Source organism: Perna viridis, chromosome 6, assembly GCF_037379345.1.
Source record: "Perna viridis isolate PV_CMFRI_1.1 ecotype Kerala chromosome 6, ASM3737934v1, whole genome shotgun sequence".
NCBI lineage: Eukaryota > Metazoa > Mollusca > Bivalvia > Mytilida > Mytilidae > Perna > Perna viridis.
The window spans coordinates 24,726,268-24,790,748 of record NC_142450.1 but is presented as its reverse complement, the minus strand read 5'-3'; the positions used below and the strand labels follow the sequence as shown (position 1 = coordinate 24,790,748).

At 32.1% G+C, this 64,481-nt stretch overlaps 6 protein-coding genes across 9 annotated transcripts in view; all 6 read left to right on the top strand.

Annotated features, from left to right (window-relative positions):
• LOC148614213 (parkin coregulated gene protein homolog) overlaps window positions 1-2,609 on the top strand; it is a 3,702-nt gene extending 1,093 nt beyond the window's left edge. The window contains exons 2-5 of the mRNA XM_088588135.1: window positions 28-177; window positions 563-734; window positions 1,035-1,184; window positions 1,541-2,609. Of these exons, the coding sequence (XP_088444261.1) occupies window positions 28-177; window positions 563-734; window positions 1,035-1,184; window positions 1,541-1,701 (633 nt within the window). The 3' untranslated portion in view covers window positions 1,702-2,609. The remainder of the gene's footprint in view (window positions 1-27; window positions 178-562; window positions 735-1,034; window positions 1,185-1,540) is intronic.
• Window positions 2,610-9,612: 7,003 nt separating this feature from the next.
• LOC148614212 (procathepsin L-like) lies at window positions 9,613-25,666 on the top strand. 2 transcript variants are annotated; one of them, XM_088588132.1, is made up of 10 exons: window positions 9,613-9,670; window positions 15,804-16,029; window positions 18,172-18,314; window positions 20,460-20,615; window positions 20,913-20,945; window positions 21,859-22,050; window positions 22,487-22,652; window positions 22,874-22,985; window positions 23,578-23,677; window positions 24,279-25,666. In XM_088588132.1, exons 2-9 carry the CDS (start codon window positions 15,828-15,830, stop codon window positions 23,675-23,677), a joined length of 1,104 nt encoding a protein of 367 aa, XP_088444258.1. In that variant the 5' UTR covers window positions 9,613-9,670; window positions 15,804-15,827; the 3' UTR covers window positions 24,279-25,666. The 2 variants fall into 2 exon arrangements, with proteins under 2 accessions (XP_088444258.1, XP_088444259.1); XM_088588133.1 differs by lacking the exon at window positions 9,613-9,670 and adding an exon at window positions 14,634-14,686.
• A 6,801-nt stretch (window positions 25,667-32,467) lies between these two features.
• LOC148614211 (dynein light chain Tctex-type protein 2B-like) lies at window positions 32,468-33,725 on the top strand. Its single transcript, XM_088588131.1, has 2 exons — window positions 32,468-32,531; window positions 32,847-33,725. The coding sequence occupies exons 1-2, from the start codon at window positions 32,505-32,507 to the stop codon at window positions 33,573-33,575; spliced, it is 756 nt and encodes a 251-aa protein (XP_088444257.1). The 5' UTR covers window positions 32,468-32,504; the 3' UTR covers window positions 33,576-33,725.
• Window positions 33,726-39,155: 5,430 nt separating this feature from the next.
• On the top strand, window positions 39,156-42,859 carry LOC148614210 (uncharacterized). 2 transcript variants are annotated; one of them, XM_088588130.1, is made up of 8 exons: window positions 39,156-39,243; window positions 39,547-39,675; window positions 40,193-40,267; window positions 40,493-40,569; window positions 40,807-40,939; window positions 41,152-41,222; window positions 41,523-41,787; window positions 42,007-42,859. In XM_088588130.1, exons 2-8 carry the CDS (start codon window positions 39,549-39,551, stop codon window positions 42,357-42,359), a joined length of 1,101 nt encoding a protein of 366 aa, XP_088444256.1. In that variant the 5' UTR covers window positions 39,156-39,243; window positions 39,547-39,548; the 3' UTR covers window positions 42,360-42,859. The 2 variants fall into 2 exon arrangements, with proteins under 2 accessions (XP_088444256.1, XP_088444255.1); XM_088588129.1 differs by having other exon boundaries at window positions 39,158-39,243; window positions 39,544-39,675.
• A 1,784-nt stretch (window positions 42,860-44,643) lies between these two features.
• LOC148614209 (uncharacterized) lies at window positions 44,644-52,780 on the top strand. 2 transcript variants are annotated; one of them, XM_088588126.1, is made up of 12 exons: window positions 44,644-44,735; window positions 45,360-45,523; window positions 46,416-46,500; window positions 46,895-46,960; window positions 47,334-47,497; window positions 47,964-48,090; window positions 48,276-48,388; window positions 50,090-50,174; window positions 50,783-50,848; window positions 51,403-51,566; window positions 51,860-51,983; window positions 52,482-52,780. In XM_088588126.1, the coding sequence occupies exons 2-12, from the start codon at window positions 45,482-45,484 to the stop codon at window positions 52,688-52,690; spliced, it is 1,245 nt and encodes a 414-aa protein (XP_088444252.1). In that variant the 5' UTR covers window positions 44,644-44,735; window positions 45,360-45,481; the 3' UTR covers window positions 52,691-52,780. The 2 variants fall into 2 exon arrangements, with proteins under 2 accessions (XP_088444252.1, XP_088444251.1); XM_088588125.1 differs by having other exon boundaries at window positions 52,473-52,780.
• Window positions 52,781-63,340: 10,560 nt separating this feature from the next.
• LOC148614208 (baculoviral IAP repeat-containing protein 7-B-like) overlaps window positions 63,341-64,481 on the top strand; it is a 4,825-nt gene continuing 3,684 nt past the window's right edge. Inside the window, exons 1-2 of the mRNA XM_088588128.1 lie at window positions 63,341-63,359; window positions 64,455-64,481. The exon at window positions 64,455-64,481 is cut by the window's right edge and continues 458 nt beyond it. The gene's annotated coding sequence lies outside the window, so the exon portion shown is untranslated. The remainder of the gene's footprint in view (window positions 63,360-64,454) is intronic.

Below are 64,481 nucleotides of genomic sequence, written 5' to 3'. Positions count from 1 at the left end.
TATTTCACATTTTCTTTTCTTTTGTAGTCATCAGAAGAACAAGTTGGAAAACCTCAAAAAGCAGGTGCCTTTGTATCCAGACCAGCTCGTCCAACAGCATTCAGAAAGTTTTATGAAAGAGGAGATTTCCCAATAGCACTTGAACATGATACAAAAGGAAACAAAATTGCATGGAAGGTGTGTAATTGAAAGAATGTTTTTGCACTGTTCACAACAAAAAATTGTTCAAAGAATAAAAAAGCTTTTGTGATCATGAATCAACATATTTATTCAGAACATTTTTAAGAGTTCAGTTAAAAGCATATATACACTGTATTACTTGGAATGTCAGTTGTCTTATTTTGAGACTATGTGTTTGACATATTCTTTACTAATTAATAAAAAGAAACTTTTACATGTCACACTTTTTAACACAGTATCTTTCCTAAGAACAGAACAGTATACCCGGTACTCAGTTATTTCATTTTTTTTTATTTTTTTTTTTTATGTTAAATAAATATATTGCAAGTTGTTAATTGACAATTAACCCTGTTTGAGTGACAGTATTTCTTATCTGTTTTAGGTTGAGATTGAAAAATTAGATTACCACCATTACCTTCCATTATTTTTTGATGGTTTGTGTGAAACAGAACACCCATATGAATTCTTTGCCAGGCAAGGAGTTCATGACATGCTGGAGCATGGAGGTTCAAAAATACTGCCAGTTATTCCTCAGTTAATCATTCCAATTAAAAGTAAGCATTGTTTGCTTTCAATTTTCCATTTGATAATAACAATAGGGTTTTTTGTAGCTAAACCACTAGTTTCCAAAGAGGATTTTATGTTTTTTTTAAATGTTTTACTTAATCATGTTATCAAGATTTTACTAGTCTATTTATTTCTTGTGACCTGAATGTTTTAAGGTAATCAGTGCATCTCATATGATATAGATCTTACAATCTAGAACACTGATATGTTACATTTTGTTTTGTGGACACAAGTATCAGTGTATCTTTATCAATGAACGCATGTACATTTATAATTTTTTCTTTCAGATGCCCTGAACATGAGACACCCAACAGTGATGTGCACAACACTGAAGGTGTTACAACATTTAGTTATTTCAGCAGACATGGTTGGCGAAGCTTTAGTGCCTTACTACAGACAAATCCTGCCAATTCTTAACATTTTCAAAAACAAAAACTGTAAGTTTTATACCGTCTGTACCTTGATGTCATATTTGGTATTCATTAACATATAGATGATACAGTAGAAAAACCACTATACATTCTTTGCTTTGTTACAATAGCATAGAACTGTATACTACTTATTTCAACTATTAACCAAATTTAAGAAGTAGGTTATCTTGAAATTCAACATGCAACCGAACAAAGAAGCAAACATTCTTCAAATGTATTTGCCAATTAAACAAATTCTGATACTACATGGCAAGTTGAAGTTCAAAGCCTTTTCTTCACATATTCTCATAAAAAAAATCTAGAATCTGAAAAAAATTATTTAAGATTAAAAGTTTCTGACTGATAAATATTTTTTTAAATAGTGAATATTGGTGATGGAATTGACTACAACCAACAGAAAAGAGAAAACATAGGTGATTTAATAGAGGAAACATTAGAAGCTTTTGAGAGACATGGCGGTGAAGACGCATTTATCAATATCAAATATATGGTTCCCACATATGAAAGTTGTATGTTAAACTAGATGTGACAATCTTCAGGAGTTATATATTGATCTGGGGGTAGAAACAAGATTATCAGGATTTTAACTTCAGAAAACGTGTTCTAAAATACAGACTTTTGTAAAATCATTCAGTCAATAGACTGAAAACTTGGATACTTCAGAGGAGCAGTATAGTACTATTTAAATTGCCCTACATGTATTTCTATATAGATTTTCAAAGTTGGTATTACACAATGCAGTTTTCCACTTTGTGTATGTAATTCTGATACACTCTTAAAGCCAATTTTCTTTCGATTTTAGTTTTCGTATTGACATTACTGGTAAGCATTTTATTCAGATCTGATGGAAGACTGTATCACATAAATCCAGCTTCAGGATTCATCATTTGAAAAGTATCCATTTCACTTCATTGTTCATCATTCTATCATTTGTTAGTGCATTGTCCTGTAACAAAAGCTGATTGTGATATTATGTTTTTTTTAATCTTATTGTATATAAAGACTTACTGTCTTACAGATTAAAGTTATTTGTCTGTTCTTTATAGTCAACTTACTTTTCTCCTAGATTTAAAAGTATAGATCATATGCATTTTCCATTATGTATTTTATGCATAATGCTTTTGAGTTGCCTACTTTTTCATTATTTAAAGATTATCCCTTTTCATTAGTACATTACCTCCTGTAAAAAGTGTACTATTGGACTGTTCTCTTTATTTTCCTGAATAGCATATGTTTTAGTTAATTCACACAATTCTGAGTTATGATTTAAGTTTTTTACCACCTGAAAGAATGTGATACATGAATGGAAGATAATCCATTATTATCCTTAACCTCACCTTGATGGTTGATACAACATGTAAGAAACACTAGGTTTCCTCATTTTTGTTATGTATGATAAAGAATTAAATAAATACTTTTTTTATGTTTGAAGTTTGTGTCAACTGCCATTTAGGACATTAATATGATAAATCAATAATTATGTCTATACATTTTTGTCAGTTTGAGGAAAAATAAATATAATTAATTGAAATTTAAAAAAAAAACATGAAAAATAAGCAGATGTGATGGTTTAATGCAAAAATAAAAGGCAAGCTGAAAATTTCCTTCATACTCATGTAAATCATGTTATGTAAATAGTGGATTTGTTTAAATTTGGAAAAAAAATCAATATTCAATAAAACATAACACAAAAAAACAAACAATGTACATGTATTTACCGAAAACATTCAAAAGGGAATACTAATGTGTGAATTCACACTTGTCAATTAGCTCCTCTTGACCCTAGAATTGGATTCTGTGACATCAGAAAAACAATGCAATTAAGCATTGGGATGTTAAAAGGAGATTTAAGTTTAAAAGCAATCTGAAAATATATGACATCCACAAGTGTGAATATTCATTTTGATTTACGTTTGAAACACAAAGAATAAAATAAAACAGTTACAGTACATGAAAAAGTACTTACTCATGAAAGACGTTTTCCCCTATTTAATAAATAGTCATCGATTCCTTATGCAAAACAGTTTGGGACTTATACAGACCATAAACATATTGCACACACCTGTAAATGTTTACATGTGTATAACAAAATAAGCATTAGTTTTGACAAAATTAACTGGTAGATATACAAATTACAATTTGCACACTTCTGTAAATGTTAATATGTGTATAACAAAATAAGCATCAGTTTTGACAAAATGAACTGGTAGATATGCAAATTACAATTGAAATCATTGGAAATTCTGAAACCATATAAAAAGTAGAGAAACTGTATTGCACCAAATTACTTACCCTCTTCGTGCCCATCAGCACATAAGGCCTCAACCAGTCGACGCCACAAACGCCTGTCATGAGCTGTCTTCTCTCTTTCCCTCCAGGTCTTCCCTATATCTTTTATCTGTTCTACCATCCTACGCCATATCTCTTTTGGTTGTCCTCTTTTTTGCTTCCCGTCAGGTGTCCATCTTAGTGGAATCTTGGTGATATCTTCTCCTCCCTTTCGCAATTAAAACATGCCCAATCCAACGCCACCTCCTTTTTATCTCTTTCTCCATGCATAACTGCTTGGTCTTAAGCTATAAGTCTTTATTTGATATCTTTTTAGGCCAATAAATTTTACACATTTTTCGGAGGCAGGTGTTGTGGAATGAGAAGAGTTTTTTTCATATCTGTTTGTATCTTTCTCCAGCATTAAACCCCATTTGTAACACAGACTGCACATTACTGTTGTGCATTTTCAGCTAATTGGTGTTCATACTGATCGATTCACTTCTCCATATAGATTGCAGTTGGCAGAATGCATTTCCAGTCTTACTTATTCTGGCTCTGATGTCTTTCGCCGTCCCATTGGAGTTACTTAACATTCTGTCTAGATATTTGAAGCCCCAACCTCTTCTATGATGTTATTTTCTAGTTTGACTGGTTAATATGTATTACTGCTTACAGCCATTACTTTGGTCTTCTTTTCGTTGATATTCAAGCCTATACATTTTTGTACTTTGTGCTACTTCACTTAATTTTGTTGTTTTACTCTACATGTTGTTCACATTATTCGACAGAAGGCAGATGTCATTAGCAAAGACTAAGTCTTCTAAGAAGGAGTTCATGGTCAATCTGATGCCTGTGTTTTTATTTCATAGTGTTCACATACACACACAAGTCTGTTGCAGAGATGAATATGAGAGAAGATATGATGCATCCTTGTCGTACTCCAGATGTCATACTCCAGATGTCAACAGGAACCAATCTGACTGTTGATCTTTATGTAATACACAGCAGTCATAGTCGTTGTAGAAAGCTTGTATTAAGACAACTATTTTTATGATAATCAATATACTCTTAGGATGACCCACAAACAGTCTCTTCTGATACTATCTAAGGCTTTTCGGAAGTCTATAAAATTTAGAATTAGTTTCGTGTGCTACTTAAGACTTTGCTCTAGCCCCGTGCAGGTCCGGGTGTTAAAAGAATAGGCCTGCAGCAGCGCTAAGCTTGTCGTATAAGGCGACTAAATAGTGCTCAGAAACCTAGCCGGGGGCTAGGCGCTCTGCCCACAGAGCAACTGGGATGTGTGCCCCAGGTGGTGGAATGGGGTACCCCTGGCGTGTTACATGCTGGGGTTGTCGGGCTATAATACGGAAAACCTGACCGCAAACCATAGTGGTGCACCGTGTTGGGAAAGATGCCACGTTCCTCGCACGTTAAAGAACCCTGCTGTGGTATTCGATAGGAGTAGAAACCTTTGCGCTCCGCCACAGGAGGCTAAATTGCCCGACCTTACCCACTTCCCCTTGTTCCAGTGGCAATCAAAATTTGTCGACCCTATTATCCTTGTGACCCATCCTTTTTTTTCATTTCATGTTCATTTTATCATCCATTTCATGTTCATTGTCTGAATATAGCTGAAATATTGCTGCTCGGACGTTAAACCCCAACAAACAAACAAACGAACAAAGACTTTGCTCTATAATGTTACGGATGGTAAAAATATGGTCAATACATCCTCTGCCTGCTCTTTCCTCAGCAGATCATCTATTGCATCATCTATTTTATTTAATAGGACTCTTAACAGCACTTTGCTGGGTACTGAAAATAAGGTTATATACCCCGCAAATTAAATCTCCTGATTTGGGTAGCTTTATAGTGAGCATTTTCGCACAGTCATTAGGAATTGTATCATATTTCCATGGCCAGATGTGCTGAAATATGTTGTAAAATACGTCAGTGCTGGTTTCCAGATCTACTTTCAGCTTTTCTGATGTTTTAGCGTCCAAGCCAGGTGATTTCCCATTTTATAACTTGAGTATTGCCTTTCTGATCTCTTGCCTCGATACTTCTTCAATGATTATATTGAATTCTTCTCCAATTTGTTCTGTATTGAGAATATCATCCTAATGATCAATATTTTGAATTTCCTTAAGGTGTTCAGACCATCGTTAAAGGCGCTGTTTCTATGATGTTAAAACTCTACTATTCTTAAACTTGCATAGCTTGCTGGTGTTGGTTTGTTTGCACTACTTGTTTTTTGTGATCTTATATACTGTACTACGATGTCCCCTTGAGGCTGATGTTTCTGCCTCCTTGACTTGTGTTTCAAGATACATTTCTTACCTTCCTTAGCTTTTTGTTGAACTTCTTTATCTTTGGCGGAGTATTCTTTCTGTAAGTCAGTTTTAATTCTCTCAGATTCCGCGTTGTTTAGCTTTTTTCTTAATGTCTTTTACTTTCTTGAATGCCAGGTGTTGTCGCTTTTCCATTGCTTTCTCTCACGTTTCCTGTAACCACGTACGTTATTAGAGGTGTCTGTAAATAGTTTTAATATCATTCCATTCCCGTTCTATGCTTTCCATTGTATCAATCTCTGAATCATGAAAGTTGTCTAAAACTCGAAATCTATTCATTAACTCTATTTTAAATTTATTTTGTACCTCAGGTTGTTTCAGCTTGCCTATATCAAACATTTTTCTCTTACTTATTACTTTCTTTATAGCCTTTCATAATTTAAGGTTGATTTGTCCAATAATTAGATGGTGGTCACGAGCACAATCTGCTCCCCTTATTACTCTTACATCGAACATTGAGTTCTTCCGACATGCAATTATCATCAAGAAATCTATCTGGTTTTTGTCCCGACCATTGGGAGAGTTCCATGTGATCTTGTGTATAACTTTGTGCTGAAACAGAATACCTTCGATGATAATATCATTGACACGACTAAAATCTGTTACCTATTAATGTTTCTTTCCCTTGCTGTCATTACCGACTTCAGCTTTAAAAAAATCTCCAAGGACTACAAGAATGTCATGCCGTGGTGTTTTACTCACAGTGCTTTAAATTCTTTTAAAAAATGCACCAAATAAGCATCAGTTAAGGTAAAATGGTCGAACTAAGATTATTCAAGATATGACTGCTTAGACAAGGCCAACTAAAATGTTTTTGGTTCTCAGGGTCTTCCTCAGCTTTTTTAGAGTTAAATTTATAAAAGAAAGAGCTTCTCTCGTCATTTTATCTGGGTATATAAACAATGTAACGGACTTCTTTTGGGAGCAATTAAATGCCTTCTAATTTTTTCTCACTTACCAAAACATGTATGATATATGCAAAAAGTAAAGGTTGAGATATATTACCCATTTAAAAGTAATCTACATTTCTAATTTTAATTGTATTACCAGGTATACAACTCTTAACTTTTTTCTGTGTTTGAAAAATTACCATTATTAATAGGCAGAAAAAACGTGAATTGATGAAAAAGTTTAAAATATTCTTAATTGGATTGAATTTTCATGATGACTTTTTTTTTAAAGACTTTCTCACAGGTTTTAGCTAATATCTTGAAAATAAAAAAAAAAAGATATTAACAATTGATAAAATCACTCTTTTGATAGAGTTATTGCCCTTGATATTATAACAATTTCATTTTTTTAACCAGATCATATCACAAATGCATCCTTCTCAAAGTTGAATGTTGGTTTTGGATTATCTGCAACGATAAAAGATAAATAAATTTCATAAAAAAAGCACTAAATGTCATTGAAAAAAGGTATGTAACTCTTTACTTCGAGCAAAATTATGTTGCTTTGTTAGTGAATTTAGCCATCCATTATCGATTCAAAATAAACTTCAAACTTTTTGACATATGATACATACATTACATTGGAACGAAGCATTGAGTTGGATGCGGTTTACCATGCGCCAACTGTATGACTATTACATGGACTGCCTCAAAGCTTTACAACACAAGAGAAGAATTTTTTTGGGGTAGAACTTTTGGAAAATCAAGATTTCAAGGAAAAACTCCCAAATTCCAGGTTTGTCTATGAATCTGCGGCTGGGAGTCATTTTCCTAAAATATTTTAGTGAAACATATCTTGACAATAATTAAAAAAAGGGAGATACTACTACCCTTACTTTACTGAAATGGTAAGGTGATGGCAAACACACCGTAAATGCTAGTATGCAGCGAACAATTTTGATTGCCATATATGTTTGCAGTTTGTTCGCGGCTTGTGTACGAAATTCTGCAAACATTGCGGCTTTTATATGGTTTGTAAACGACGAGTTCGCTATAACTCATATTCATCATTCATGTTTGTGATAACTTTGCCAGAAACTTGGTTGATGTTCTGTTTGCCAAAGTGTAAAAAATTCTGGGAATATTCACTGAATGATAGCCAGAACATTCAAATGCTCAGTATTATTATAAATTTTAATCACAGTGGGAAACATTGCAGTTATCATTCTGTGTATTTTCATTTGTTGTTTTGTCTTATTTATTGGCTACAGAGTGTCTGCATGCATAGTACTGATAGTATAATTGAGTTGTTATGCAGATACATGCATGTATCAAACTTACATCTTAAGTTTAAAAAGTGTTTTGACAAAGAAAGGACAGAAATATAAGGCTACATTTATCAATTACCCGAGAACTGAGTATATGCATGAATACTCTGTACCTATGATGTGATTTGTCATAACTTGCTAATAATGGTAAAAACCGATGAATTTTAGACTTGTTTTGGGAACAAAATTTAAATTAAAAAAATGCTGGACCCAAGTGCCTTGCAATTAAATAACCTATACATTAGACAGTGTTCGCTGCCAAATGGCAATAAACCTAAATTGCATGGTAAGTTGATTGCATCAATTCATGGCGGATATACTTGTATGCAGCAAGTTTTCGGTAAAATTGCCGTATTTTAGCAGCAAATATTCACCGGAGAACCATTTTTTGGTAAGTGTTTTTTATTAATGTAATTGATGCAGAACTTGAAAAGTAGGAGGAATGATCATGATATTTGGGGGTGGGGGTCACTATATTTGATTTCGGTTCTGCTTTAGATCAAATAATGTATGAAAACCACGTCTGAAAACCAGATTCGTTTTATTAGTTTTTCCATATAAGTGATTCTGGCCTAAAGTTTATTTAATTTCAAAAAATTTCTACATCAATGAAACGACACAAATGACTGCAAGGAAAGTAATTAAAATAGGAATTTTATAAACACCTGAAAAGTGTGCATCAAACACATATTATATTTGGTGCATCTGTTTGTGTTTTTACTACATCTTTTACCCGATATTATTGTCATTTGATTTTAGTGACTATATTTCAATAGTTCATGGATAAAAAAAATGTGTATTTGTTTACACATTCTATGGAAAATATATAGGACCATTGATTACTCATACAATATACAAACGTATAGTAGATTTTAAAAAATGTTTAATTATAAAAAAAAATATGAATGAACTTCAGTTACCAGTAACAAAACAATATAAGCCAAGAACATGCAGTCCGTCATTAGCTGTCGTTGTTTTTTTTTATGTTCACGTAATGTTATTCGTTTTTTCTATAGATTAGGGCGATTTTCGTCCTTTAAGAATAGTTTCACTGCATTTATTTTGGAGCTTTTTCCAGCTTGCTTTGTGGTATGGGTATGGCTATTACCATCAGCTTAATTGTCTTTTGGTGGCAATATACCACACCACTGTGACATCTACTATTTCGATGAACACTTGGAACAACTTGTATAAATTGGAGATGAATTGAGTCATCCAGACACTCAACTATTTGTATAGTTTCCAGTAAGTTCGTTGTAATTGTCGAATGTGGAAGACATTTTAAATAGACATCAACCTGTGGAACAACCAGATGCATCCAGTTTGTATTAGATGCCACAAGAACAAAATATTTTATAAAATTGTTAAAATATGTAACTTAGTAAATTTTGACAAAATTTTACTATATTTTGGCAATTAAAGAAAAGTAATAACGACGATCCGCTTTTATAATCCAATCCATACCGTCGTTTAAATAATTTTTCAGACTGATTATCCACTCCAGATCATCTTTCGGTATATGCTTGGTTTTTGCACGCGGATCATCACATGACTCAATGTCATATGACAACAACTCAAGTGTGAACAGATATTCAGAACAATAAACTACTGCTTACGAAAGAGAAGTTCAAGAAGGGAAACCTATTCACTTTGTGAGTACCACACTGGAATTGATATTCTTATATCATTCATTTGTTTGATCTTTCATTTGAAGCTTTCGAACGTTACCTATTGGTTGTTTAGTAGGAATTCCATGATTCGTGAAACTGAAAGTTCTTTAAGTGGAAATTTTCATACAAAATGTAATATTTTTCACTCGAACAGGAAGCATAAAGAAGGTCTGATGCCTATCTTCTGCTTCATGAATTCATGCACCCCAAAAATGTATATAAATTACTTATTCTTGCAAAGAATGTGCATGTACTCGTACAAGTTGGAATATGACCTGTAACTGTTCCAGCACATCTGCCGGAACTGCATCTCTTAAAGGTTTTTTGAAATTTTGGCGGCCCTTAGATCTTATATGGTGTAGGCATTGCCTAAATCAGCGAGCACTGTGAGCTTTACCATACATATACTGTCTGCGCGAGACTCGTAAAAATAATAATGGACATTTCAAAGAGTGGGTCAACCCGCTTCGCAAATGCAATATTTTTATTTATATTTAACCAGCAAGCAAGATCAATATTTCTATTTGAAAATCTGTCTTGTTAATTAATGGGGGAGTTTTTTTTTCAATAAATGAATAACGTGAACAATTTTTGTCCCCAAAATTCCAACCCCATACCCCACTTTCCCCTTGCTATCAAAATGTTCAATAACTTTATAGCACTTCGCAATACTTTACATATGGCTTAAGGGCATCTCTAGCAACATCCATTTCAGTTTTGGCCTGTCAGATCAATTTGTACAGATACCTGAAATATTACAGTTTTCCACGGATGGTGGGAATATTTTATGCATATCATGTGAAGTAAACAAAATTCAGACGACAGCTGCAAATTCCAAACAAGAAAATGATTGCTCTTCCTGTCTTAGAAAAGCTATGCTTCGATTTTGATATTGTAATCGGAGTTATGTTTTTTTTCCGAGGCGGGTTAGGTTCTTGACAACAACAGCAGTTTAACAACGGAGATACACGTACGTACATCCACGAGTTTTCCGAAGTTTTTATAAACATAACATTCACTTCTTTAAATAAGTAAAACAAATTAGTAAAAGACTTGAAAACTATCAGAAAAGATGAATTTATTTTTACTGAAACGTAATCTTAACCTATATTTTTTTATTTGTTTGATTGAAGGAAATGATGAATTTTCTCTGTAAGGACAGTCACATTTTGTTACTTCAGTGACGTGACTTTTTTTTGTTAGTATATTGGGGAACCTTAAGTGAAATTTAGAAAGTACATGTAATAATGGTAGAGGTCACACTGCTTTGCGGGGCTCGCTATAATGGTGTGCAAAAAGGACATTAAATGCTAGAGTTCTGTTGCTAGTTCCTGCACAGTTAATTAATTTGTAAATGCTTTTAAGGTAATCTAAACAATACATTCTACAGTGAAAGGTATGGTAAATTAGACTGTTCAGAAAGGTACATGTGTATTGTAAAACTATGTTATATAACTAATTACGTTCTAAATTCACTTTGTTCAAACGAACTTAAAGTATTTATGTGCTCAACCAATGCCCTTTTTTGACCACTGTATGCATATTTGAGCACATTTAAATATCCATACCTGAAAACTTCTATTGTCATAAATAAAAACAACTAAAGTTTGATACTGAAAGGCGCAATGACCACTTCAAAATGTAATTAACAATATTCTACATTTTTGTACATACATATATATATATCAGATATCATGAGATATAATAAATGTCAATTATGCACAAAAATAAACAAAACTGGCCCAACACTATCTACAAAATAAAGAAAAATATGTGTAAGACACAAATATTCATGAACACAATATACATTCTTCATTATTGAAAATTAAACTTCAAATAAACACATCTCTAGTGGTCACTGCCCAATCCTTGATAAATATCTGCACAATTTCTTTTAAATACCTGGCGCGAAAACCGATTTACCGTTAAAAAAATTCCTCTACAAACTACATCCGCACATAAATTTATTTACATGTACAATGTAGAACATACCCTGCATGTACCTGGACCAGAGGTCCATGTTTAGGACCATGTAACCTCATACCCATGGTAGACACTTTTAGGCCAATTTTAGAGCAGGCTTAGTTTGTATTTGATCTGGGTACATGGTGGGTTAACCCCCTGCCTATGGTTATTCTAAAAACTGCAACGTGCATGTACATTTTAGTTAAGAAGCAATACAGTGAACTTAAAAGCAAACCAGCAGCAAAAGTCTACAGTATCTTTTATTTCAGTGCTCTAGGATTTTTCTAAATTTTAGGTTTCCATGGCAAAAATCTAAATGAAGATTAACTTTCCAACACTTGAAGTTTGCTTTATAGAATGTAGACTAAGAAATCCTCTCAACAATCCAAGTTTTTTACTTTCCCATGCCAAAAATTGCACTTGCCATGGGTGATGGGAAAGTGGAATCCTAGAACACTTTATTTAGTCATATGGTTACACAGAGACATTCAAAATTTAGATTTCCCCTTTCTATACAAAACTGTTTGAAAAAATATTTTTCAAGTATTTAATTGATTTTCATGGCTTCTTTGGCGAAAAAAAATAATGAAATTTAATATTAAGATTGATTTCCAGTATTAAAGTACATGTATATCTTCATAGGCACACAAAAAATGTAGATATCTTTGAAAGTAAAAAAAAAGAACAAATTGCCAGATAATGTACATATACAAAACAATGTATATGTAATTATTATGATTATATAAGAAATACATAATTTATCAAAAATAATAAAGATATCTATAATTTGAGTTATGCACAGCCTAGAAACGAGCATCACACTTCAACACTTTTCTTATTTTTATTAAGGCATTGAAAAAAGGCGTGATAGGATAGGTGAACAGTTGTCCATTTTTTAAAAAAATAATTCAGCGTACCGTATCTAGAAACTTTATAATTTTTTTATATTTCTTCTTGGTTTTTGAGTTGCATATTTTAATTTTTAATCAATTTAAAGGCTACTTTCACTGTGAATTCACTTCCCTGACCCATTTTTGCAGGTTTGTCTGATATCTATTCCTGTTAGGCTGAACATCTATTGTTAATCTCTTATGCAATGCTCAGTATTGACAGATTTTTATGGTACAGTTTATAATGTACATGTACTCAAAATGGGATGATATACATGTACATGTACAGTGTGGCATGTGTAGGAGAGATGTCCCAAAAAGTAGTAGTTTCAAGAATGCAGTATGATTTAGGAAGTCATGTGACACTACAATAGTCACTTCTTTATGCCTGATGCTTACAGTCATAATAATGCTACAGTAGGTGGATTACTCTTCAGTTTAAAGTGCATGATACATGAAGACATGTACACTGTACATTGTATTATGACCTAATGATGACAAGGTTTTTATATGTACAGTGTATTCTAAGTGGAAGATTCATTAATGAGTGTGGTTTTGATGAGTTTGATGAGTTAAAGAAACCAGTGTACCACTTAAATCTGTTAACAAAATACAAAAATATACATGTAGTGTACAGTAGGTTACATTTACATGTACATGTATATTTTTTTACTATGGTCATAGGGTTTAAAGTGTGAAACCAAAGTATCTGTTTGAATTTTACTCAAAATGGAAAAAAAGACCTGTCTTCTACATGTATTGTACTATGTATGTGTTCATACATGTACATGTATATATACAATGTATGAACGGTTTAAAACATGATACTAATTTAACAGATACAATACAGATGTGTGTTTGATTCTAGCTTTTCACTTTAGAAATTTCTGGATCTGCCCATTCATGATGTATATATGAACATTGCATACATGTATATTTGGCTTAAAGATTAAGAACATGAAAGGCTATTTTAAGAAAATGTTAATGTCAGTTCTTTGTATAATGTGAATAGATTTTTTACATGGCCTGCTTCTGAGTGTCAACTACAACAAACTACATTTTTGTATGTATGTGCATGCATAATATGATCAGATAAACCATCATCGACGAGAGTTACATGTACTAAGTGCAGGGGTTGAACCAGGTTCAAATTATTATTAACAAGCTTCAAGGTCCGAAACACTCAATTTCTGATGCAGGACTATTATAAGTATATTTACCTAGGTCCTAGTCCTACCATACTTAACATTTATTGAGGACCTTTCATTTAGAATGCAATCAAAATCCAGGACCTCTCACTCTTGGAAGTAAATTAAACCCTGTAGGTGACCAGAATCTTAAGGATGATTTCCAGCTAGTATTCATATATTTGTACACTACAGTGAAAAGTTTTTCAATCACAAAAAATTAAAATAGCACAATGCTATTACTTGCTTAGCACAGTTCATCTAGCTTTTCTGACTACAGTGCCTACATTTGTATGTACATGTACATATTGTGCTAACTACCATAAACCAGCCAACTGTTTTTAAAGAAATGAAGCTGAAAAGCACAATTTAATATTTGTCTGAAGAGAACACTAAATGTTATCTCAAGCATCCAACAATTTTATTTACTAAAATGTAAAAATAGGACATTTGAAAAAATTGAAGTAGGAGACTAATGTATGTTTACATGTAAGACTGTTACTAAGTAAACTAATGATAAGTTGCTTATTTCTTTGAATTTGAAATAAATACAATATACATTTGTACATGTTCATTGATTATCAGGGAAGTCAGATAGAATGTAACTAATGGTGGTTTGAATAATTTGAGTACACTTTTTCATGTACATGTAACTCAGGCTATAGGTAAAAAGAGCTTGGGATTTCTGATTATTCAATATCTTCAGTTCATTTATAGTTTATTTTGGGGAGATCATATGCCTTACATCACATACAAGGTAATTTGACAAACGTTGTTGAATTAATTTAAATCAGCTGACTGCAACACATTGTGTGATCTGATTGGTCATAAAAAGTCACAGGACCCGTTTGGCACATGACTTTACAACATATAGTTATAAAAGTACTTGGATCACATAAAATCATAGTTAGTTTGAGAAGCAATCACTGGTGGTATTATTTGTATCTCCTTCTTGAGTAAGTTGTACTTATTATATGATGTCAGTGTCCTGTTTTAAAGAGTATTTAAAATTTGATATTACATGTAACTTATATTTAGCTGGATACATTTTGTTATTGTTGATATCTGAGGTGCATTTTGTTAGATTCAATTTAAATACTGTGGCTAGGTTACCAGTATTGTATTTTATTTTGGAGGTGTACCTTTCAGTTTAAGAATTTATTCTTCTTATGAAAATGATTGGAATACAGCAGGACTTTATTAGAATATGAAAAAAAAACAAAATGTATGAATATGTACAAATGTACTTGTATCTTCATAGAAACCATAGATGTACAGAGCAATGCTTTTATGTACATTATTGTAGGATGTTTGTGCTTATGATGACCCTATCTTGAAATGTTAGGTTGAATCTAAATCTTATTGTGTCAAGTAGATCACTTACATGTACAGTAATGCCAACAATTATAAATATGAAATTGGAGTTTTTATCACCACGATTACAATTAGTAGTCCTGAAAACTTTTTAAATCTGGTATAATGACAATGTATTATAAAAAAAAATATTCATGTACATGTATATATGTAGTTGTTTGTTGTATAAAATGTGAAGCTTATAGAATTTTCCATGTACAGTAGGTTGGTAATTGGAATTGCAATACAGGATCTCATGAATTTGTAACATTTGTAAAACAAGTGGGGAAAATTAAGTAGGATTAAAAATTCATCATGGTATAGCTGTACATTGTACCTTTACTTGTATCTGATAGATTATCCAGGATGTTATCCAGTTAAAGTTATTAGTAACTTTTCCTAATGAAGTTTTATTGTCAGTTTAAAACTTTTCCTTATCATGTACATGTGTTTATTTACCTTAATGCACAGCAGTTTTAGTTATAGTTTCATTTCCATATTAAAAAGGCCTGCTACAGTCTTCACCTCATATTATTTTGTTGTTAGTTGCATATACATGTACATGTACCATACTGTAGCAGAATATTGGTAACATACATGTATGTGCCAAATGTTCAACTTTTTTTTTGGACAGCTTCCAAAGTGCTACTGTTCTTGGTTGGGTCATAAAAGCACAATAGTAAATTTTGTGTGATAATACATGCTTTTTATTCTTTCCAGATTTGTCAAGTTCAAAGATAAATCATGCTGTATTTAACTGTGATACTTGCTGCTGTTGTGGCAGTTTATACTGCACCAACCTCAGAAGAACAGAACTCTATCATCAGATACTTTGACATAAAGCCTGCTTCCATTCACTTAGAACAAATAAGAAAACCAACAAAATCAGTAGTCACATCTTTTGAACCATATGACAAGTCATGGGAGAAATTTAAGATGGAGCATGGTAAGTTTGAACTGTTCACAAATCAGACAAGCTGCCACATGTACATGTGATTGCATGTGTATTTTTTTAAGTTACTAAATACTTGCGCATTTGCTTTTACAAGTGTTACATTTGAGCAGTTGTACCTAATGTACATGTATGTCTGTTTTTCTCATTTTTTTTTGTTTCTGTTTTTTTTTCTCCACTCCTTGTAGAAAGTTCTAATTGGGTGTGGTCCACTGTCACTCCTGTGTTTAATTTGGGGTAAACTTATTGCTAGGATGAAAATATTAAGGTCAATCAATTTCTTCCTGAGCTGAAATTTTAAACAAACATCGTATTTATATAAACAGATTAAAGGCATTAAGGTAATCTTGTTTAGGTGATTGAGTGAATTTTAAGACAACTGTTTCATTATTATTATTACTCTACCATAAAGGTGTGTAAGTACATGTACATTCAATAAAATGTGTATTTTCTGTTAAATGTCTATGGGGCGGAAAATTATCATTTTGAACAACAGATATTTAAATGTCCTTTACAGGAAGAAATAAATTCTAGATTTAGTATATTCTGTGACAATGCACAAGGAAGTTTTATCTAATTTGGCTATTGTATAAGTGTGTCATTTCTCAGGTTTTCCCTATTTTCAAATTCAAAAATTCATTGATGTTTGATTTCTGGAAAGTAGAATTATACTTAAATTTTTTTTTTGTGTTCTTAAATAAATAATGTGCATGTACATGTATGCATTTTAAATACTGTTTGGGTAAGTTTTGTATGAGAATTGCAATACCTGTATAGAGCAACAGAAGATTGGGAAGAACAGGAAGAATTCAGTTTTAACATAACAACATCCTTGTTCACTTGGCATTTCAAACATAAAATCATTTTCAAAACACAGTTACTTTTCTGTCACTTCCTCAAACTTTGTTTATATATGTACTTTGGTTTTTGTAAAAGTTTTCTTGCAACCACTTTACAGCCGCATGTCAGTAGTTCTATATATATACACTATGTATGAATGCCATATCATAGATTGTGATTTCGGGCAACAACAACTTCATGTTTAACTGCTCTTATTATATCTGATCATTTAAGGCTTGTTTTTATACTCCCCACAAACAACGTATATAAATGTAGGTTTCACCCAGTCTGTCTGTTTGTCTGTCTGTCTGAACTATTACTAAGCAGCTTGCAGCATTGTTATGAAACTTTGTTGGATCCCAGATGTAATATAACCACATGGAGAGGTGCATGCTGTCAGAAATTTATGTTTAGGCAAAAATTGTAGAATGACGTCTGAAGAACTTCTTCAGCTAAACCTTGTCTCATGGGTTGTCTGCAACTCCTCAACAACTCACAGGATTGTTAGGAAACTTAATGGAGTATTGAAATACCATATTGGGATGTGAAAGTTGTCAAAAAGATGACAGTTTGGACTTTATCAGCAAAACTTGGTCTGATTTATGGTTCACAACTCCTCCTTATTGACTTGCAGAACTGTATGAAACTCAATGGTGTGTCAGATTATGGAGATGTTCATATTGTCAGGAATTAGTCATATTCTGTCATTGTGTTGTCAACAAAAAGAAATAGTACTAATTGCTGTTTGGAGTTGGCAGCAGATTGTGTGTCAAAAGTGCTTACTCTATCTCACTTAAAAATTGTGTTCTGTATGAATGGTATGTCCACATTGGTTCCCACATGTACAGGGTTCAACAGGCTGGGGGGTATTAGTCCGGTTAGGGTCAGTGTCTAGTTAATATTTTACCAAGATAGGAGCAGTTTATCATGTCTTAGTGCAGAGAAATTGTTTGTATTAAGAATGGATTTCATTTGCTTCCCCCCCAAAAAAAATGACATATTTTGGAGTATATTATTGTACTGTTACCCACCTTATAAAAGTTAGTGTAGCAAACATTTGTGCCAATGGTTGTAAAATTTGAATTGTACGTTTTGCATATAAAAGGTTTTTTTTTATTTTAAGAATATTTGTTAAGGTATTGCCTAATTTTTTTTTACATATACTGCAAAAACTTAACATAATCTGGTTTGATCCATCCCTAAAGTTGTAAGTCAGAGGTTTAAGTTCAGAGATTGGTGCTTTTAATTATTCCATTGCGATCAAGTATGTGCACTTATGATAAACTAATATTCCAGGCAAAAATTACCACTCAGTTGAAGAAGAAATTTACCGTAAAAGTGTCTTCAAGAAGAATGCCCTGAAAGTAGAAGAACATAACAAACAATACAGTTTGGGCAAGAAGTCATACTACATGGGCATTAACCAGTTTGCTGATATGGTAAGTAGGACAAATTCCATGCTAAAGTGTTTAAAAAATGACAAAGGTACACTTAAAGGTGTTTTTTACCCCCTTCTTATTATAACATGGTAAGATGTTGACATCACCATGTACATTTGTCAAGATTTTGTTGCACTATGAAAGCATTATCATATTAGAATTTATTTTTTAATGCTTACCTAGTAATGGTACATGTACATTGTACATCAAAAGAAGTTACAAACTCGAGATTTTACTTGCTGGTTTTGAAAATTTCTATAGAATGAGCCATTTTGACCTGACTATGACTCACTTGCTCAGTACAGACAGTTCACTAATGTTGGAAATGCAATACATTATCACATTTTTAACTGGCTGGTTGCAAGTATAAGTTTTTTTGAAAGAAACAATTATTTTCAGGAAATTCAGGGTGTCAATTTCACCTACAAATATACCTTTTCCTTTTCTCTAATAAGCCCTCCCTTAAGATTGACTAGAGCTTAGATTGGTTGTTATCATTTCAATGTTTCATTGTGGAAGGGGTAACAAGCAGTTACTTAATTTATGACTCTGGTTACTTGTTTTTTTTTGTTAATTGGAAGCTTTGCTGTTATATACCCAGCAAAATGAAATAACATGATATTATGAGATACCCTCAAAAAATTGCCTGTCCGTCTATCTGTCTATTCCTTGATAATTTCCAGAAGATATCAATAAATGTTTATGAAACTTTGCACAGTTCTGTAGTACTGTGAAATATAGGTTAAGATCACAGACTTTGCACATTTTGTCATCCCCAATTTTTCACCATGATTTGGCTGGGAATCACTTGATGTTCCATTTATGCCCTCATTTTGCTAAGGATGGTTAAACACTGAAAGAGCAGAAATTATAAGATTAAAAATATGAAGTAAAAAAACACACAAAGGACAAGTGGAAATAGAAGTCTTTTGAAATCAGTGACTTTCCTTAAAATTTGTTGAAATAAGTCCCAGTGCAGGATGTCTGTCAGTTATGTTTCCTTGAAAATCTTATTAGACTTTCTTATTAGATATGAAGATTAACTTTACATTGACAATTTGTTTTAATCCTTTCTCTCATGTGATTGGAGTATTGGTGTGAACAAGGATTCACCCCAAGTTAAGTGGGTGGAGATCTGTACTCAGTTAACTTGGAAACGTATGTGGGCTTCCAGTTTTGAAAGATAAAACCAAGAAATTTTTGGAAATGATAATCTGTAAGCATGTCTCTTATCTATGCTGAATTGATAGAAATAACACTTCGAGTAGGTTTGTATATATGCAGGCATTGAGTGCATGTACATGTGCTTGGTGAAGTCTGAATATTGAAATAAAAATAAAATGAAAAAAGTTAAATCAAGCAAATTGAAGAATAATTTTTTTATTCATCTCAGAAATCCCTGTCTATTATATAAAACTGATAAATCGTGATATGAATTTTAGTTCAGGTAGAAAATGTTTGTTAGTTTTAACTGTAAGAAGTAAAATGTAACACTGAACAAAGTTTTGATAAACTTATTTTAATAATAGTTGCTTTCTGGAGGACTTAATTTTTAAAATTTGTGACTCTATAATGGTACATGTACATGAACGGTGATATTGATATCATGAATTGTGATATTGATATCAAGACATACTGGTTATTTCTTCATGGAAGTTAATTACAACCATTTATTAATTTATTTAGTTAATTAGAAGCTTAAAAGTTTCATTATTTAAACTTAAATGAAGCCTGCTTAGTGTATAGTATTATTGTGTAAGGTTTTCCATAATGGCTTAGTTATTGGTCTGAGGCTAGCCATATTGGACTAAGGCATAGCCGAAGTCCAATATTTCTAGCCGAGGACCAATAACTCAGTCAATATGGAAAACCTTACGCAATTATACCATCATTGCCTAACTAATCCAATATGGATTTTAACCAGTCCAATATGACATATTAGACAGGTAAAAGCTGTATTGGATGGCTATATCTTGTATTGGCGCACTTTAGTATTTTGTATCGTATTGGCAGTTTTGATCATATTTGGGCCAATAGTTGAAAGTTAGTCAATAAATGTACATACAGCACCACTGGAATCATTAGTGTTTACCGGTAAGTGAATTTTAGTTTCCATTGAGTATTTATCTCTGATTTTTATTATAGGAACACTGGGAATTTAAACAGCACAATGGTTTCCTTTACAAGAAAATGATCAACAGAACCAGAGAGGGATCACTGTTTTTAGCTCCATCCAATGTTGTTTTACCAGATAATGTTGACTGGAGGGAAAAAGGATATGTTACACCTGTGAAGAACCAGGTAAATAACAGTTGAATGACCAATTTCCTGACTGTTAAATTTATGACTTTAAAGGTGTTATGATATAAGATATCCAATGGTAAAGCTTTTGTTTGTTGAGTACCAATTTTTTGGTTTTTCTAGTTCTGTCAAATCATGTGCTTATCTGTCCATTGTTAAAGTAGCAACAAGCAGTACACAGCTGAGTTAATACCTTTACAGAAGTGGATGCATCAAGTACATGTACAATGTATATAAGATAGTAGTGCCTCATTGGTTATTATATGATATTTCAATAGTTTATTTTTATATTTACAGGGCCAGTGTGGATCTTGTTGGTCATTCAGTACGGTAAGTTTAAGCTTTTCTGTAAAATTTCATTTAACTTAAAGATATAAGCACATGTATACAAAGTACCTCGTAAGCAGTAAGGTGCTAAGGGCAAACAATATGTTACAGTCATGACAGTTTAATTGAGTACTCAAGTTCTTATGAAGACAATGTACTTGGATTTGTGAAAATGTAGGACCTCTATTTTTACTACATCTTTGCAGACAAACACCATGTGAAAATAACCATAAACTTGTTTTTATTAGTTACTTTTACCTCGTGTATACTACACAATATATTCATTTCATTTTTGGAATGGTTTTCACTTCTGTCAAGCAAATCCTGATTTTCCTAATTATTCCTGACTTTTCCTGATTTTGAGCAATTCCTGATTTTTTCCAGAAGTTTCCAGAGAAACTCCTGATAAATCCTGATTTTGAACCTTTGCACCACAAAAAATAGTTGTTGAAATATTTATATATTTCATAGTGTTTTACATGTAAAACTGAATGTATATGTGATGAATGATATTGTGTATTCATTGGGTTGCTGTTTTACATTCAAATTGTGACTTAATATATCCTTCACTACGTATTTTAATCAGTGTTTTTTTCAAAGTGTTGCTTGTCAAATTGCTACATTTCTAGAAAGCTCTTAGAAGGGAGGGCGGCGGCCATTTTCATGGAATTTTGTGTTATTACGTTACTTTTTAAAAAATTCCTGATAACCACCTGGTTTTTAAGAAAATTATTTCCTGATTTCTTAATTTTTTTTTTTCCACAAAAAGTGTTTGACAGACTGCACTTGTATTATTATATTTGGAGCGATGATTCAAACAAACACTTACACAAATAAGTTTAAGGAAGGTAATTTAAAAACCGACTTGACATAAAAAGCAACAAGCATTTCAAAGTTACTGTTCACTACTTTACAGACTGGTGCTTTGGAGGGACAAACATTTAGAAAGACTGGTAAACTTATCTCACTCAGCGAACAACAGTTGGTTGATTGTTCTGGGGACTATGGAGATGAGGGTTGTAATGGTGGTCTCATGGATAATGCCTTCAAATACATCAAAGCTGTAGGAGGATTGGAGACAGAGGAAGATTACCCATATCTAGCCAAGGTATAGATGATAAATGTGCAAATAGTCGTTTATTCTTGTATTAGTTAGTGTCTGAAGTCTGGTACCTCCCATATTTGCATCCCACTGGCATTATTTGTTGAAACATAGATATTCATTTTGTAAGCATACTGTGTTTTTATATCTCAGGTAAGTTGGAATCTTATCAGAGGGACTTGGTGGACGTGTTCTTAAAAAGATATTTGTAATTTTATTGAAATTTGTGAAGAATAGCATCAGTGTTGCATGAAAATCATGACTTTTTATGTCTACATATTTGAATCTAAAATTTGTATACAAATGTACATCAATACCCCATAACCTTGAACGTCTTTGTAGTTGAATTTTATGTCCATAAAACATTTCCTTCTAGAATTAGAGTTATCTATCTTGCAACTAATTTGCTGGTGTTATATTCATGTTGATCTTTTCATTCTAGCAAAAAACCTGCAAGTTTGATTCCAGTAAAGTTGCAGCTACAGATACAGGATATGTAGATGTAGAAAGTGAGAGTGAAGATGCTTTACAAAAAGCCTCAGCAACTATTGGTCCAATTTCTGTGGCCATTGATGCTAGTCATCAGTCATTCCAGATGTACAGTGGAGGTGAGGCATTAATAGAGAAACCACTTTCGAAGCTCTGTTGAAGTCATAGACATAAGACATACATTTTTCACGTTAATAATCAGTTTTGTGTACAAAAAAAAATATTGAACAGCTGAATGATTAGTTTTTTAACTTTAGGTACAGTTCCAGCCTTACCAAACAGGTCATTGTGAAAAAGCATTTTTCTCATTTGACTAATTAATGAATTTGTTAATCTTTAGGTGTGTATGATGAACCAGAATGCAGCAGTGAACAGTTAGACCATGGGGTGTTGGTTGTTGGATATGGCACTGATCAAGATTCAGGAAAAGATTATTGGCTTGTAAAAAATAGGTAAATAATTATCTTATGGAAGATTTTATCATTCATGATTTCAATACAACCTGTACATTTTCCAGTTCACAGCTTTCAAATCAGTTTAAATTCAGAGTTCTTGAAAAACTAACATTATTTCCAACACTTATATTGAGTTACCAATACTAATAACAGTTGAAAAAGGTAGCAGGCCTCAAAACCTTAAGTATATTAGAGATAGGCTGATTGGCTCTAAATCAGAATAATGTACAAAAAAATGTATCATGGTGGGTGATATGCTTAAGTGTACCATCGGCCGATCAGACTGGTTACTTTTGTGAGCTAGCACATGAAATATATGACCTTGCCTGTTGAGCTACGGCAAAACAGGGTTGATTTAGTTGATCACAATGCATGAGATATCTGCATTAGGGCATTAAACCACTATCAATCAATCAATCAATTAGCCAACCAATCAGTATGAATGATGTCACAATACCAACTTAGTTTACACAATATAATTTAATTTAGATGGTTTTCAAAAAACACAGCTTAGTTTTTGAATCACTGCAGTTCTATATAAAGTATGTACTAGTATATTTTAAATTAATCAATGTTTTATGTATTTCAGTTGGGGAGAGTCCTGGGGAGATTCTGGTTATGTGAAGATGTCCAGGAACAACAATAACCAGTGTGGTATAGCAACACAAGCCAGTTATCCTCTTGTTTAGGTAAGATTGATACAGTGGTCAAACATTGGGTAATTTTCAGTCTTTGAGGAGTTTTTTAAATTATGTCAAGTTTTCTGTCAATAATTGGAAAGTGAATACCAGGTTTTAAATTGTTTAGTTATGGTTTTTCATGAAAAAGTGTATGGTCTTTAGTTTAAACATATTTATTTGCTTAAGAGTACAAGCAAGGGGGTAGGACTCAAGTTATAACAATATTATGGAGGTCCTCTCTGTATGCTCTTCATAGAGTAAGTTTAATAAAAGCACCTTCAAAGGGAATGTTATTACTAAATATTTACTTTCTTGGTCAAATCTTTAAAATTGTTGCTCTAATGACTTAAAGATGGAATTCTAGATAGCTTTAATCATTTATCGTTTTATTTTATGGGTTATTGCTGTAAGATTGTCCACAGGTCATTGTTGACATTTTGATCTGAGCTGCTATAGTAATTAATTCATTATTGAAAGGTTTTATCACCTCTTTTTTTTTTAAAGTATCTTTTTACTCTTTGAAAAAGATTACCTCCCTTACATATTAAGGATCTGTTGAATCATTAGCCTTTCATTTTCAATACTAAGATTATCTCCCTTACTTTTTCAGGTCGTGATGAATCATTGCCTAAACCATGAAGAGATCCAGTGATATCATAATTAGAAACAAGTCTTTCATTGTTGTTTCTTACAAACATTTTTGTCTGTTGAATGATTATGTTATGTCAATAAGTAATACATCATCTGAACTGATTGGAATGGAATTCAGTACATTGTTATAGATCAAATATGTAAAACTAGTTTTTTTTTATTATGTGAAGCAAAGCTTGTTATGTTGGTATGAGCGAAGCCATACCATGGAAAGATGTAGGTTTGAAATATCAGGCTTTCTTTTCATAAGGCTATTTAGATGTTTTTCAAACGATTTAAATTCGAAAAAGAAGAATTTTTCATATTTTGAGGATTAAGAAAGCTCTTTATTTAGAATGTTTTATGAAGCTAGACCAAGTTAGTTTTTCAAGTATGGAAGTTGGATTTCATCATTTAAAATCATGTTATATTTGTATGTGATTTGTAAATATACTACATGTACCCTCAAAGGAGAATTTCTTTTTAAAAGAAACATGGTTCAGGCTTGTGAAGTACAAGTTTCTAAATGAAGGTGCATATATAAATAAAAAATGGCACAACTCAAATTGGCATGGACCACTTCCAAAATTCAGGTTGAAGATTTGTAAATGTTATAATATCAGTAAAACCAATCATTATAAACTAGTTGTTGTTTCCATACTGATGTTGATGTCCAGTATCAATACATTGTACTTTATACTTGTATACATGTTTATTGTATGTTTTATACAGCATTTGAATTTATAACATTCCATGATTTACATGGTTTTATAGAAGTCTTACTCCAGCAATGCTAGAGATTGCCTGGCAAAAATACATGTATTTTGTGACATGGTACCGAAACAGAATCCCAACCTCTGACATTGTAGTAGTATAGAAGATCTGATGATTTAAAGTTCTGCTGTGTACAATCAGTATATATATATATGTGTGTGTGTTGTTTTTTGTCCATTTTTTATATTGACAACAGCAAATATTCTGTCTTTTTTTCTTTGGTGCAATGGACATGAAGTTTATATTTGCCACACATTTATTTGACTTTTTGGGTAATTATAAGCTACATATTCATGGAGAATACAAACGTATTAAGTAAATCATTCAAAATACACTAAAATTCGATGGAGTTTATTAGTTATTAAATAACTAGTTCATTTATTTAATATTTTACCAGAAAAAGTGTGAAGATCTGTTAAGAATCTCACTTAAAATCAATTATTTAATTTCCAATTTACATGTATTTTGATAAGGTTTAATTACCACAACATACTAGTACTTCCCACCCCAAATTAATGTAGATTTTGTATTATTCTGAGGCTGCCATTGAACCTTAATTTCATTTGACTTTTTCAATAAATTATGTTGTTTATAGTCTCTATTGTTTTATTTAATCCAGTATTGAAAACTGTAATATATATATCAGATATATCAGCATACCTGGTAGCCAACATTTGTAAATGTGTGTTGGGGTTTCACACATAACACTCTCAAAATACGCTCCAAACGTAACAGGGGCCTTCAGGTTCATTTATGTGTTGCTTTCTGGCTTATAAATTACAAATCTACGACTGCACTACTTATTTGAATGTTTGATTTTAATTTATGTTCGAACAAAAAATCTTGAAATGAAGGCTGTTGAACTTAGTTTTTTTTATTGCAAAACTTTGTCTCGTGCCTTGTCCACAACTCCTCTGTAACGTCTTGCAGGATTGTTCTGAAACTTAATGGGGTGTAAGATGATTTGCTTACTGTCAGGAATTTATTGAGGCCAAAATTGTAAAAATGGTGGCTGTTGGAACTAAGGCATTTTTCAGAAAAAAAAATGGTCTGATTCGTTGTCCACAACTGGCAGGATTGTTATGAAACTTAATGGGGTGTTAGATGACAATATGGAGATGTGCATATTGTCAGGAATTAATGTTTGGGCAAATATTTTGAAAATTACGATTGTTGGACACGTGCATTTCAGCAAAACTTATGCTTTCTCCGCAACTCTTCCTAAACGACCTTCAGGCTTGTTATGAAACTTAATGGGGTGTTAAATTACCATATTGTGGTTGCTTTTATCAGGAATTTACGTTTGAACAAAAATTGTAGAAATAATGATCTTTGAACATAAGGCATTTTTCACCAAAACTTGGTCTGATGCATTGTCCACAACTCCCAATTACGACTTGCATGATTGTTATGAAACTCAATGGAGTGTTAGATTACCATATGGAGATGAGTATATTTTCAGGAATCAGTCATATTTTGTTATTGTGTTCTCCAAAAAAAAATGTACTGATTTGCTGTTTTGATTTGGGTGTTCAGAAATGGCAGCAAATTGTGCGTCAAAAGTACATAGTCTATCCACAATAAAATTGTGTCCAATATGAATGGTATGTCCACATTGGTCACCAAATGTTCAGGGTTCAACAGGCTGCGGATAGTAGTCCTGTTCACATGGGCTAATGTCTAGTTTATTTTGTGAATATTTCTTATTTCCTTTGTTTAAATGCAAGTTTGAAAGTTCTTTGGCCACTTTCATTCTGGTTAGAACTTTATCATGTATTATATCACCAACCAAATTCAGCGCAGTTGATATGTACCAATATTTGTTCCAAATGTTCAGACTGTATTTTATTTGTAAAGTTTAACATCGGTTCTTGATTGTAAAATGGTTTGACACTGTCATTGTCAGTAGATACATTGTTTTGTGTGGTAACTTGAATATCGGTTGACGGAGCTGTATGAATTTGACCAAAAGATTCCGAACTAAAAGAGGAAGATTACTTTTGTTATGAATTGGTACGGGCATTTCGAACTAAATGGTGGGTTAAATCGAGGTTTTACAACGCTAAACTTATGGCGTGAATATACCGGTGGCGATTCAATAGCATTTGCATGCTTTTAATGTCATAATCGGTAACCGAAACTTTCACGTACATATACATAATCATAGCGGGAAGCCCATTTAATTTTTTTGAAAAAATACAATAGCATGTTTTCGAGTCATTAGAATGTATTCATAAAAAGGATGGTGTTTTCCAGTTATAGCACAATAACTCAAATCTTAATGAAACTTTTGGGAACTGTTGATTTGAAAACACATGCAATTTGTGCGTTATATGTCAGAATTTTCGTGATGATATTTTGATCCAAATCAGTTTTAAAATATTTCATCTTTGTGTGTTCTTATTTATGCTCGTGCATATTTTTATGGATGATTTTTAGAAAATCTAGTTAGCAACTTGACAGCTTAGTGAAAAGTTGTTTATCAAATGTGTTGCCTTCAATAGATTATTTTTTTTATAATTAATTTCGGGGCATCATCTTTTGTTTCCAGCACACGAATATTTTTCTATGGTTGTTCTACTTTGGGTATTTTGGCTTAATAATTGAGTTCATTTGGAGTGCGGGGCAACAACGATAATATAGATTATTCGACAGAGTTATTTGCCCTTTAAGTACAAAAGTCAAATGAAATTGAAATAATTAAATATTTGAAAACAAGATTTGGCAATCTGTTGTTAGAATATATCTAAGTAATATTTCTAGACATGTTGTTTATAAAGAACTCTACATTTGCCAAATTAGAAAGATAGTACATTGTGAATTTCACCCGTATAAATATGGCTTGGATACTACATGACATGCCGTCCGTGCGAAACCCAATAGGGTGGTCAATGACACTCACTCACTCATTGTAACATTACCGTCCGTACGGGACCCGACAGGATAGTCAAGGTCGTTAAAACGCCCTCTGTCATGCTGTCAAAATGTAATCTTCTGTCCATGAGTAGCTATATATAAGGACCTTAACCCTTTTCAGTTAGAATAATAATCTTCGCAATTCGGATGACACATTCCCGAACAGAGAGAGTGGAGGAACGCTTTCGGAAGAACATGATGATGGTGCTTAACAGAGAAGCCTGGCCGCTAAAATCATCGGTCAGGTATCCCGAAGGTTTGGCTCCAATACGGACATTTGTTGGGTTACAACAATTTACTAACATAACATACTAGAATAATGCCCGTGATGCGCTGTCATGCATGATCGAACCGCAAGGTAGTCAAGAATATAAATAACCCAGTCATCAGATTGAGAAACGGTTGATTGGTATTGCATTTGAAAGCGACGTGACTGGATAAAGTTCAAATTAGTAATACTTTCGGAAACCGTTAAAAGAGCCGATGTGAAAACAACCTGAGACAACTTAAACGGATTTTGTTTAACTACATGTAGTTTTTGTCCAAGTTGTGGACAGCGGCGGAAGCTAAACTAGCAGACGTTCGATCCATCCATACTTGTCCGGAGATATACAGTTAAGGTACCAGAATTACGGCACCGCATATCACATTTACAGTGTGTGTTGATGTTATACAATCCTTATGTCAAACAGTATTTTGAAAATGGTCTACGAATCGAAGGTTAAAGAATTATCCATTGAAATGATAAATGGTATGTAAACATGGCTTTTGCAAACCGATACTATAACAACATCTTTGAGAACAGAGATCAGGTCTAGAACGCCCCACACGGAGATATGGATCTCTATGATATTGTGAAAAAATGTTATAATTACCACAACTAAAGGTCAGACGAGGATATAAGCTAATTAAACTGTTAAGGAATTAGGGGATGGAAAGGGCAAAAGGAAACAAAAACAAAAACGAAAAAAAAAAAAAAAAAACCAAACAAACACAAAACAAAACAAAGAAAGGAAGAGTTTTACATGTACCACTTACACACATTAGCAAGAAAGAGAATGAATCTTTCTGATTTAATGATATATTACAAAAAGTAAGATTTGATTGATATTAGAACCCCTTACCGGTTAGGAATGAGGGTGAAAAAGTGGTCAAAAGCACGTATTGCCAAAACTTAACTATACAATTTATGTATGTGTGTGTATGTTAGTATGGTTTCATACCATCATATCACATTTCTCGTTTTTTTTTGTGAGTAATATCTTAATATTATACTTCATACAAAAATCTTGAATTCTGATTGGGTAATGGGTGACGAGTTATTTTGATCTATCCCCTGCACATCCTTACTTGCCCCGCCCCACTGAAAAGTGATTGGTGAATCGATATATCACCCTCGACGTCACGATATATATCACCCTCGCTAGGATATATCACACTCTCGTATTCAGTATAATATAACACATACTGCTTGTAGTAGAGGGTGTTACGCATCGTATCACACTCAGTAAATATATCACCCTCGACTTTGTCTCGTGTGATACTACAGCGTAACAACCTCTACTACAGGCAGTATGTGTAATAACAAATGTATGGGTCTCTCTGTAATTGTACAAATATGTACTAAACGCAGAGGGAATTTAGATGACTTTGAAGGTTAAAGGTCAATGTAGTAGAGAAACCAAGTGCCAAAAGGTGCCGATATAAACGTTTTCTTTCTTCAAGTTATTTCCTATTTATAATTATTGAAAATTAAATTGTAAAACTACTCTAATTCTGGCCAGAATCTTTTCGAACATTACAAATAAATTAAGTGTTAGTCTTAGTAAAAAATCAGACAGTAGGAGAAACATGATATAAAAAAAACACCATTTAGAAAGTTTAATTTGACTATCTGCACCATCAGAGTCAAGGGGAAATAAGATTTTCTACATCATTTTGGTAAATTGAGTTATAATTTCGTTGAAATGCACAGAAAATCGACATTTCCAGGACGGATAACTCTATCAAAAGCTTCATTTTTCTAACATTCTATTGAAAAAATTCTGACCGAATCCAGTGATGCAGAGATTAAATAATGTTCTTTTCAAATAGAGAAAGCACAAATGAGTAAAATTGTATGGTCAGATTGGTGGGGTTTTGACATGCATATTTCTGATTTTTCCCATTTTCCTTGATACTTAAAACACTAACATTTAAGGGCGTATCAAGTTTGAATGTTGTGTCAGTATTTCCCAACTGTCCGGGGTTCGTCTTCTGCTGTCGTATTAAGCTACGCCCTTAATAGCACTTCATAATTGAGTGCATCCGAAGTTTCGATTTAATACGGGATACATTTCGCCAAAATTGGTACCGTCGATTCATTGCAGGACAGATAGGCATTCAAATAACAATAAAGGTGAATTTCCGGTCCAGAAAATTATTCAAGATGTACCAGATTATCATTTAAGGTTCCAACCCACTCCTCGCTTGGGAACCGCCGTTGCATAGGACATAATGAAGGGTATCAATTCTTCATGATATACTTTATAGACAGAACAATTACGTATCTGAATGTAATGGTCCTCTTTAACCAAGTCACTTTAAGAATCCGGTAATGGACGAAAAATGGCATAATGTATCAATGAGAACTGTTATAATCCACGAATAAATATCACATAATCCTTTTATTCACTTGATAAATTCTTTGTTAAGACTTAGTCTACTTCTTATATACAATTTACTTTTGAATCTTTATACTTTCTAATTAGATGGTTCTAAAATAAATGCTCCGAGAAGAGGCATTGGTACACTTGTATAGGACATCGACAGTTGTTGTGGTGGTACAAGTATGATTGGATTTATTGTATACATGTAGTTATTTTATACTTGATGCAGATATATTTTTTTCCGCTAATCTGTATTTTTTTTTTAAATTTTTGTTCAGTTCATAAAAAGTCCATTTCATAGATTAGGGTCTACAATTAATTTATTTTAATGCTTTATTCAACGTCCGTCATTCAAAATTTTCGGATAAAACAGCACCTGAAATAAGTGCGAAACACTAAATCTAAGGATTTCCGTTATTGTAAATGTCACAACACATATTGAACCTTTAAATCACATTAATTGGTCCCAATCAACAAGGCTTTTACCCCATACAATTCTTTAATTTACAATATTACGCAAGAGTGTTGATTTCGCTATGTTAGGGTACAATTAAACGGGCTGGATTAATTTAAAGCCAACTGACCAATACAAAAATAAAAAGTTTAAAGACGATTTAAAATGATAAATAGATTGAACTCTCAATGTGACTGTGTCAAAACTGATGAATTTATGTAACGTTATTATTCATTCAATTGTTGTGTAACACACGAATCATTACTTAGTTACCATCCCTTTTTATTTCTTGGAGAACATTGTATAGATAGTTAACAGGCACATGCGGAATTATTTATCTGTTAAAGGATTTTGATTTTTTTCCGGATTTTTTTTTACAATAGAGGTAAGGACCAATTTCCTTTTTAAGTTTCCAAATTAAAATTGAAATATATAACAAAACTATTAAGATTTAAAAAGTCTGGCTTTTAATATTATATATCGAAGTTACTCTTTTACTTTTTTTTTACAAAGGCTTTGGATGGGCCTTAATATTCAATTCAATGAGTAATTAACCACCAATTAAAGCAGGTAGTCATGTTTTAGGCAAGTGCAAATGGGTTTAACAGGTTTGGGATTTTGGGTGCTTTTTGGAACTTTATGAATATGGAAATTTCAAAAATGTGATCGAACATTTTAAAAACTATACAGAATACAGATTACTTCCGAAATGCGGTCCATCCAAAATTAAATGTTTACAAAAAAATCGTTTATCCGCAATTTAATTTAAAAAGGTTCAAATTTTCAAGAAACATGACAAAAACGCATGACTGAAAGGATCTGGCAATATAAAACCTCTGTTTTACATACTCCTTCAGTGTTAAAGACATACACATTTCAATTTTGAGATGTGTTGATACATAGTTTGAAAATGTGTACATACCAGGACTTTGTATTTCTAGAATAGCAGAGAACGCGCACCCTACTGGTGCATCTAGTTTATGCTCCAAGTTTTAAGCGGAGTCCGGGTTGCTTATTTATTTTTGTTCCTACCTGTGCATTGTTTTGGTTATTTCACGTTCTTAGTTGTGTGTGTATATTTCCTTTGTGAAGTCGTTTTCGTTGGAGTGTGTTTTTTTTTTATTACCCTTCGAATCATGGTTCCCTCGATTTCCCTTTTAAATGAACAAAGACAATTTTGAATGAAAATCCTCCTGAATGCCGAATAGACAAGATTAAAAAAAACACTAGCGAAATTTAGGTGTACAGATAAATTTTAGTTGAGCTCTACAAAAAGTAAAGGAAATTTTATCGCCAATAGCAAATTTTATCACCAACAGCAAATTGTCTTAATTTGACATGGCTCATTTATGTTTCACATTACATTTTTTCAGATTCTTATTGCCATCGATCTACAAACTCGATCGAAGAAAGAATGGCAGCGGCAACCCTCGCTGTAAAGGTAAGAAAGGATCAAGGCTTTAATCTTTAAACACATGAATTAAAAAGTTTGTCAGTGATGTTTGTTATCCAATGTTTTGTGCATTGAATATGAATAAAAACACATTTTCGTGTAAGCTGGAAGATTCGTCATGGTCATTGCTACAGTTGAATTGCATAAACGCTTCAATTTATCGCTATTTGGAAACATTAATCGATATAATGAGTTATAAATATGCCATAGGTCTCGACTTTTAAAATGAAATAAATGTAAAATTTTTTATATACATTACTGATGTTCTTGGGGTATGAAAAATAACTTTACATATTGTCTTAGGTTGGTAACCCTGATGCGGTTAAAAACAGCGTGGTGAACGGGAACGGCAGTAGTGATGCTTCAATTATGTCAAAACTCCAGAAACTGTCAATGGCTTCAAACACAAAAACCGAAACAACAGAGACGCCCGACAAAGAAGGCAGTAATGGCCTTGACGCGTCAACTAAGAAACCGAGAAAGTTTTCTATATTATCGAACAGCAAGACAAGCAACTCAGATGATGAACCCAAGGTTAATCCATTGGCCATACTTCGAAGGCGGTCTACATTCAAAGGCATTGCTACAGGACTTCTCGGATTACGACGACTAAAAGGCAGAATGAGTATAGGAAGTGGTTTAGAAGAGGCCAAGGACACAAAACCTAAAATCAGGATGGAAAATACATATAAAATTGACCCAGATGAAGGCAAGGAATTCAGGGCCAAACAAATCGAAACTGTCGTAAACAATATACTTGAAAAAGAGCTTTGTAATGAGAAATATGATAAAGAAAGATGCAAGAATCTCGCCTGCGACTTAACAATACTAATTAAGAGCAAGGTCAAAAGTCTCGGATTCTCTAGGTATAAAATCATTTGTAATGTCGTGATCGGCCAATGTAGTGACCAAGGAGTTGAAATGGCTAGTCAGTGTATTTGGAATCCAAGCACTGACAATTATGCATGCTCATCATACAAGAATAACTCATTGTTTGTGGTGGCTCTTGTCCATGCTGCTTATTATGAGTAAATCTGTGCTCGAATGTTACAAAACTTCTTCCATACAAATTAAAGTGACACATTTATGCAGTATTTCAACCCCCATGTAGTCATCCAAATACTGTAGCATTTTTGTTAAGACATACTGCGAAAGGCATTTCAAAGGTAATTTCAAAGTAGACTAAGCACTTGGAAAGTTCGTTCTTGTATGGAAAAATATGCTTGAAAGAAATGCCACAGTGCTTACTGAACAACTAACAAACACCTTTTTGATTTTGGAGGAATACTTATAAGATTCATGCAGTATACTTATGAATCCACACAATTTCATTTATGAATGTATTGTTTCGTCAGCATTTACTTCCTTGTACCTCATTTCAAAATATTATGTAGATGTGAATAAAAAACGATGTTTGTTCCTAAATAGTATTAATTTTATTCAAATATTGAAACAGATCTCCGCAAAATCCTCTTATCTGCTTCCCGAATACTAAGACTATACATGTATGACACCCTGACGTATCATATAGCGAGAATGGATATGGTGAATATGTCAAAAAGACAACAACACTTTCGGGATGACAAATGTCAGCTCAAGGCCACCCATGGGTCTTCAATGAATGACGAGGAAACCCTCACCCCACAGGGTTGGCTGCAGCTGCCCCCAAAACAACATTATACACAGGTACAGCGAAATGATTGCCCTTATATACTCCAGCAATATAAAAGCATACTAAAAGTGATAACGAAACAATACACACAGAGGCTTGAGTTAATATAATCTAGCACCCTGTTCTGATTGACTACCGGTACTATGGAGTGTAAGTTTCAACTGTGTTCTGATTGACTATACCGATACTTTGGAGTTTAAGTATTAACCCTGCTCTGTTAGACTACCGGTACTATGGTGTGTAAGTTTTAACCCTGCTCTGTTTGACTACCTGTACTATCCTGTGTAGGTTTCAACCCTGCTCTGTTTGACTATACCGGTATTATGTAGTGTAAGTTTTAACCCTGCTCTGTTTGATTATACCGGTATTATGTAGTGTAAGTTTTAACCCTATTCTGTTTGACTATACCGGTACTGTTGGGTGTAAGTTTCAACCCTGCTCTGTTTGACTACCTGTACTATCCTGTGTAAGTTTCAACCCTGCTCTGTTTGACTATACCGGTATTATGTAGTGTAAGTTTTAACCCTATTCTGTTTGACTATACCGGTACTGTTGGGTGTAAGTTTCAACCCTGCTCTGTTTGACTACCTGTACTATCCTGTGTAAGTTTCAACCCTGCTCTATTTGATTATACCGGTATTATGTAGTGTAAGTTTTAACCCTATTCTGTTTGACTATACCGGTACTGTTGGGTGTAAGTTTCAACCCTGCTCTGTTTGACTACCTGTACTATCCTGTGTAAGTTTCAACCCTGCTCTGTTTGATTATACCGGTATTATGTAGTGTAAGTTTTAACCCTATTCTGTTTGACTATACCGGTACTGTTGGGTGTAGGTTTCAACCCTGCTCTGTTAGACAACCGGTACTATTGGGTGTCTATTTTCATCCCTGTACTAACTAGTTACAGGTACCATGGTTTGTAAGATACTCTGATTGCTTACCGGTACTTTTGAGTCTAAGTTTTAGGTATAAAAACGTCCTTTTTCTGTAACAGATGCGACCTTCAACAAGCAGCACGAAGGTTGAAAGAAAACAGAAGTGTTCACCCTTCCTGAGAGCTACTATTACTGGCTACATTTTAGTTCATTTTTGAAGGATACGACTTCTTCCTTTGATGTTCTTTTCTCAAGCTTCCGGATTTTTTTGTGTCCACGGATTTTATCTAGTTATAATGTAAATACGCCAGTATTTCTAATAGATAAAGATGTTGGGGGGGGGTCCCAAAATAATCACTCAAGCAATCATAACCAAACGAAACACAACAAGAAAATACATTCACATTAAAACAAAATCAAAAGAAAAAAAAACGAACAGATGGACAGACAAGAATGACCGTTTAACCTTCAACACACAGTATGATGCTGAATAAATGGAAAGCTCGTAAGAACCAACCATTTTATCACAGAATTAGGGGTGTGGGTGTATGAGATTTTCGGGCTTGATAAAGATGATTTACCAGGTCTTTGAGGAAGTAAAGAAATAACACATGAAATCAAAACATTCTTTCCTAACACCAACATATTTTTTGGATGATCAGGACGTTTTTTTCCATATAAATGTAAACTAGAGGCTGCATTCTAAAGAGCTTGGATAGCTCACCGGAAACTTATAAATCATGTGGTAGTAAATTATATAAACAGTTCTTTACTTACATCGTTCTTGCAAATATTTCCAATCCTTGGTTAAGCATACATAAGTTATACCATTTCCGCCAAGCTAAGTGGCTCAATACTTCTACAGATCAAGTCAAGAATACGCTTCTTATTTGGTTTCAATGCAATTTTGAGTGGTCACTTGAGTCACACAAGTACATTTTTCCCACTAGGCTTCACCTGAAACTTTGAACGACCGTACCCTCCACTGGACCACTTGAATCACACAAAAAGGGACTCATGTAGATGGCAAAGAGGTCCACAATCATTAAAAGTTTCAAAACATCGGCACCTTAGATTTCAGAAGAGTTGATCTTTTAAAGTTTGTCCTTCATACATTTAGATAGGCAATGGAGCCCATCTAGTTTGATCAATCGGAACTAAAGTGAAACAGTTATAGAGGCTTATGTACGACATTCCTGGTTAAATACATCTAGGAATTTTAAGTAGCTATTTTCAATAAGCAAAAGGTGAAGATATTTCTCTTTCTGATAAGCATAAGCGACAGTAAGTAAACAACCCATAAAAGTACTTTTCAAGATGTTTTACCCATATATTATAATTATAATCAAATTAGTTTTGTAGTAACCTATTGCCCGAAAATAATTAACTGTACTACAAAGTAACTCTGCGGGCGGCGAATGGAACTGTTGTGGTTTGTACTCCAAATTCAATTTTGTACAGATAAAAGTGAGTTTTATTCAACAAAAATGAGTTCAGATTAACAAAATTTAGCATACTACAAATTTAAATTTTGTCATACAAAATAATCTTTCAGTGGACAAAAGTTACTTTTGTCATGACAAAATTCATTTTTGTAACACAGACTTTACTTTTGTTACCTAATTTGAATATTGGATAACAAAAATCAATTTTGTATGCGAATTAGTTTAGTTTGGATTCTGGGAACTAATTTGCATACAAAACTGCGAAATATGATAAAATTCGTTTTTTTTGTCTACAAAATTGAATTCTGTCATAACGAAATCACTTTTGCATATAATTTAACACATAATTCACTTTTGTGTCACAGAAGTCAATTTTGTGTCACGAAAGTCAATTTTGTATGCAAATAAGTTTACAGAATCCTTTGGATATGCAAATGAATTCACTCATCACGATTTTGTAAGAAGGTCTATAGTAATATATATATATATATCTATATATATATATATATATATATATATATATATGGATATAGTAACCGCGGGTCTCGGTGACCCAGGTTTTCGATTACTAATTTTCTGTTGAATTAACGGCACACTCGTATCGTAAATATACGACATAGCTATACTGTAACTTTGACATACGATGTCGTAATTTTGACCGAACTTTATCGACATAACTATATTATTATAAAAATAAATACATGCCATAAGGGCTGTGTTTTGCTGACGGTGTGTTATATATATCATCGTTTATATAAAACATTTTATTTTCCTTCCTGTGGAGTCAATAGAGCAAACGTTAAAAAAAAGACCGGGTATGGTGGAAAGTAGGGAATGTGATCAAATTTATAATAAAAAGATGGGACGAGACTTGTGATAATAGAAAACAAGCAACATACATAAAACGCTACATGAACTTTGACCTTACGCACGGTATTGCGGCTGTGTTGAAAAAAAACCTATCTAAACTATAAATGACTATTGTAAACAATCAAAACTGATTATGTGAAAGTTGTGTACTGTTGGAATCAGTACAAATAATATCAAGTTCTGAATATTTGTCACAAATGGTACTTCTAATTCTTTATAATCAATTAAACTGAGTAGTGAATTGCGCTATTGCAGAGGGTACGAAATTCGCCAAATTTGGCATGGAAGAACAATTTTTTATGTTCTTTTTGAGATAATTATCGAAATTGCGTTAATTTTAGGCAAAAAAGTATTCAATGCAAAAATGAAAGTGTTGGTAAATGGTCAGATTTTAAAAAGTGTTCAGTAATCAAATTCTATCATTAATGTAAGAACTTATTTACACAATATTCTTTTCCGATTAATATTTCGTAGAAATGTACATACTTTAAGCAATTCTACGTCGGCATTTGATAAAATTTCCAGTACAAACAAAAAAGTTGCGTCTTTTTGAAAATGTCTAGCGAAATGTCAGATATCAATATTTTCCGGATTCGTTGAGAAAATTTCAAGCTCCAACGCAATTCTACAATGAAAATTTGGCAATTTCTTCTATGAAATGATACTTTGTAATTGTACATAAACTTAGGAATTCATATATTTCATTTTTTACATCGGATAAAATTCGAACAAAACAAATGTCTAGCGATTTGTCGAACTTTCACTTTTTGAACGTTTGGAACGTTTTCAATCGATCGATCGGGAAATGGGAAATAAAACGGAAATAATTTCCGCTATAGATAACAAGAACCAGACACTTTTACTCGTCTATGCAAGTACAAGTATAGAACATGCAACTGAAAGAGAAAAAAAATCGAAATCGAAATCGAAATCAAAGGGATATAAAAAGACTAATGGTATCTGCATTTTGAGTTATTAACAAACGTTAGAATTAACCAAAAAAGAATAGAATAAATTATTGTAGTTTATAGGAATTCGATCGGAGTGGAATGACGGTAACGCAAAATAGAGTTGACCGAACTTTAAAAAGGTATAGAAAAGCAGAATGCTAATAGATAAAATAAATGCAGAAAATGGAGTCATAAACATTTTTTTTTTTATTTTGGAAAACACAAATGATCTAATGAAATGAAAATCAAAAAATCAATGAGCGCTTATCTAATTAGTGTTGACGAAAGCCCGATTTTCTGATGACTAGAAAGCTCTTTCAATCGAAAAACTAAGATGTGAAAGATCTAAATTCTGCTACTGGTACATGTAACATAAAATCATACATGTATATCAAAATTCATATTTTAACTTATCGCAGGAGAAAGTTGCTGTGTTCCCTCTCTAGACAGACTGAGTGTGCATATATGTGGCGGTTGCATTCCACGCTGCGGTGCACATGCATGTGCAAAGTTAATTTACCGGTAGTACTGATAATCAGATTAATTAATCTTTTCGATTTTTAAAGAAATGTTCAAAATGTTTTAATTGCTACCAATAAAAAAATATTTTATATTTTGCTTTACTGTACACGTGTTTCAATAAACAAGCAAGCGAGAAACGAAAAGTGTCGACAAACGTCGAATTCTGATGTTATCGAATGTGCCGCTATAGCGTGCGTAACGTCTTTGTGTTGACGTTCTCGCTTTGCGTGCACACACGAACGTCACTATTAACGACGTTGACAACCCTATCGAAACTTCTTCGATTGAACTATCCAGACGTGTTTTTCTGAGCAGGGATATTATTTCATGATAAAGGTCGTTATCTCTTGCAGAAGACATTAAAAGGTAGTTTAACGTTCAAATTCAAAAATATAAACTATAATTATAACAATTACAAAGATATGATGCGACTTTCCTGCTTTTTTCTTTGGTGAAATCAATTTTGCGCAATTTTGTGTTGTATAGAAAAGTTAATATGTATGGTAAGCAATACAAAATACTAATTGAACTATAAGTTGTTCAGTTATGCTGGTACATCATTTCTTAATAAAACATTCCGCCTTGACAGGGAGGTATAACTGATTTCAAGAGAGGGTAGATAATTTCCTAAGTACTGAATATAAACTTAAATTTGATCTTTTTCAGTAGTAATGGAAAGAAGAGGGATAATAATAACGGACGAAAGTGTCCTTTCGGTAGCTGAGGTCCACTACTCCTTCGAGGACTACAAGATCACAAAAAATAACAAGGTCACACACAGTACCAAAGATAGAAGCGGTAAGTCAATGTTTTTGTGACGTAGATGAATCAACTACATGTATTTCATATTAATCGTTGTGCTCAATTTATTGTAAAACATAGGAGAATTAAAGTAAAATGAGTTTCTATTGGTACATAGGCAAATATTTTTACGTGAATTTCATGTAAATCGAGTTTCACATGAAGTTAACGTGATTTTCAACGCGAATTTATTTGAACAATGCACATGAATTTCATGTGAAGGCTCGATTCACCTGAATTTAACATGAATTCTGTCACAGGGTTTATTTCCTCAATCCAGGCAAAAACCATTTTTAACTGTTTAAAAGGGAAGATCTCCATTTGTGAAGTCTGTTTGTTTGTAGATTTTTTGTCAATGTATACTTGTGTTAGGATGTTTTGTTTATCCAACGGAACGATACTCTGCACTCAAATAATACTCTCCTTCATTCTTCTAACTGTATATTCCAGACGAATTTGTCATTCTTAAAGAGTATTATGGTAAAAGTATATCGTTATTATATATGTTTTACAGAACGAAGCTCCAACAGTCAGAGTGACCAAGCAATCAAAATGGCATGTGTAGCGGCAGACTTCAAGGCCGAACTCGGTGAGATGCAATTTTTGTTTCGTAACAATAAGCATTTATGAAACTGTAAAGAAGAAAAAATAACCATTTGTTTTGTAACTGTGGTCAATAAAAGCTTTATTCGGCATTTTTTATTTATCAAAGTTGAATTTTATGTGAATTATTCAAAGTTCATTGATGCATTTTTCAATTAGAAAAGGAACAAATAAAAAAGCTAAAAGTAAAAACAATGATATTTTATTTTAGATGCACTGAAGATGGAGAAAAGACAAATAGACATAGCTCTTAATGATCTTAGAGCAGAAAGAACTGAAACCAATCCAGTAAGTATATATAGATGGAACCATGGCGGGGCTTATGTTCCAAATGTTTGTTTGATCATATAGAAAACACTGGAAATCAGCGCCCCACCCATTGTTTTGGGATTTTCCGCCAGTAGTAAAAGTTTGTTATGAGTTATAACTTAGACCTATACGTTTGATAGACGAAGATACGCAAGACTATCCTTAATGATAAAATGAAACTACATAACTATATCATTATACCTGTGTCAATTTCAGATCATAGAATCAGTTAGAAGTGTAGAAATTCAGGACCACAAAGAAACATTAGAGGTCCTTCCGGCACCTACGATTGAGGACCATAAAGACAAATTAGAAGTCATTCAGGAACCTAAGATTGAGGAAGATGATGGTAACATATATGACTAAACTAATTATTGTCAATAATTATTTCCAGCTTAAACTACAAAATACTATTTCTTGAGTCCCTTTAAGTTGAATTTTAAAATTCAGGCAAACTGGTTTTATATTTACTGTCTTGCATATAATTGTTCAGCTTAATAAATGAAAGGAAGACAAATCTAGTTCTATGTACTTAATCAGGAAAAATATTCTATTTTACAGTTGATACAAAGGACTTGAATATGACGGATGAAAATGCCAATGAAATGATGCTTCCAACCTCCATGCTGAAGGTTTGTACCGTTAACAATCTACGTATTATTCTTAACTTCAATAGTTTTTAAACTGTCCTCCGGATAAAAAATAAAAATACAAAAAGAAAACACACACACACACACACACACACACACACACACAAAGAAAAGCTCACATAATGTTTTCTTTAAAAAAAAACCTCATCCTCTACCATACAAGTTTTTATTATATTGTTTGTTTATTTTTGCTTTCAGTAATACTAATTAAATCACATGACAAATAAGCATACTACTCCTTGTACACGTCGAAGTCACATGACCATTAAGATTTTTTTTCAGGATCTCAGCAAAAAAGAAAGGAAAACAATACAAAAGCTAGAAAAATCAAAAAGGAAGGATGAAAAGAAACTTCAAAAGGTATTAGAAAAGAAGGCAAAACTTTACCAACAGACAGAAGAGCGAAAACAAAAGGCTGAAGAAAAGGAAATGTGGAAAACATGGCATAATGATGTATTGGAAGAAGTTAAAAATGCTAAAAAAGAGAAAGAAAGGGTTAAGAAGGAATTAAAGAAGGAGAAAAAAGAGTCTGAAAAGCAGGAGAAAAGTATGTATAATATTTTTTTTCGAATACAATAATATGACAAAGACATGTGTTATAAGTTAAAATGTTTATCATATGATAACGTAATGTAATAATGGAAAAAGTAGGTAAATGGAAGCATCAAATTTCTGAATGATGCAAATATATCTACAGTTTTAGTAGTTTGGTGGGTAAAGAAACTTGTGAAACACTTGATGTTCTATTTTTAATTTCTATTTCCAGAAAATAAAAAGTACCGAAGCCATGACAGAGATGTTACAAAAAGTGTGTCAACAAAAGATATTTCAGTAAATGAGCCATCAAAAGGTGTTATTGAAAATGAGCCTGCAATAGATTTTACAGAAATTGTGCCATCAAAATATGTTACTAAAAATGAGCCATCAAAAGATGTTACTGAAAATGAGGTAACAAAATATGAAATGGCTAGAAGGAAAGTTGAAGCCTTGTTTTATGTGGGAGGATCCAATACTGTTGCTGGAGAATGTAACAACAAGAAACAGAAGAAGACACTTGTCGACAGGATTAGGGGACTTTTCTCATGCTTCCAATACGCGAGGAAAGTCAAGTCATGCTGACGAAAAAAAAAAAGATATATGAAATATTAAGATGAGAACTATTGTTAAGAACAGTTAAAAAAATAAAAAAAATATATATAAAATAATAATGATAACAAAAACACTAAAAACATCACTAAAAAACAACTAGAAAATACAAAAAAAAAAAAAAAACCCCAAAATGTATAATACTAGAAAAAAAATATATTGATAAAAAAAGATTTTTATTGATTTTTCACAAAAGTTATTAACTATTGTCAATGATTAATCGTTTTGTTTTAATGGTTTTCAGTTATCATTCATTTCATCTTTTCTTTTGTTAGTTTACCTGAAGATAATATGTATTTGTTATTCATCAAATAAAATTTTATTTCCTTACATTTTGTCCTTTGTACATATCGGAAATAGATCTAACTAACTTGCCTTATTTTAATACTACATTGCTTCACATTTGTTCTATATTATTTTTTTAAAAGTTTTGTTAAATATCGTTTATTGAAAGTAATAAATCATATGAGTAATGAGTTGTATTTTTTAATACAATGAATAATTTTGGCCCATTAGCCAGACATTTGGTACACTCAATGCATAATTTCTCCTAAAATACCTATCAAAGTGCAGGGGTTGATTGGTCTTTGACCTAATTCTCTAGTAAATGCAAAATACAGTTTTTCACTTTGATTAGTACGATTATCAAACACTACATTGGATTATCTTTGCAATGAAATACCAAAAATACTAATCATATATATATTGGAAATTTTGATATGCTGTACACGCGTTTCAAGGAGTAATCTTTTATCAGCAGCATTAGAATCAAATATATAGGAAGATCTCAATCCCCCCCCAAAAAACCTAAAAAAAAATTATCGAAATAGAAAGCCAAATCTATAGTTGAAGTTCTACCATGTGCAATACAGGAAATGAAGCCTCAGTGATAAATATGAAAATAATATCTGATATAATTCGGGATAAGACAAGTCTAACCACTGTGTTGGCGTATACTCTCGGTGGCCTTAAGTCCATCATCATTGGCATCGATCCAGTGTTTATAAAATACAAAAAAATACCAATAATATTTATTGAAAATTTCGATATGCTGTACATATGTTTCAAGGAGTAACCGATCATCAGCAGCATTAAAATCAGCTAAATAGGAAAATCGCAATAAAAACAATGTATACAAATGTATACAGGAAGTTTTCAAAACCAAAATTATCGAAATAGAAAGCCAAATACATTATCGAGAACATATAACATATAATATTGCCGTGTACCCTTAGCGTTAGGTACACTATAAGAATAATGATAATATTCATTGTTTATTCAAATGGCTAAGTTTGACAGATTTTACCACAGATTGTGTAATATTTTTTCCACAGTGGCCAAATTTAAAAGGAAGAGGGTTGTGATCACGCCAAAGTACTTTTTCCCGCCTCATAGTTTGCGCCTGTACCAAGTCAGGAATTTTTGGCGTCTGTATGTCTTCTTTCATTTTTTCTTTCAGTCTACATTATACTGCTGGAGTATATAGGGAAACTCTTTCCATGTTCCTGTGTAAAATTTTTATGGAGGGGCTGCTGTAGCCTGCTCTATGGTGTGAGGGTTTCATCGCCGTTCATTGAAGACCTATGGGGTGTCTAGAACAGACATTTTTTATCCCGGGAGGGTAGTCTTCTTGTCATATTCACCATATCCATTCTCGTTATATAAACATTCTGTTGATTTTAAAGAATGAATAGACAAGGGAATCAAAAATCAAAAGAAAATATTCCAAGAATAATTAATTATAGCAAGTTATGTTTAGTCTTTCGCCTCCCCATATTTTCCACCCAAAAGTTGGCGTTGTTCCTCTAAACACCCTTTACATATTTTGTTCGTTATCGTTATTTGAGACAAAATTAAAAAAAAAACAAGATTCGCGACCAAACTATAGAATAAAGTTTGAAACCAGATATTCTTATATAAATTATGGCTGATTACATATCTTATTAAATCATTCAATAATTAAAAAAAATATATATTTAACATGAGTAATATTCTGTATTTGTAAAATTGGACCATATACTCACAAACCTAACATATTTTTTTAAATGAATGAATGGTCCGATTTTACACATTGGTAAATTCGGAAAAAAGAGAGTCTGATCTTTTAAAACTAAATCGGCCTTTATCAAAGAAATATTATTCAGTCACCGAAAGGTTCAATTATTGTTGCTGTATGAATATTTTATATCTTGTTTATATTATACTTTTTACAAAAAAAATACTGCTCTAATTTTAGGTTGATTTCGTAAATGCCCAATTTGACAGGACTTTTCAGCGGAAATTTTAACCAAGGCGCAGTTCTCTAATGTGTGTTACTTACAGTGAAACATTGACATAATTCATCGCATTGTAAGTTATATTTACGCTTATGTTAAATTTTCTACTATCGAATTTTACAATAATAAAACCATTTAATGTTTATTTGAAGATAATTATCGTCATCATCTGTTTAGAACCTATCAATAAACATCTAAATATAGAAATATCAATCACCTATTAATAGACATTTAAATATAGAAATATTAATCAAATAATTATAGCAAATTTCGATATGCTGTTCACCGTTTCAGGGAGTAACAATTCATTCGGCATCATTAAAACCCAATCGTTTAGGAATTTAAAGATCCAAAAGTATAAAGTTTATACAAGAAGAAAAAATGAAACAAAATTAGAAAAAACTTCCATGAATAAATTAAACTTTACATTCAGGCTAATTAAAAATGACTACCAAGTATGAATTATTTAAGGCAATTTTACTAGATGGTGATCGTATAAGCTCTTGATTAGTAAATATTTTTACACACGTTTAACTCAATTTTTAAGTTTTTCTTTGGGCTGGAAAACCCCTAATTATAGGAATAACTACCAGTAAAAGAAATCATCTCAGTACTGCACATCAAATAATGTGCTATTTAATACAGCACATAAATAAACGACATCGTGAACAGCAACATATTTTATCTTTACTTATAGGTTGTGATATTTTGTGGAAATAATATATAATAAAACGACGAGAAGGTTTGCTTTTAAAGAAATCTGAACAATTTTATGATAGACGTGAACACCCCAAGCTTTGCCAATTAGATGAACAGGACATGGCATCGAATAAGCAACGTTTAGATACATTCTTAAATAAGGTAATGATTGATTAGAGAGATTATGAAACGCACAAAACATTATCTTGAGGAAATAATCTAAGTACATGTCATCGGTTTGAATACGATTTGTAAATTGAACCAATGCATACGTAAAAAACTGTCGATTGAAAGCAAAAGAAAAAGAAAAATGACTTGTGTACATGAACTCTTAATACCTAATAACCGCATTTTCTCAACAATAATAAGCAATTTCTGACAAAAAGGTGGTCGGTTCTGTTAAAGCCATGGAGGTGTCTAACCTCTATCTGATTTAATACCAAACGTTCAGTCTTGGGAGGGGTCACATGCTTTCCAAAATGCATATAGTACACACTGAAATCTTGCGATACACTTATGGCACATCTTTATTTAAACATTTGTTACCTAACCTTATCTTAACACAGTTAAGGATATTTTTAAGGAATTTAAGCCAAAAGTGTGATTTGACGCAAAAAGTATTGTTCTAAGTAGAACTCTTGCAACACACTGGTATTTGAAGTAATCAGAAGCTCGGACTATCTTATTATCTGGAAACATTGTTCAGTCCTGTTGTTCTAGAAATGGTTTGTTTGCAGAAGACCTAACATTATGCAAAATAAGTTAAAATGATTGTACTGATTGCATGGCTGTGGTCACTAGTTGAGGTGCGTGACGAAAATTTAATAAAAAAAAAACTTTGAAGACGTCAATACAGATAAAAATCTTATCAAGTCAATAGTGTATTAAACATTTTAGTTTAAATGCGTAAAAAACGGAGTAAGCTGGATTTCGGAAACTTTCTTGAGGAATGCGACTGATCCAATTACCAAAAGCATCTAGGTGTTTATTAAGCCCATCAGAAAAAATGCCACATGAACATAATGCTTCTTTTTATAATTTTTATAATTCTTAGCAAAAATATGCAGAAATTGCAAAGAGAGACATTATGGGAGTATTTGTAAGGTATAAAGATTTACGACCTCAGCATGGACCATTCAGTAAGTGTAACCATACGGTGCTTTTTCTGGCTGACAATAACACATCATTCTCAGTGACTCGAGAGGTTTTAAGTGTAAGCCTCTGTAGGAATCAGGCAGTGGATGAAGCATGGTATATAAAAACCCACCGTTTTAAAGGTTTAATTTGACTATTTGCACCATCAGAAGCAAGGAAAAGACAAGATTTTTCATATCAATTTAGTAAATTCTGTTGATTTCATTGAAATGCATTAAAATGCACATTTCAAGGGCATATAAAGCTGTCAAAAAAGATAAATCGTATAGACAGATAATTTGTTCCATGAAATATTTAGTTACAGCCAGAATAGTCATATCATTTCAGCATTACGGTTTAAACTACCGAACCTTGTATAAAATTGATGTTCTCTTTTAGTTTTTAACGATGGTTCGCAAAAGGATTTGGTGAATTTGGATGGAACATTACCTATCACTTACAAAGGTGAATAATATTTGCTAGAATTTCATATACTACAGCGTCATTACCTAAATCTGTCGATGCCTGTTCGGGAATGGCTTTAAAAAACGTTCTCACATATCATATCTTTAAAAAGCTTGCATCATCCCATTTGGGTGGTTAAGTGTGTCAATGAATGTCGGTTTCATTTTTGTTTCGAATTACCTGAAATGTGGATCTTAATCTTTGGTGCTATAATGTGCGAGTTATGTTATTTAACACGAGTAATATAAAATACACACTATTTTTGACGTTTCATTTAAGTGTTTTATGAGGTCATATAAAAACACAAGAATAATGGGACTAGGAAAGATTTTTACTTAAAGTAACTTGAATGTTATGATTTCAACTTTTACAGGCAGTTGTTACAACATACCAATCTGTATCTATATACAAGACACACATCCTTACAATCCTCCTATAGTGTACGTTAAACCTACCGCGCAAATGCAGATTAAACAGGGAACCGCCGTAGACGCCAACGGCAAAGTAGATATGCCTTATTTGAGAGGTTGGAGATATGTAAGTCGTGAGATGATGATTGAATAACTTCGAGACATTGTTCCTGTATTAAAAGTTGAAATTCTGATTTTAAGTTATTGAAGGAAAAACATTGGGTAAACTTATTTTACAGTTTAAAGTCAATAATTTTGAATATGAAAGATCTGTTACTAAGGTTCGACATAGTAAAACTTATGAAAACGTATAAATGTTACACAAGGTGAACAAATGTTACACAAGGTGAAGAATGTTACACAAAATGAAAAATGTTACACAAGGGGAAAATTAAACAACAACAATAAAAACGTCTTGGCAAACGCATGCTTTACCTACAGTTTATTTTGCACATTATGTTATTGATATCGTCTTGTAGGTAATAATACACAAACCGACAAAGTGAAAACTGATAAAGAAGAACCTCGTTCTGAAAGTTTATTTCTGTTGATATGTTCTTATGTTCAAAGACATTATTTAATTATTATTTCAGCCCGAGAGTGACTTAGTCGGTCTTATACAGATGTTAGTGATAATATTTAGCGAAGAGCCGCCAGTTTTCAGTAGTGGGAATACACAAACCACTTCTGGTCAGACTTCTAACCCACAAGGAGATTTAGGTAATAAAGAAGAATTACCCGAATTCATCATTTACTTGCTTTTTGTGACGTAATTTTATCATATACGATTTAAGTCGAAACTTTTTCTTCAGTATTAATTCCGTCATCATTTGGGTAGAATTTCCAAGACATTTTCATTTACATGTGTATCATATGTTTATAAAAAAATATATTTATTATTCAAGCGATTGCAGGGACAAATAGTCCTGATGACTATATGAAAGAGACCGATGATCCAACCGGAATGTCTTTATTGTCAGCAGATAAGGATGAAAATAAGAAAAAAAAACTACAAACGGTATTTATGTATCTGAATGACTTTTTAATTCTTTTTATGCATTGTTATATTTTTAGTTGGGTGATTTTACAAATAATAGGGACCTTAAGATATTTATTTTTAAAAAGGAAATCAAGGACCACAACACATTTGTATTACATAAAGCAGGTATTGTAAAAATATTCACAATTAAGAATACTATTTCTGTCATTTGTTTCTTGACCGAATGTATATTATATATTGACGGATTATATATTGTATAAATAAAATGTTTCTATAATGTTTAAAACATACTCCATCGGTGAAACGTTTGACCATGTGTAAAAACGAAGCACAAAAATATATATAGTCCATAAGCCAACATAACCCCCAGAAGGAATTTTTGTAGACATATATAGCTTTCAGCATTGATGTATTTGAAACACATGTCTGCCTGTATGCCAAGGTACCATTAAAAAGCTCAGTTTTAGGCTTTTGAATGAATGTAAGGTTTTATCATAAAACAGATTTTAATAAAGTAAAAAGTAAAGAGAATTATCCTCTCCCTCAATATTGTCCGTTGAAAATTCTTCGAATTCGGAGATCACCATAGTACAGTATAGACCGGCAAATAAAACCTGGTTTTAATGGAACGGAATAAAATCTGACTTGCTAGAATTTGCTAGATCTGCACCAAGAGAACTGATTTATTCAATATGCCATAGTTTTTCTTCCCTTCTTCATTTACCCTAGACTTGACTTTTTATGAGCAATTTGGCGGTGCTCACAGTTTTTAGTGGAGTGAGTTGCTCATTTACTTTTGTAACTTTGTATGTATTATTTTGATTATTTTAAGTTCTTTGTTGTGTGTGTCTTTTTTCCATATCTGGTCTTTGTTTTTGGATAACATTCTTTTGATTTCCGCTAGAACAATATTCTCTTTATACATAACACGGGAGACAACAATCAATATCAAAACAATGGTACCTATTTATGTTTTAAGTAGCACTCTAGCTAAGAATCATGCAAAGTGTGATTCATGGGTAAAAAGCCTACATATTTTTATTTTTGATATTTTGTTTGAATTACCATAGTAAACAGAAATTAACATTCAGTTTTTCATATAACCCGTGTACATAGGAGGTAAAAATATATAGAATACAATGTAGATTTCAAAATTAAGGGAGATTTCTGTAAATGACACTTAAATACAATAGAATCTATTGGATTTTCAATGGTCATTATCTCCTAAGAACAGGCAGATTCGAATGAATAATTACACATTTTATTGTATAGACCCATAAAACAACTTAATTACAAAAATGAAAATATGCAGCCTTTTTGGGGGTGTATCACATTTTTCAGATTTTGCATGATTCGTACAAAGACAGTAACTTAAAGTCTATTAGAAATGATGTTTTTCTAGAGCAGGTATTATTTGAAATGTTTCTGGGATCATTTAACTTCATTCGTAATACATTTTATGATAAAAAATGGCCATACTATCTAGACACATTCATGCACCTTAAATGTCAAAAACGCTTTAAAGAAAAATATGCATGTTGGTAGACATGTTCATTAATATGTAGTTTAAAAGAAAATCAATTTATTATCTCAAATGACCAACTTGTAATTTGTTTCCACAGAATGTAAAAGGACAATTTCAAATGTAAAAGATTATTTAAGGATTATTTGTTGATAACATAACACTTATCCATTATGTATATTCAAACTAACTTTCAGTACAAGTATGCAGATCTTGCAGAAAGTGATGTGATAGAATTGTTTTCACAGTTCAAGGATTTAAGACTATCTAGTGGTTCTCCTGGTAAATATGTTTAGAATTATACTATCAGGCGGTAGAAAAGATAATACATACACAAAAAGACTGATTGAAGCAGTTTGATGAATGCAGGCTTTTACTTCAGCTTTATAATAACGAAAACGCAAATAAAAATCAAAAGACATCTTTAAAACATTGGTTTTTTTCAGGTATTTTTTTAATCATTAATATAAATCTTAATCAAGGTTAGTGCGATGGACATCACAGTCCCTAAATATTAAAAAAAAATTAAACAGCTTACAAAAAAAACTAAACAAACAAATACAAACCAACATATATACATACATACATACGTACATACATACATACATACAAATAAAACCAAAAAACAAAACAAAAACAAAACAAAACAAAACAATGTTTTTGTAATTTCTATTCCATTACACTTATCATATTTGATATGAATAAAGACTTTAAATTTATATACCTGCGGGTACAACGACAAAAATTATGAGGGTCTTCGCAAACATTTTAGAACATAACTCTATTACACAGGGAAATGTTTGTTATCCTTAATGTATTGATTACAATGAAAATTGTTGAAGGTGTTTTACACATTCTAATAATTGACACAAAGAGTATTTTGTTTTCAGTGTCTATTGACGGTTCACATAAAAATCTTACTACTATTGATGGAACCATACCAGTGTCATATAACGGTAAGATAAAAGGCGGGTTGCTGTATGTTTTTTGCATCCTGCCTGTCTATCCATGTGCCCCCATGAGAAAAAAAGGAACATATTCCAATTTTCTAGCTATTATCCGGAATTATGTTAATTGTCTTTCTTGACGAGACATCAGTTGTTTAATCTGAATATGAACATCTTGGTCATCTTTTACCTCACCAACTACCAAATACATATATATCAGATACGTGGTGTGTAAGTTTCTATCACGATAAATTTACAAGAATCTTATTTTTAACTTATTTTAAATATTACATGTACATTTGCTCGCTATTTTTAAGCAGTGTTATGCAATTATGCCACAATGTTTTTGGTATAAGTTTGTAAAATAAGCACTCAACGTTTTGTTGTTTATCCTTGTAATGAAAATGTACACACAAAAGTTAATTATATTCACGAATGATTGAATGCAATGCAAAATGTCAGTAAAAAGAAATCATAATTATTTTATGATTCGAGAAGGTCCCTCTAATACAATTCGAAGGGCAATCTAAATTTACTGTAGTATATTTTTATTTGACTTGCAGGGAAGGTTTATAACATACCGATATGCATTTACCTCAGGGAAACCCATCCGTTCATAAATCCTATTGTGTACGTAAAACCCACAGGATCAATGAAAATCAATATGGGAACTTATGTAAATGCAAATGGCAAAGTGAATTTACCCTACCTTCGAGATTGGAATTACGTGAGTTTCAATCATATCTCTCTCTTTCTCTCTCTCTCTACCCCCTCTCTCTCAATTTTTACTTATAGTTAAAGTGAAAGAACTCTGAATGTAATATGTCCAATCAATTAAGGAATAGAACACGCTATTGATCTAACGTAAAGGTATGTTTTTAAGTGTATATTGATCAGTGTTTAACTGTATTCTGAAAGATAACATTTGCATTTAAAACTGTTCGTTTCCTGTAAAGTTACACTTTAATTAGCGCTATAACATTGTCTTCATACTTCAAAATATGTATATATATATTTCAGCCACAATCAGATCTTCTTGGACTGGTGCAGATTTTAGGAATAGTATTTAGTGAGGAGCCACCAGTTTTTTCTACAGTCGTTTTGCCAGGTTCTCTTGGAATAAAAATGACTTCTGCTCAAGGAGGTTAGTAATTGGTAAAAAAAATTGTCGTTAATGTGATTCTATTATTAAAAAAAATTGCTTGCATTCTTTACACCTTTTTTGTTGTTTGATTGTTTGATTCCATTCACTGCAACCATGTAAATACCATATTCATTGGTTGTTCATGAAAAAGATTTAAAAAACACTTTAAAAACTCGCTCAACATGACATTTTTAAAGTCACTGAAAGACTGGAGATGATTATTAAAAATAACCATTTTTGTAGTGCAAGTTGACGTGTACTTCTTGGACTTTAACTAGAATAAGTATGCATATAAGCGTGACAGTCAAACTCATCTGAAGGGTCAGAGTTACTTCTGACTGCAAAATATAATGTCGAACTCGAAATTTATATTTTGTTTAGTTAGGTGCAATGCCAATTGGAAATAAGCATTAAAAACAAAAAGATTTGTTACATTTACCAAGTTATATGTATAAAAAATCAAATATTTTATCATTCTTTAATTCAAAGCATTTACAGGATCTGATGATTACTCACCAAGGATAACTTCCAATACTCAAACAATCTTAGCATGCAAAGTATGTCTACTGAACCCACTTGAGATAACAATACGACCATGTGGCCACTTTTCTTTATGTGATGCCTGTTATCAAGTAATGCAGCTAGAAAATCCACATTGTCCAGTCTGTAGAGGACCAATACATGAAGTTGTTAAGGCATTTGTTTGATTGGTGGGCGTGGCAAATCCTTCTTCTACACTTTTGCTTTTATTTTAAGTTTGCATTGAATTAAATGAAATAAACATTTATCTTACAGTGTATAGTAGCAACCTGCTTTGTTTCAGCATTTGTTCTTGACGATTTTACGAAAGTTGAATCAAGTCGTAAAATGCAATAATTTCATTTAAAGCGTATTAAATGCAATGCGTATTAAAACGCATACCCTATCGATGCACCTTGTCCATGCTCCCAGTTGTTAGTGGAGTACGAGTTGCCATTTACCTCTGTTGCTTTCTACGTATTATTTTTATGTTCTTTGTCGTGTTTGTCTTTTTTCCATGTCTAGTCTTTGTCCATGGATTACTTTTTTATTCTTTTGAATTCCGCAAGAATCTTGGTTCTCTTGATTACTCTTTCAGAATATTTCCGACTTATCAAACAATCTGCACAGGATAGCATTAGTTTCGGTGTTAAATAGGTTGTTTAGACCTAGTAGAGATAGAACTATTAGACCTGGGGAAAGGAAGACAATCCAAATTAATAGGTTTTTACTCACTAGAACGTTATTGTTTTTTTTTCATGTACACAAACATTTGTATTTTATACATTTTATTACCATTGTGTATGTAAAATGTCTTCAATTTCCAGTTATTTTATTCGCGCAATAAACAATATGCACATGGAAAATTTATGTTATTTTTCGATAGACAAGATTTTTTATCATAGCCACTTCTTAAATACATGTTATTTACAAAATAATATAGTAAAAGGGACCTGAAACATAGTATGCCTGCAAACAGTTTATTTAATACTAAATGAAATGAGCAATTGTTTTATTTTTACCAACTATGCAAAAATTCGATTACTTACATTTCTGAAAGGCGAATATACTTTTGCTTTCGCTTTCGTAAATTTAATGAAACGAAATAAATGAAAAAGTATAAAAATTGAAAGGTTTTCAATATATATATATATTTAGTTATAAAACAAAACAAAAACAAAGCAAAAAACATTGAGCATGCTATACGAATTATTTGCAATATAGTTTAATACATGTATTACAAAATATTATAGTAAAGGGACCTGACACACAATAAGCCAACAAATTGTTTATTTAAAACTAATGAGCAATTGTCTTATTTTAAACAACTATGAAAAAATTTGATTATTTACTGAAAGGCGAATTTACTTTTGCTTTCGCTTTCGTAAATTTAACTATTCGGCAATGAAGATTTGCATTCATTTCCAAAATTACATTTAGTCTGTTGAGTATGTATTCAATCGTTTATATTCCATATTATGCACATACTGCCTGCAGCTGAGGGTGGTATACTAGATTACAATACGAAGGAAGAATATTGCCTGAGCAAAATCTAGAGTGATATTCTTTTCTGAGTGTAGGGAACTAGTATACCACCCTCAACTGTATGTCACTAAGTTCGTGTTAGATTAATTCCCCAAACAATATATTGCACCGTTTAGTATTAGAAACTGGCGGAGCAATCTTACTTTTCTGGCTGTGTCTTCTTTGCCCCTTATTTGCGAAAAGGTATTTGCTTAATTTATATTTTATTTTCAACTTTTGATAAATTATCATCTGACATTTTTGCTTAGGTAGTACAATACAGTTAGGTCATTTCTGAAAATTTGGTCTCATTTTGTTGAAATGAGAGCTGTTTTGAGGCAGTCCACACAGAAATTTCTAGTGTTTTGTCATACAAAAGTACATATTTTTTAAATCCTTGGTGTGTGGAGGTTCAAGTCATTTATAAGTAATTTCGTGATTATTCTTATAAAATCCAGTAGCCATGGTAACATAAAACTGGGTACTAAAAGGCTTGTTTTGACTTTCTTCATTAAATTGCAATACTTATTTGCACAGAAAAAGTTTGTTCGGTTATCCATTTTATTTATTATAAGCTAAAGAGTAATCAAGGGAACCAAGGTTATAGCGGTAATCAAAAGAATGTAATCCAGGGACAAAGACCAGACATGGAAAACAGACATACACAACAAAGAACATAAAGTAACTAAAATCATACATACAAAGCAACAAAAGTAAATGAGCAACTCGGACTCCACTAAAAACTGGGAGCATGAACCAGGTGCACCGGTAGGGTAAGCGTCCTCTGCTTTTCTAGAAACACCCGCCGAGTTGCTCATAAAAAGTCAATTCAGGGGTAGACAAACGAGGGAAGGAAAACTATGACCCGTTGAATAAATCAGTTTTCATGGTGCTGATGGATACACCATAACGATCCACGAGTTCATGATAACGACTATAAAACTTCTGTAGTGATGACTTCAATCTTGTAGCAACATAACCCTGTTCCAGAAGCCTATTTGTTAGAGTTCTAGCGCGATACAAAAAGTCTGCATAGTTTCGGCAAGCTCTGGCATAACGTATGAGTTGTGATATGAACACTCCATACGCAGGAGCAACATTTACAAAAGAAGTAACATTTTTTTACTTAAAAGTGGTTAGAATAGCACATATCACAAGAGGATACAAGAATATCTTCTATGACGTCGCATTTTAAATGATGAAAATTCAGAAAATTTGGTTGCTAAGGACTTATTTGCACTAAACAATTAAATTTCTTGACATAAAGGTTACAGACCACCAATTCAACCAATGAGCATTTGGAACGTACGCAAAAATAGTCCTACACAGAAATTACCCCTGTTCCTCATAGTGCTGTGAAAAAAGTTCTCATCTTATTTTAAAAATTTAAACAGTTTCTGAAAGGAAAAACATTTCTGTACATTTTATAGGTGCATTTTGCTTCTTGTGATGTGAAGCCTAATCTCCATAATGATTTTTAAATATACCCCTATCTTGTGAAAACACTGGGATTTCCCATGCTATTTATAGACCCTTCACTTCCGGTGACCAGTACTGCACTGCAAGTCTGCTAACCCCACATGCCATTCTGAGGATTGTGAGCTGACATATGTAGAATCATGCTGATATATAGTCATCTGCAGGTTAAAGTTAAGGTAAAGTCCAGAGAAGCCATTGAATATTGTGAAATTAGCATAGAAGCCTATGGGAAGTGGAATTAGTGGTTTTTAGCCTAAACTACATTTTCTTACTCAGTATACCTTAACCTACACAAGAAATTGCGGTTTCTATGGTGAAAATCCTATTTTTTTTCAGATATAAGGTTCATGAAAACTTGCCATAAGGTAGTACAATACAGTTAGGTCATTTCTGAAAATTTGGTCTCATTTTGTTGAAATAAAGCTGTTTTGAGGCAGTCCACACAGAAATTTCTAGTGTTTTGTCATAAAAAATACATATTTTTTAAATCCTTAGTGTGTGGAGGTTCAAGTCATTTATAAGTAATTTCGTGATTATTCTTATAAAATCCAGTAGCCATGGTAACATACTGAAAAAAAATTACTGAGTTTTAGTACAAATCAGGGGTGCCTTTCCAAAACTAACAGCCAAATACCATGGTTTATAAAATATCAGGCACTTACACACTACCACAGGATGAAAGCATGGATGGAGTAGGTGGAAAAAAGGTAAAAAATAATAAGACTCTTTTCGATTCATTCTCTCTCAATTTTAGTCCCAAAAGTTCGTGCGAAATAAGGTATTTTGAAAATCAGCCATTTGATGCTGAGGAGAGAACCTAATACGGCAGGAGACTGAAACGTTCCGGATACCATTTTTCATTTACACCTGTTTACCATAACATATATTACATCTGTCTATCTGTAAATGCTGATCTAGATTTAAACAATATATCCACCAAATTTCAACTTTTAATTTTAAGTTTTACAGAATTTGACCCGGGTAACTTGGTGTGCGAAACAGTGCGCCTTAATGTAACTGTATAGTACACCCTTAGGCGTAAGTATGGAAAATGGACAACAGAACGGAAAGAATAAGAAAAATTTCCGGTTCAAGCGAGTGGTATTCTTGGTGGTATCTCTTCCTTTGGGGTGTGGTAGCAATTGAACCCGTAAACCAATGAAAAACGTAGGATTTTATATGAAGTATAGTAATAAATCATTATCATATAGTTAAATGTTTGGATGTAAAACCTTTTCTATCAATAATTATAAATGGTTTCATAATATAATCGAAGCTTGTATTAATTTTACAGTGCACATGATATATACAAATTTGCATTAAATTATCAGTGCCTAAAATAATTCAAAATACTAAAAGAACCTTGTGAAATGAATTGTTTCCATCTTTTTCATAAGTAACATAGTGTGATATTAATTTAACGAAATAAATCTTCTTTTTGTCATATTTATCATTTTTGATTTCATAATTTTTAAAGACGAACAACCGGTTTTACACCCTATTCAGTGACGATGTATTGCTAACATGGCACATACTATATGCTTTCAGAAATGTATATCAAACTTTATAAATCACGACACCTGGAGTGATTCGCAAAGTACCATTCCTATCTCTTCTTGAAACACTGGTCAACTTTGATCGCCAATAAATCAATGCCCTATTGAATGATTTGAAATAACAAGATTTAGCGTAAGTCTGTTTGTTTTTCATTCAAAATGTATTTTTCCATAGAAATTAACTCTCTCTATATATACGATTTTTTTCTGTTGAGATTTAGTGATCATTGTGGACGACTTAAAGGGATGGATTCACAATTATTACCCATTTGTTCTGCATGACACCCAGATGTGGATTGTTGATATACATAATCAAGGAATAAATCCCTATCTTGACTTTAGTGGTATTTTTAAAGTAATCTGTAAGACATATGCTTATTTCATTGGAGGAGAAATTTACCGTTCAAACTCTTTCTTTGATTTATTACATGATTTTTATTTTTCCGTAGAAACTAATACATTTTTCAAGTAATGTTTGATATCTTTGTCTTTAAAAAAAAATTTTCATTTTACACAAAATAAAACGTGATATAAAACAAAGAAGAGAAGCCCGAATTGAGAAAAAAAGCACACGCAAAAAAAATTAAAAACTAAAAAAAAAATAAAATAAAATAAAATAAAAAAAAAATTAAAAAAAAAAAAACACACACAAAAGACAGTCAAATAAACTTTGTGGACTGATTCAAGATTTAAATAATTCAGAACAAGTAAAACACAGGTTATGATAATTATACTGTGGTTAAACATTGCTACTAAAAGCATGATTATCTATTGTTCGAGGAAATGCCGCCGTCAAAAAAAAAACAAAAAAAACAAACAAACAAACAAAAACAAAAAACAAAAAACAAAAACAAAAAACAAAAAAACTTTAATATCCATTTCTATTTCGGAAAAATCTTCATTTGTATCGAGGTCAACTAGAGTTAACGGACCGAGGCATTGCAATAAGAGCAAAGGGAACAGATACTTGAACTACAAAACCACTCCATTGACTAGTCTATTATCCGCAACATAGTTTCCACCTAATCCAAGGTAAATGGCGAATGTAAAATTCGTCTACATCAACAATTGTTTCCTGAATTACTACTGTTTTATGTTTTAAAGAAAACTATTATGCCTAAATGATCTTTAATAGCATAAACCGAATTATTAAAAAAAGATAAAACTTGCTATTCCAAAATAACAAGGTATGAGTTGATACACAAGCTCCGAAACTAAAACAAAAATTAAAAACCTATCCTGATCTCTTTACAACACATTTATTTATCATCATAATTTAAGCAAAAAAATAAGTAAACAGTTACTTAAAATAAAATAGACAAAAGCATTGGAATAGAAAAATGGAAACGGGAAATCAAGGGGACCTCAACTCGAACCGTAATAATAAAGAACATAATGACTGAAAAAAAAACCCAAAACTGTAGTATGGGTCTGGTTCATCTCTGGGATAAGCGTCCTCTAGTCGAGTAGCTAGTAAATAGAGAGGGTGTTGATGGAAGGATCTGGCTTAACAATGTTCTATCATCTGACTAAGATCAGCATGAAGTCAGCTTCATAAGAGTAAAGAAATATGTCATTAACAAGCAAATCAGCAAGCGTAGGTCAGCAAGTAGTATGGCAAAATTTGTTCACATTAGAAAAAGAAATTTACTCATAAATAAGAAACAAACAGAAAACAAAACTGGATTGTTTTCTAAAAAAAAAAAAAAAAAAGAGTTCGCAATAATTTAAAATTTGATTATCCATATTCTTCTAAATGAGGAAAAATATTTTGATATGGAAGCATGTTAGTCACCTGTACAAAATGCAACGTAATTGATAGTTTTGTGTCTCTTTGCATTGGTTTATATTGTGATTTACCAGAAATATTTAACCGAAATGGAAGCGGAATTTTTAAGGTTCAGCGCGTTATAAAACTTGGTTAAACCTACCATTTTCATCAGAAATTACTGTATCAAGTCAGGATCAGTATAGTTGTTATAACTTTTCGGGTTTTGCCTTGGTATTGTCGTTTGATATGCGGACTTCTTTTTTTTTAACTTTTTCCTCGAGTTTATCCATTCGGATTTAGTAAACAATTGTGGCAAAAGAAACAAATTATAAACATTTGCACAAAAAGTAGAAAAATCAAGGACATACATTTACAACAGATTATATTTACTAGTATAACAAATTGAGAATAGATATTATAAGGTCTTAAAATGTTACTTTGACAATAATTGGCTTAGCAGTTTTCAGACTTTTTACACTTCAGAAAAAAAAATAACTAGAACAATTTCAGTTTTGACTAATTTTAGAAGAGAATACCAAAGAAAACATAATAGAAGCAAAACAGATTACACATTCAGATAATAATACAATCACGAGGTATGAAAAAGAACATCCTGGCCAAGAACAGATCGATAATATATGTAAAAGTATTGCAGCTGGATCATGAATGAAGGATATTAAAGATCGTTAACCACCAATTAGGTGTTTTTCGGTATTTTTATTCCTTTTTGAAAAATTACAGCAAAACTTTTACAAACACAACAAGGGTATCTGTCGAAATAATTACCACTTACAAAGAATATGGAATAATGCGTTTTTTATTGTGAAAAGCAGTTTTTCAGGAAATGCAAAGGACTACACCTCGCCCAAGGAATTTTAGCATGCCAGTGGACACATCTTATCAAGAACTTTCTCTCTTGTTTCTAATTTTTTTCGGGCAACGAGCAATATACTATCTGATCGATAATGGGATCAACCACAAGTAATGCAATTTACAACGCATAACATTACTATAAAACAAAACTGTTTTACCCACATATTATATACTGTTATGATATATTGGCAAAGACAATATTCGTAAGATTGAACAAGGTAACATCACCCACCGTGAGCAACATGGTACATTGGTAAATTACAAAAACCTGTCGTCAAATATATCATTTAAAACGAAAAAGAGGCTTACAACAGACCTCTGTTTGGCACGGGCGTGAAGAGACCATAAAACAAATTTCCCCACATACTCGATGCTTTTGGTTTTTTCAGAAAGCTGTTCAACCAAGAAAGGGTTTCATTTGTATCCTTGATAATTTTTAAGTATTTAATCCTGACTGGAATATGCACATAATAAATGATAATCGTGATTGTATATGTATTTATATAAGTATTCTCTAAATTCTTGCTTACACTAGATAGTTAGCGACTTTAGGAGTCTTGTAATAGGAATCCAAAGCTTTGCTCCACTATAAAGCCATTATATTCGCCAATTTCCAGTTGAAATGTATTACACCACAAAGACTTATTGAAAAGCATATACAATTGCTTTTCATATATTCCACTTGTATCATGAACAACATATAATGAAATTGCCTCCACTGACTTTTTTGGATAGAAGGCACCTTGAACGTATTGCTAACATGCTACTGTGAGGATTTCACCCCTGTCACTATATCCTGGTCATACTTATCTCTATTATCTTATCGTGATTGACGAAAAATATTCATTCAGAACATTGCATTAAGAATTATTGTAAAATACAAAATTATTTTGTTCATGTAATCGTGTAAGCAATCTGTTGTAGTAGTAGTTTTAGCCTAAATACAACGTTGTCATATAAACTTATTAAAGAAAAGTTGACACATTTAATTAAATAGTCCTTTGATAAATCTGGCTCTCAATTCATTTCTTGCAAAGAAAAGCCATATGAGCTATAGCCATTACTTGGCGTTCGCCGTCGTCGTCGGCGTTAACAATTTTTCAAAACTTGTCCTCTGACACTACTTGACCAATTGAAACCAATCTTGGTATGCATGTTCCTTGGGGTATCCTGCAAAGCAATTTTGTGGGGAATTTTGATCCGTCGAAAAACATGACCACCGTTACTAAAAATAAAACATAGGGTTCAGACAATAGCTTTTCTCATATATCTCCAAAATCGTTAGGTGTAGCCAAGTTGTTTCAATGCATAATTAATCCTTATTATAAGGCCTACAAAAGTCTCCAATGGATCAAAATCAAGATAAAAGACTCCTTGTAGGAAGTATTGCCCTTGAAACATGAAATATGACTTTTTTTTACACTTATCAGCCAATATCTTGAAAACTATGAAGGAATTGCTGAAATGATCCTTATGATAAGTCCTACCAACGTCTTCTTGAGTCAAAATTGTCATACAACTCTTTGTTAGGGTTATTGCTCTTAAACGGCAAAACATTAACCAGGTGAGAGATTCAGGCTCCTGAGAGCCTGTTGTTAAGTGATTAAAATTAAGACGGAATAAATACAGTAATTGGACATATTTATATATAGTCAATGCTTTGAATTTATTAATTGATAAGACTTTCATTCGATTTGGTAACACTCTATTCAGACAGGTTATTGGCATCCCAACGGGGTCTTATTATGCTCCGCTCATAGCTGATTTGCTTTCAACTGTTTTGAATAGCAATTCATGTCTACACTCTTTGTAGATTATTCAGACATGATATGTTGTATGAATTTGATAATAGTTTTAGATAAGGTGGTGTTTTATTGGCCGTTTATAATCATTACGTTGAAAACTATGTTCAAGAAATTTACCTTAAAGAACTTAAGTTGACAAAGTCGGACAATAATATTACCTGTACACCATTTCTTGATTTATGTATTACACTAGAAAATGACAACCTTCAAGCTAAAATATATGACAAAAGAGATTATTTAAATAGTTAATTTTCCATTCAAAGATGGTGAAATTGCTAAACCACCCTCCTGTGGTACTTTGATTTCATACTTGGGTCATTTTGCTCTTATTTGTAATAAAGTGTCAGATTTTAATAAATGCAATTAAACGCAAAAGAAAAGATCTTGCACCAGGGGTGTCCATATTACAAACTTCTAAAAACATTTACTGTGTTTTTGTCCGTTAAAAAAAATAAAATCACTTACAGGTCTTTAAATAAATATGGTATTGCTCGCCCATTTTTAAATGAGCTAAGGTCCATTTTTTTTTAAAAACACAATTCGATTATTTTATCGACTACCCTTGATAGATTTTAAAACTTTAATCAGTTTTTTAATCTTGTTTTCACACATAGAGTTATTCGAACATTCACGTTACTTGACATATACTATCGATATGTTCATGATCATTTCTTCTATTTGACCATGGAATGGGTGGTATTTGCTTATTGGTTACCGCTATGTGCTGCCCTAATTGTCCATGGAAAGAATATTGACTACAGCCATTAAGTTATTGGGGATATTATACTAAACAATTGTTACAAGAATATTGTTACTATTAAGTTATATATCATTAACTATGACAAGGATATAAATGATCTTTAATAATGTTATGTTTACCTAAAAAAAACGAATATAAGTAACTGAAAAAAAAATGTGAATCATATAGAACTTAAAAAAAATTGTTGAGAGCAAAAGCAATGTTAGCTTTTTCATTCGTGTAATCTCAATTTTCCTGTCACCTCAATAGAAAATGAGGAATTACGGATTTTAATTAAAAAACATAGTTTTTATAGAAAAAGAAAAGAAAATGCATCAATTCATCAAATATGCAAAATTTGCGTGGAATGAATACTATATCATTAAAGTGAGTTCATATGTACAAAAAATGCTGTGTGACCAATTAAAAAATGTATTTGTTGTGCGAGATAATAATGTAGTGTATGAAATAAAATATTAATTAGGTACTAATACAGCTTTTCTTACCGTAAGAATTATTAATTTGTGAACGATAGCCACGTTTAAAAAGTGAAAAAGGAACTAAATACAAATAAAATAAGAATAAAATGTAAAAGCAAATTGATAAATGTGAGCTCAAATTGATGGCCTTACGGCATTCGTCAGGAGCAAAAAGATAAAACTCTTTCTAACCATAACCTACTTATTTCCTTATTAAATACCAACTGCATCGTCACAGAACGAAACTTCATTTATGTACAATTAGTTGACTGTAAGTAACATTTATGAGCGCCGAAAAATGGTTCATTACTATAGATTTATGATATTCATAAAAGTTTCTGTCATATTTTGGTAACTTATGCATTTAAAAACTATATATTTTGAAAAATTAGATTGTCGTGTTTAAAAGATTATCCAACACATTTAATTCAAAAAGTACTTGACAAAGGTAACTGTATATGTTAGGACTTTTCAAATAGTCTTCTTAAATGATCTGATACCAATTTATAATGGCACATATTGTATTCAAAATTGCATGTCGTGATTTTTAAATTTACATTGTATACAGGTAAACGATCAATGGTGCCAATAAACATGTTGTTGACGTCTTCAACTTAAACGTATGTAAGCTGTGAGTATTTTCTCATTCAAAGTACGCAGATATAGTACCGTTCGAAATATTCCAGCGTAAAACCACATGCATTTACATTTCTATGCAAACACAAAATAAATATGTAATCTACAAATATTCAATGTATAAGCAGCCATTTTTAAAACTACTAAAATTCAATAATTTTCTTCCTTGTCTCATTTGGTTACAATCAGCCTAGAGTTATGTCATTTTCATACATTAACTATATTGCAAGCTGTATACATGTACGCCAAACAAGATATATGATCATTCTTTAAAGGTATGTTATTTACTTTTTTTCATAAAACGTGCAATACATCTTATAAAATTTACTAATTATCACATATACTTTAAGTAATCAATTTCCTTATAAATAAAAAAAAAACATAGTTTGTTCCTGTAGTAACTGTTAAGTAAACAATGTCACTTCAATTAGCTGTAACGCAATAATGATTATAATACATGTACAATGAAACATCTTAATTCACCACAAGATATTTGTCAGATATACCATTCGAATTGTACCTTTGGATTAATAATGTATGTTTTCAATTAGACCATGTAATCTAATTTGTAAGAAATAAAATTGTCCTTATTTAAGTTAGGAGGAGACTCACTTAAAAACATATTAGTAATTATTCAAAAATTTAAAAAGATAATAATGAAATTGACCACTACAACTATAAAATGAACAATGCTATAAATAGCTTATAGTTTATTTGTTATCTAAATTGATTATGGTATTTTTAAATTAGAATTCAATGGTAAGTTTCATCCTTAACTTCGATTGCAGGTTGAATTATTTAAACACCAATAACTCAATAAAACGAATATCATAAAATGAGAAAAATGTGATAGCTAAGATGATTAAGTTATATTTTGTTTATTTTCACTTTTAATTTCATAATGGATATACTGAATATACTTAATTTATACTTCCTTATTTACGTTTTATTGAATGCTTGTGTCTTTGATATTCAAACATTATATATATTTATTGATTTATTTTCTATATGCATGGATGACATTGTCAAAAGTGAAAATATATATATTGTATTTGTTATAGTATTGTACAGCATATATACTACTCACTAGGAAAACCATTATTCGCAATGAATCCAA

Excerpts from the sequence above, each read along its gene's own strand:
- LOC148614212 (XM_088588132.1), top strand. The coding sequence starts at position 15,828 with ATGCTGTATTTAACTGTGATACTTGCTGCTGTTGTGGCAGTTTATACT. Across the intron at positions 22,051-22,486 it reads ATTACCCATATCTAGCCAAG|CAAAAAACCTGCAAGTTTGA; the intron begins GTATAGATGATA and ends TTTTCATTCTAG. Across the intron at positions 22,986-23,577 it reads TATTGGCTTGTAAAAAATAG|TTGGGGAGAGTCCTGGGGAG; the intron begins GTAAATAATTAT and ends TATGTATTTCAG.
- LOC148614211 (XM_088588131.1), top strand. The coding sequence starts at position 32,505 with ATGGCAGCGGCAACCCTCGCTGTAAAG. Across the intron at positions 32,532-32,846 it reads CGGCAACCCTCGCTGTAAAG|GTTGGTAACCCTGATGCGGT; the intron begins GTAAGAAAGGAT and ends ATATTGTCTTAG.
- LOC148614210 (XM_088588130.1), top strand. The coding sequence starts at position 39,549 with ATGGAAAGAAGAGGGATAATAATAACGGACGAAAGTGTCCTTTCGGTA. Across the intron at positions 40,940-41,151 it reads TAAGATTGAGGAAGATGATG|TTGATACAAAGGACTTGAAT; the intron begins GTAACATATATG and ends TCTATTTTACAG. Across the intron at positions 41,788-42,006 it reads GTCTGAAAAGCAGGAGAAAA|AAAATAAAAAGTACCGAAGC; the intron begins GTATGTATAATA and ends TTCTATTTCCAG.
- LOC148614209 (XM_088588125.1), top strand. The coding sequence starts at position 45,482 with ATGGCATCGAATAAGCAACGTTTAGATACATTCTTAAATAAG. Across the intron at positions 46,961-47,333 it reads ATTACCTATCACTTACAAAG|GCAGTTGTTACAACATACCA; the intron begins GTGAATAATATT and ends CAACTTTTACAG. Across the intron at positions 47,498-47,963 it reads ATTTGAGAGGTTGGAGATAT|CCCGAGAGTGACTTAGTCGG; the intron begins GTAAGTCGTGAG and ends TTATTATTTCAG.